Consider the following 67,982-nt stretch of genomic DNA (forward strand, 5'->3'; position numbering starts at 1 on the left):
AGACCAGAATAGGCCACCCAAAATATGCCTCCTTGGCATAAGAATAATTTTGAGCTGGTTACTTTGAGAAACTGCAGACTCAGGAGAAGCTCTAAGAACAAAAGGAAAACTTACCCCTTGGAAAGAGAAACTTACATCTCTAAAAGAAATGATATGTCAGGGTATCTCCCTGTCTGCACCAGGAAGAGAAAGATGTCTCTAATCACTAGAAACACTTACCAATGGAGAAGGCACAAACTTCAGTCTGCAAGACCAACTTTCCCCTTGTTGACTGAGCTTTTCCTGCCCAGATCCCCACAGCTGGGCCTTCTTTCTTTGTTTCAGTTGAAGATGGCATTTAAACCTGAACTCAAAGTCATGGATTTTGGAGATTTACTCATTTATCTGAGTATTTCCCAAGTATGCATGACTTATAAACATTACTAAATTTCTATTTGTTTTACTCTTCTCAATCTCAAGATTGTTTCGGGGGTCTACCCTACCTCAGGAAGGCTAGAAAAAATTACCTTTCCACTCCTATAGCCCTTATCAAAAGCAATGTTCAGGATAACTTCAGGCAAGAGACAGGAACCCAGCCAATTTCTGAGGCCTGCCCACCCCAGCCTCCCCATCCCTCTCCTCCCTGGAGTCCGCTGCTGTCAAGTGGGCGTTGTGAAAACACTTTTATTCTGTTTCCTCTCTACTTCCCTTTCTTGACCCTATCTCCCTCTTTTCTGATCATCTGTCAGGGTAAATGTTTTTATTACCTGGTCACTGAAGTGCCTGCTGGCCAGGGACCGGGGCAGACTCAGAGCTCAAGCCTCTGGACCCCCATTCTCCTGTTCCTTCCCTGATCCCCCACAGCCTCAAACATTCCCTGGGAAGCTGAATGCCCAACAGTACCTGACTCATCTTGCCCCCAAGCTAGACATTACCACCACCATCTGCCTAGATCCTGGAGGAGAAGACAAGCCCACATTGGCCGGGAAGCAGCCCCACGGATGCATTAGCAACCTGTTTCCTCCCATAGCTTTCTGCTTTCATAATGGAGGCCATCCCCAGAGCCCCTTCCTGAACTCAGCCCTAGCAACAGCAGATCCCCAAGTGGCTGGTGCCTCCTCCATTTGAATTAAGACCCCAGCCTCAGAGCTCTGGAAGAGGGCTCCTGGCACCTCTGATTCTCTAAGCAGGTGTCCTGAAACTGTCTCACTTACTCACATACATGCAGATTCTCCAAAGATAAAGATAACACTGACTACAAACAACTGAGGACTCTGCCTGAAGTAAAAGCAATCAAGTGACAAAGCACTGGAGCCTCACAGAGGTAGGGCATGGTCCCCAGGCTGGGCCAGAAATAGCCCTGATCTGCTGCCCTCACTGGATCCTAGGACTTTGTCCCTTGGGCTGTGCCCCCTCCCCTCAGCCTCACCTGCCTGCTTGTAACCGGGCATGACAGAAAGAGCCTTGGCTCTGGGTTCTGCCACTCCATCACTGCCAGCTGTGTGCCCTGGGAAGCCACTTTACCTCTTTGAGCCTGGGTTTCCCCATCTATAAAATGGGGACAACAATCCCATTTCACTGGGTACTGGGGTGGGGGAGGGGAGATCAAATGAGAGACTGTTCATGAAAATGCTTTGTATATTAGAGGATTTTTTTTCCAATGTAAAGAAGGCCAAAAATAAGGCCTGATGACTAAACTAGCATATGAACTATCACATTCTGGGGGTGGGGAGTGTCTTCCTTGGAAGTGATGGAAATTTGCATTGAGTGCCTGGCATGGATCACCTGACTTAATGCTCCCGCTAGTCCTAAGCCGACCCTGGGATTCAGAGAGGTTTAGTAATTTCACCATTATCCCGCAGCTCGTAAGTCTGGAGCTAAGCCCCTTCCTCTCCTTGGCTGCGGGGCTTTCTGACAATTTAGGGTGCTAGTCTCCAAACTCGCCTGCTGGTGGAGCTTGTTAAATGATCCATTCTGGATTCCCAGTCTGCACCCCTTGAATGATGGATTGTATCAATCCAGGTATTTATTGAACACAAATTATGTGCCCACTATGAGGGAAGAGCAAACAAAGTAGGTATAGCACCACCCTTAGGGAGTGGGGAGTAGCAGCAACCCTCCTGGGGAGAGGTCCCCAGAATCTGGATGTGTACCCAGAGACATATGATCAGGCCAGTGTTTGGGGAATGGAGGTTATAAAATGAGAGGCTGGGGCGGGGAGTGGGGATGCTCTGAGAACCTGTCCACACTACTGACAGCCTCGATGGGCTCTGTGGCACTCTTGAGCCCTGGGATGGCAACTGCAAGGATTTACTATCCATGGTCACAGATCTTCAGGCCCTGTGAAGCATCTAGATCCCTGCTCTGAATTGGCCAACTGGGCCAGGACCGGGAGTCAGGAAGGTTTCCACCATTTTTTTTTTTTTTTTTTTTTTTGAGTTGGAGTCTTGCTCTGTCACCAAGGCTCCAGGCTGGAGTGCAGTGGCATCATCTCGGTTCACTGAAACCTCCGCCTCCCGGATTCAAGCAATTCTCCTGCCTCAGCCTCCCATATAGCTGGGATCGCAGGTGTGCGCCACAACACCCAGCTAATTTTTGTAATTTTAGTAGAGATGGAGTTTGGCCATGCATGTTAACCAGGTTGATCTCGAACTCCTGGCTTCAAGCGATCCACCTGCTTCAGCGTCCCAAAGCGTTAGGATTAGAGGCGTGAGGCAGTGCGCCCGGCCTGGTTTCCGCTTTCTTTACTTTTCTTTTTTTTGAGAGGGAGTTTCCCTCTTGTTGCCCAGGCTGGAGTGCAATGGCACGATCTCGGCTCACTGCAACCTCTGCCTCCCAGGTTCAAGAGAGTATCCTGCCTTAGGCTCCCGAGTAGCTGGGATCACAGGCACGCACCACCATGCCCGGCTAATTTTGTATTTTTAGTAGAGATGGAGTTTCGCCATGTTGGTCAGGCTGGTCTCGAACTCCCAACCTCAGGTGATCCGCTTGCCTCGGCTTCCCAAAGTGCTGGGATTACAGGCGTGAGCCACCGCGCCCGGCCCCCACTTTCTTAAAGAACACGCAGCAGCTGTGTGTTACACGCTGCGGCTGCGGTCAAGTGTGAGGGCTGGAATTGCTGACTGCCAAGTTCTGTGTCTACTGAAAATAGCTGCCCAGCCTGGGAGGCCCAGTTCAGTCCAGGTGTGGGTCCCGCTTCACCTCCAGAGCAGGGGCAGCCGGGAAGGGTAGAAGCAGCCTTTGGAGAGGGGTCTTGGCAGCGGTGTGGGGGCAAGATGAGGGCTCCTCTTAGTCCTGGGGTGCAGGTTATTGTAGCTAAAGGGGAGGTCTCAGACAGTGGGGTCTGACTCCAAGGTAAAAAAGGAGCAGCAACCAGGAGGCCTGATGCGCCGCGCACCCATCGCAAGCATGGGCAGTGCGTTTAACACTGGGCGCCTCACTTTTTCTCCTGTGAAATGGGCGCAGGCTGGCCCCAGCCCAGTGCCAGGAGGGGGAGCACCGGCGCGCCGGCAGAAGACAAAGGAAAAAGGCTTGTTTGCAAACGGGGAAGCGGCGGCGTGGTGCCGGGAGGGGCGGAGCGGGGCCGGGGGAGGAGCCCGCCTGCCGCCTACCAAGCCCAGTGGTCCTGGCCGTGCGCCGGAGGCAGCGGCGGCGCGGCGCAGCGCAGCGGCGACAGTAAGTGTGGGCCGGCTCGGGCTCTTCCGGCTCCGGTCCTGGCCCCCCTCAGACTCGCGCTCAGCGACCTCCCTCCCGGGCCCTGGGGACGGCTGCGGGCTGCCAGGGGAGCCAAAGGACCCCACCCCCTCCGTGGTCCCTTCCCCACCGTCCCTCCTCTCCCTCCTTGCTCTCTGCCACCCCTCTTTCTGGGTCTTTGTCTTCTCTTCCTCAAATCCTCTCTCCCCTCCTCCTCCTCCCTGAGACTGGACCTTACTGCCTGTATGGTGGGGGCCTGGTATGGACCTGTCGGCCCGAAGTATCCAGATGGTGGCTGGTTCTCTCGGTCCCAGCTGCCCGGCCTGAGGCTGGGGCTGTTTACACCGCAAAGCCGGTTCTGCAGCGGCCAGTGGGCGGTGCCCTGCGCTTCCCAGTGCCCTCCCACAGGTTAGCCCTACCAGCTCCCCACCCCGGTTCACAGCCCAAGAAATCGAGGCACAGAAGGGAGAGCCACCTAGCCAGAGTCAGGAGCCTCCTTGGAACCAGTACCTAGGCTTCCTGGCCCAGATGAGGTTTTGCCGCGGCCCCAGCAGTGCCTGCCTCCTTGTGCAGGGCTGCCTCTCTATGCATGGCCGGGCTCCTGCAGGTAACCCAGGAGCACGTTCCAGGCCACAGCCAGCCTGTTTTGGGGAAGGTTGGGCACTTCCTTGCCTGCCTTTCTCTTTCTTTTTTAATCCAGAAGTCAGCAGCTAGCTTTTGTAAAGACTAATAAGACTGCTCACTCCAGTGCCCTGGCCTGTGACCCTGGTTAGAGAAAATTCCTGGCTCCTTGTTCAGAAGCTCAGTCAAGGCTGAATGGTCCTTGACAAATAGACGCCAGGTACTGAGAAGGGGGCCCTAGCCAAGTGTGGTCCTGAGTGACAGGGCTGGTGGTCCTTCTAGCCACAGGTAGCTGGAGCCTCTGGGAAGAACCACTTGTGGTTCTCTCTTGTTCTGTGTGGGTGGGTCATGATTATTTTTTACATTTTAAACACTAATTTTTAAAATGTAACAGGTGAGCTTGTTACATTTGTACCATTTTGTGCCAGACAAAATACCATAGACTAGGTGGCTTAAAATTTGTTTCTCACGGATATGGAGGCTGGGAAGGGCAAGATCAAGATGCTGGTTGATTTGGTTTCTGATGAGGGCTCTCTTCCTGACTTGCAGACAGCCTCCTTCTTGCTGTGCCTTCACGTGGCCTTTACTCTGTGAGTGGGTGCATGTGGAAAGAGATTTTCCACACAGTGAGCTTCCAGACAGTGAGCTTGTTAATGCTAGCCTCCATCCGAATCCAGGCTGGGGAGGGGCTCTGCTAACCAGAGGAGTTTAAAATAGACTTGCTGGCTGGATGCATTGCACTTGGGCATCCAGTGGCCTCCCGCCTGCCGGCTCCAGGGTACATGCTACCCCAGCAGGGGAGAATGTCCTGGTGGTGCAGAGTCCATTCATTCAGCAAACATTGACAAGGGTGCCTTCAGTGTGCCTGGGCCCCTCCCTACTCACTGACTTCAACGCTTGCAGGAAGGATGCTTGTACTTGGAACCAGCAGACACAAGATTCCCATTCCCAGCCAGTCCTCCCCGGTGTGCTGAGGAGTCCAGCATGGTCCCCAGTCTGCTTGGCTGTGTAACTTCACTCTTGCCATCTGCTAGTTTTGTGACCCTGGGCAAGTTACTCAACCTTTCTGAGCCTCAGACCCCTCATCTGTGAAATGGGTCTTAGAGTAGTACCTAATATATTAGGCTGTTGTCAGCCTCAAGTGTGACCTCTGTTAGGCACAGACCTTGGCATTTGTGATTACTGGACTTAAGTTTAGCTATTGGAAGTTCTTTCTATTTGAATGTGGGACATAGCAAGTGCCTTCCAGACCTCAGTCTTTCCATCTGAAAAAAGAGAGCAATGTTTTTTGCTCTAATTCCAAGGGATGCTCTGAGGTTCTCCTGAAATAGTGGATAAGGTTCTGCACCCACATTCCATCCCACCAGGGAATAAAGGCCCCAGTCTTCTTGGCATGATGCTTTGAGTTAGGTTTAGCCTCCTATAGAAATCAAGATGCATTTATTTATTTATTAGTTTATTGGGTAGGGAAGAGGCTACTGCAGAAGGGACTCTGAAGTGTCCCATCCTCAGCATTACGGAGACATTTCTCATTTAACAAGCTGCTGCCACATCCTAGGTGCTATCTAGAGCAAAGAAGCAGGCATGCTACTTTACAGCCAAATCCAGCAGCCAGCCAGCCATGCGACAGGCCCAGGATGCCAGGGAGATGCTGACATTTGTTCAACAGCTGCTTACAGGCCAGGCATTGCCAGCCAGTTGCAGTTGCATAACTATCATAAAAATGGCTTCCCTGGGTTTACATTTAGGGAAATTGAGGCACAGAAATATGGTAACCTGCCCAAGGCCATGTAGACAATAGTTGCTGGTAGCCCAGGCTCTTCCATTTGTCTTAGGCGCTACCATAGATTGAAAGTAGCTGACTCGGCCGGGCGCGGTGGCTCAAGCCTGTAATCCCAGCACTTTGGGAGGCCGAGACGGGTGGATCACGAGCGTCCTGTAGATCCCAGCTACTTGGGAGGCTGAGGCAGGAGAATGGCGTGAACCCGGGAGGCGGAGCTTACAGTGAGCTGAGATCGGGACCCTGCACTCCAGCCTGGGCAACAGAGCGAGACTCCGTCTCAAAAAAAAAAAAAAAAAAAAAAAGAAAGTAGCTGACTCCTGGTAGGGCGTGATGAGCAGAGGTGGGACCCAGGCAGGAGCTGCAAACCCAGGCTTGACCATTTACCTAGTCTATGGCCTTCTGTTCTTTGGACCTCTCTTTCCCCACAAATGAAATGGGAATGGACTATCAGAGGCTACACACCAGCTTATGGAGGCAGCCCTAGACACTACCAGTTTTTTAAACAATTATTTAATCTGAAGGTTTTTATTTTTATTTACACTTTTAATTTTATTTTGGAACTGATAATAAACTAGGAACATAGTTAAAAATTCAAGAGGCACAAATAAGAATGCAGGGAAGTCTCCCTCCTTAGAGGCAGCCACTCACTGTTAGAAACTTCTTATGTAGCCTTCCAGAGATATTATATGCATATACAAATACATATGCGTATGTATATTTTCTCTCCCCACTTTTTTTACACACATAGTAGCATATTCTACATACTATCCTGCCCCTTATTTCTTTCAAATAAAGTCAAAAAGGGTTTAAAGATCACTTTGCCCATCAGGGGTCCTAATTCTTTTTTTATGGCTGCACAGAACTGTGAATGCCTTTAGACTAGGTTTGCCTTTCTGGGTACATTGCCACAGTCCCCACTATCATGCAGTGGTTTACACCCAGCCTGTTCCACAATTATGTGCTACCTCTGTTGCACTTGCATAGTTGGGGTGACCTCTGAGGACACTTACAGTTCTGACATCCTGCCCTTCTCAAGGTCTAATTTTTGTCTTTCTCCCTGATCCTTAAAATGAAGTTCTCCAACCAGGCTTTAGTGACTTTACAGAGCCCAGGGTGAGGGGGCATGGTCATTTTGTAGGCTGGGTGGGTCCCCAGCTGTCCCCAGCCTCAGTTTCTACTTACCTACCCTGTCTCTGTTGCCCTTCTTGCTCCAATAGTGGCCATTGCTTCAGAGGACGACTTTCAGCACAGTTCAAACTCCACCTACAGAACCATAGGCAGCAGTCTCCAAGCTGACCAGGAGGCACTGCTTGAGAAGCTGCTGGACCACCCGCCCCCTGGCCTACAGAGGCCCGAGGACCGCTTCTATGGCACATACATCATCTTCTTCAGCCTGGGCATTGGCAGTCTACTGCCATGGAACTTCCTTGTCACTGCCAAGGAGTACTGGATGTTCAAACTCGGCAACTCCTCCAGCCCAGCCACGGGGGAGGACCCTGAGGGCTCAGACATCCTGGTAAGGACATGTTTCTCCTGCAAGGCTGGTGGGAGCATACAGAAGCCTCATGCCTCACATGGCAGGGGAAGATGGAGATTTCAGACACATTTCCAGCCTTTAGATTACTTACTGTTTAGCTTGGGAAGAACATGCAAATTATGGTTCCATGTGGTATGTATGGTAAACCCAAGAATCTAGAGTCCACACCTCCAGGGGTGTGAAGGTATGGACTGAATAGCATTAGTTACAGAAAATTCCAAAAGACTAGTAACTAAAATGAGATGGAAGGTCATTTTTCTCCCATGTTCAATTCTGGTGGGGACAGCCCAAGGCTGGTATGACGTTCTATGGCGTTAGGAACCCAGTTGCTTCAACTCTGTGCAGCTTTCATGGCCAAGGCCACCTCACAGTACAAGATGGCTGTTGTAGGTCCAGCTGTTACATCAGTAGGTAGAAGCAAGAGGAGGAGGAAGAAATGCCTGTTGCCTGTAAGAACACTTCCTGGAAGTGACACACCTTGCTCTTCTTACATTGCATTGGTCAAAACTTAGGCATGTGACCACATCAGCTTGCAGAGCAGGCTGGGAAATGTAGTCTTTCGATGTAGCTTTATCTCAGAGAACCATGTGCCTGCTAAAATGGGAGGTTCTGTTATGGAAGATGGGAAAAATTAATCCAAAGGGATAATTATTCTGATCACCATGGGAGAGATTGCTGTGACTTGGAGTTGGTGGGTTTCAAGAAAGGGGAGAAAACGATCCAGGTAGAAGAAAAAGGCTGGGCAATGGCAGAATGGGAGGAAAGTCCAGGTGTGTATGACAAACAGTGAAGCTGTGTTTGGGGCACAAGTAAGAGAGAGAGGTCTTGAGATCATTGCCTGGGGCCTTGAATGTCAAGGTGAGGAGTCAATTTTGTTTAGTTGACAGGGCTGCTCACTTTGCTGGGTGACTTTTCCAGAGAGGTGGGGGTGGTAGGGGAAGAGGATTAAAGAAAAAAATTATGACACTTGTTAAAACTTGTTAAAACAGTAAGGAAAGCTTTATTTAAGACTTGTAGTAGGGGAGATAAATGGAGTCCAACTCTGAAAAGGAGACATGGGGATTTATAGCCAAGGGGCAGCATGAGGGGCTGGAGGATGGCACATTTCTAAGAGGAGAGTCAAGGCTTGCTGAAAGCAGGCCCAGGACTTACACAGTCGACCCTTGAACAACAGGGGTTCACTTAGATGCAGATTTTTGTTTCAACCAAATGTGGATGGAAAATGCAGTATTTGTGAGTTGTGAAACCTGCATATACAGAGGGCCAATGTTTCCTATTTGTGGTTCTGCAAGACCGACTGAGTATGCTCGGGTTTTGGTACCTGGGGGGGATCCTGGAACCAATCCCTTGAGTACACTGAATGGTGTGAGGAGCTTGATCGGATTTGAGAGAAGGGAATATTCTGGCTCAACTGGCCTAACAGGATGCTTGCTGAAAGCAGGCCTAGGACTTACACAGTCTACTCTTAAACAATATGGGTTTGAATTGTGTTATATGTGAAGTTTTTCAAACAAATGCTGATGGAAAATGTGCTATTAGTAGAGTTCAAAACCTGATTATAGGGAGAGCTGGGTTCCACAAGGCTGACTGGAGACCTGAGTACGTGTGGATTTGGGTATAGGTGGGAGTCCTGGACCAATGCCCTGAGTATATGGAGAGACAGCTGAACATCAGAGGTGGGGAATGAGGAACTTGATCAGATCTCAAAGGTGGGGGTGTAGCAGGACAAGCTGCAGACAAAACTCCTCAGACACCGGATTAAAGAAAGAAGAGGTTTTTTTATTTGGCCAGGAACGTTGGCAGACTTGCATCTCAAAAGCCAAACTCTCCGAAGACAGAGTTCCTGGCCCTTTTAAGGACTTACAACTCTAAGGGGTTCCACTTGAAAGGGTCGTGATAGATTGAGAGCACATGTGGTTAGAGTGGGGGGTTAAAAGTAACCTCAGGCCTGGTCAGTGGCACTGGCTGGTCTTGCCACTGACTTCATTCCTGTCGTTTTTTTAACTTTTATTTTCTCCTCTTCAGAGATAGGAGACAGTAAAAGAAATGGCTTCTCTCCTCATTCCCCCCTTTGAGAACCTCACTCACTAGTGGGAGTTCTCACTCTCATCTTCACTATCCAGGTCTTCCTGCCAGTCCAGTTCCATTGATTCCTAGAGTTACATACTCTGTTTTTTAACGGGGATCAGTAGTTCTAATGGGTTATAGCACACATCAGGCTGGTCACTTCCTGGGCTGCATACCTTATACTGGGTGGCATTATACTCACAAGTCCCTTTTAAACAACAAGACTGTTTCAAGTTTTTGCCCTATCTCAGTCTGAGGAAGGTCAGTTGAAGTCCTTACTGTACAAGTCCAACATTTAAGAAAAATGAATCCCACAATGAGCTTCCTCATGCTTCAGCTGTGCATGGACCAGTCAGCTTCTGGGTATGACTGGAGCAGGGCTTGTCATCTTCATAGTCACTCTTTAAGGGTTGTCCAGGCTTGGTCTTGCCTCCCAGGTTTCAGGTGCTGCAGGTTTTACACGGCTGTGGTGGATCCAGGCTGGGATTCCCTCTACCTTCACAGTGGTGGGAGTGGTCAGGACGACAGTCTGGGGTCCTTTCCACCATGGCCATAAAGAGGCTACATTCCAGTCCTTGATCCACACTCGATTACCTGGGGAGAAAGGGTGAACTGGGGAGAATAAGCTAACAGGGCATCTCTCATTTACCCAGGCTGAGATTGTGTTATTTTTCCTAAAGCCTGTAGCTGTAACTCAATTTCACCTAACTCTCAGGGAGTGCCTGAAGGTCCCCGCAATGTGGGAGGGGGCCTATGATATATTTCATAAGGGGAATATCCCGTTCTTTTAGAAGGGGTCCATCTAATTTTAAATAATACCATAGGGAGAGCCTGTATCCGTTTTAATCCTGTTTCCTGACATACTTTCCCTAAACTATTTTTGATAGTCCGATTCATCTGCTCCACCTTTCCGGAACTCTGAGGCTGGTAGGCGGCATGCAGTTTCCATGTGATCCCCAATACCTTTGCCGTCTTCTGTACCAAGTCAGCCACAAACACCGCCGGCCTGTTATCTGAGCCGATCCGTAAGGGCAGCCCAAATCTAGGAATAAGATCTCGAAGAAGCATATGGGTTACTTCATGAGCTTTCTCAGTTCGTGTTGGATAAGCCTTCACCCACCCAGAGTAGGTACACACAAGAACTAGTAAATACTTGTTACCTCCACACTTTGGCATCTCTGTGAAGTCCACCTGGAGATCTTCAAAGGGGACTGTTCCATAAACTTGTATGCTGGGCGGAACAGCTGGACCTTGCCTTGCATTATGCTGTCAGCAGGTAACACACAGCTGCGTCACCATTTTGGCAAGGGCTGCAAATGCGAGATGTAGAAATACTGGCCTAACAACTTTTCAAGTGACTCCTGACCTAAATGGGTGGTTTCATGCACAGCCAGTACAACTGCGGCTCCTAGCAGCTATGGCACAGCTACTCTCCCATGTGGTAACCGAATCCATTCTTCCTTCATCAACTTGTCCTCCCTCTGCCTGGAGAAAGTCCTTTTCTTCTTTAGAATAAGTAGGTACAAGATCAGGTACCTGAGGGAGCAGGGGGGCTCTGACTGATGCCCGGAAGGGGGCAGATGCTGCTTTTCGAGCCTCTGAGTCAGCACGGGAATTCCCCAAACCCACCAAGGTGGAAGCTCGCTGGTGTCCTCTGCAATGCATAACTGCCACCTTGTGGGCTTTCCATACTGCTTCTAATAATTGCAGAATTTATTGTTGATATTTTATGTCCTTTCCCCCAGAGTTCAATAGGCCCTTTTCTTTATATAATGCTCCATGCACTTGAAGGGTTATAAAGGCATACCGAGAATCAGTGTAAATGTTTAGTCTTACCTTCACTGAGTTCTAAGGCCCAAATTAAAGCAGTGAGTTCAGCTTTCTGGGCTGAAGTGCCCTGGGGCTACGATCTGGCTTCAACAGTGTCCAGGGTTACCACTACATACCCTACACATCTCTCTCCTTGTGGGTTGATGAAGCTGCTCCCATCCATGTATAGTTCCCAGTCTACTGATGCCCAAGGCTGGTCCCGGATGTCAGGTCTGCTAAACTGAGTCCAACACTTCTACACAGTCATGCTCGACAGGGTTCTCTGATACCGGGAGCAAGGTGGCAGGGTTCAGGGTGTTACAAACTTCAGTGGTTACTCAGGGATTTTCACTGTGTAAAATCCAAGAGCAAACTTTGGTACTTGGTGAGTCTAGCATTCATTAGCCAATGATGTCCTTTAGTATTCATTAAGGTCACCACAGCATGGGGGGCCTTTATGTTCATGTTTTGCCCAAGAGTCAGTTTATCTGCTGCTTGTACTAGCAGGGCAGTTGCTGCCAAGGCCCTCAAACACGGGGGCCATCCTTTAGAAACCCTGTCTAGTTGTTTAGAGAGGTAGGCCACCGGCCTCGGCCAGGGCACCACAGTTTGGGTTAAAACTCCAAGTGCCATCTTTTCTCTCTGACACATACAATGTAAAAGGCTTTGTCAAATCGGGTAGCCCCAGGGCTGGGGCTGACAGAAGTTTTTCCTTTAACTCATGAAAGGCTTGTTGTTGTTGGGATCCCCATTCAAAAGGTTCCTGGTCCCCCGCTTTGTGACCTCATACAAAGGCTTGGCTAATGCTGCAAAGTTTGGGATCCACAGTCTGCAAAACCCCACAGCTCCTAAGAATTCTTTCACCTGCCTTCTGCTCTTAGGCTCCGGTAGATTGCAAATGACCTTCCTCAGTCCAATAACCATTCTGCCAGGTTGAGCAGGGCCCCTTCCTCCTTGTCTGGGACCTCCTGCTCTGAGTCACCTTGTTTTCCTTTTAGCTGAGGGCATTTGTTCTCCCAATGTCCTTTTTTTTTTTTTTTTTAAGTTCTTGGGTACATGTGCACAATGTGCAGGTTTGTTACATATGTATACATGTGCCATGTTGGTGTGCTGCACCCATTAACTTGTCATTTACATTAGGTATATCTCCTAATGCTGTCCCTCCCTGGTTACGCTGCAAACTCTGACAGCCAGGCTCAGTTTCCTTTCCAGGGCACCCCCCCTTCCCTTGCCTCTTTGGAGGGACCCTTCTGATTGCTGCAGCTAATAGGTCAGCATTTCGCCAGGCCTGACGTTCATTCTCTTTGCGGTTTTCCTTACGGCTTACTGCATCCCTGTTTACAAACACCTGGTTAGCTATTTCTAATAACTGTGATGTATTCATCCCTGCAAACCCAGACTGTTTCTGTAGTTTTCTTGTAATGTCTTCTGTGCTTTTACTAACTAAAGCCATGTTAATCATGCACTGATTTTCAGGGCTATTGGGATCAAAGGATGTGTGCATACGATAGGCCTCACACAATCTCACGTAGAATTGTGCTGGACTGGCCGGGCGTGGTGGCTCACGCCTGTAATCCCAGCACTTTCGGAGGCTGAGACGGGCGGATCACGAGGTCAGGAGATCGACACCATCCTGGCTAACATGGTGAAACCCCGTCTCTACTAAAAATACAAAAAAAATTAGCCGAGCGTGGTGGCAGGTGCCTGTAGTCCCAGCTACTCGGGAGGCTGAGGGAGGAGAATGTGTGAATCCGGGAGGCAGAGCTTGCAGTGAGCTGAGATGCGCCACTGCACTCCAACCTGGGCAACAGAGCGAGACTCCGTCTCAAAAAGAAAAGAATTGTGCTGGATTTTTTTTTCCCTGAATGACCTCAGAGACCTTGTTAACGTTTGTGGCTTTCGGGGCTCCCCTCTTTAATCCTTCCAAGACAGCTTCCCTGTATCAATTCGGCCTTTGCATACCCTCTCTTTCATTTGGGTCCCACTGGGGGTCTGTTCCTGGGAACTGGGTCCTCACATACTCTTGGGGGTTTGGTAATCAGCCGGTGCATGTTCCTCTAGCCACTTAGTTGCTACTTGAAGCACTCTCCACCTTTCATCTGTGTTAAAGAGGAACATGAGCAACTGGTGGCAGTCAGCCCAGGTGGAGTTGTGGGTCTGGATAATAGTTTGGAGCAAATCAATTAGAGCTTGTGGCTTTTCAGTATAGGATGGGATATTGTTTTTCCAGTTGAGAAGGTCGGCAGAGGTGAAGGGCTGGTATACAAAAACATGCCTCTCCACCATGTGCCCATCCTCATCTATCCCAGTATACCGCTGCTCTCTCAGGGGCATTTGTATCCCAGTTTTGGGTCGTAAATGAGCTGCCAAGGGAGGGGTTTCTCCCGAGGCTTCACCTCCTCTCTAGTCTACTCTAGGTGGCCTAGGGATATGTTTGTCTTGCGGAGGTGCAAGCTCTGTGGGCTCAAGAGTGGGGAGCCTCTCCCCCTGGTAAGGGGAGGGCACCGCTGGGATCACTGGTGCCATCTGCTGCAATGGATCTTCTGATGTTGGGTCGAACAGAACTTCAGGCGTTGATTTCCCTTGGTGGGTGGAGTGGGATCCTTCCTTGGCTATCTGTCTCTTTGCTACTAGCACTGCTGCTGCCTGCCCTCTTAGCCACTGTGGGGGATCTAGCATCAGCTGTAACCAAGTGTCTATGTATGGGAACTGGTCTGAGTATCCTGACTCACCAGTTACCTTGTGCCATACCTTAGAAACAAGAGACCTGTCCAGGCTTCCTTCTGATGGCCAACCCACTTCTAATGTTGGCCAATCTATTTCACACAAAGTTCTAAGTTTTCCTGGTGTCATAGTAACCCCATAGTCTCCACTAAATCCTTCCTTGAAATTTTTCAACATAGTTCCTAGCGGACTGGGCATACTTTGTGTCTGATCCATGTTTCCTCGAGACAAAACACCACGCTCACACCACACGCACACCACAGAACAAAGAACAGGTAAAAAGGGCACCCACAACTTTTTCAGTTTACACCAAACCAGAATCAAAACCAAAATCAGAGTATCCAGAAATCCAAGCCAGGTCAAAACCAAAATATCAAGCAATTCAAGTCAACTCAAAAACCAAAGTGCCGGTACAGGCACGCTGTGGGTGATCAGGCCACGCTTCCGCTCAAATGGAGTGGGCAAGTTCCAAAGACCAGTCTTACCAAGTTTCAGATGTTCAGACTTAAAGTGCCAGTTCCTTCCCCGTGTTCAGCCACTGCGCTGATCCTCTGTGGGGGCCTGCTGTGCACTGCTCTGACGAGGCGTTCCAGCCGGGCAATTGCCTACCCAGGAGCGTTCTCAGGATCCACGTCGCTCAAGCTGGCCGGAGTCCCCCGCAGGGTTGTTCCACAGGGCAGGCCTAAGCAGCAGCTTCGACCGTCTGTTAATCACCTCGCCTCCCAGTCAGGTGAACCAAGAAATGTAGCAGGACGAGTTGCAGACAGAACTCCTCAGACACCGGATTAAAGAAGGAAGAGGTTTATTTATTCGGCCGGGAGCGTCGGCAGACTCACGTCTCCAGGGCCGAGCTCTCCGAAGACAGTGTTCCTGGCCCTTTTAAGGGCTTACGAGGGGTTCCACGTGAAAGGGTCGTGATAGATTGAGAGCACATGTGGTTAGAGTGGGGGGTTAATCTTTTAACCTCAGGTCTGGTCATCAGTGGCACTGACTGAAGTCATCTTGCCACTGACTTCATTCCTGTTGTTTTTCAACTTTTACTTTGTCCTCTTCAGAGACAGGAGACAGTAAGAGAAATGGCTTCTCTCCTCAGGGGCATGCTGGCTAATCTGACTTGGCAAGATTCTTGGCTAAGACTGGGTTGGGCAGGCAGAAGTCAGGACTGGGGTTGGGGCCAAGGTCGAGGATGGGGCTCAGAGGAACCTGACGAAAGTTTGGTCAAGGAGAGTCTTGGTCAGGAGCCTCCGTTTCCACAGCTAATCCAGGCTGGTGTCTGTTGTCACTTGAGAGCATGGGGAGGCAAGGACTTCTCCGACAAATGCCAAGATGGGATGTTGCCAGCTGCCCAGCTGTGCCCTTCTTCTCTAGGGGTGCCTCAGAAACAAGAAGGAGGTATGCTAGCAGACCCCAGCCGCACCTTCCAGTGGCCCAGGAGGTGGCTCATCACTGCTTCCCAGAAGGAAATCCTTGGCCTCGCCCCAAGGAGCTGTCCTCAGTTTTATAGGCATGAATCTGCCATAGCGAGGGAGGCATCCCTGTTGTCCATCTCAAGGACTCACTGCGGCTACACATGTGGATCACCCAGGGAGCTTCTTAAAAAAACACCAGTTCATGGTCCTTTTGTAGTTCATGAACGTGATGACTGGGTTTCCACGCACATGTGTGAGATGGGCCTCCCTCAAACCTTGTTGTGTCATTGGCACATTACCTGTCCAATGAAAAGGAATAAAAATACCAGTGTGGGCCATGCCCCAGGGATTCTGATTAGATTAGCCTGAGCTGGGGTGTAGACATTGATATGCTTACAACTTCACACTTCCACACTCCCCTACTCCACCCCTCAACTCCCCCCATGATCTGACACATCTGACACCTGTGAGGGCCTTTTCTGTTAACTGAGGAACTCATAGATGCCTCCCGGGGCCAGAGCAATGGGATATAAACCATTTCTAAGGCTGAGGAAGTGCCACAGGAAGGCAGCAGAGTAGTTTACAGCCTCTCGACTCAAGGTGTGGTCCTCAGACCAGCGGCCTCACCTGGGAGCTTGTTAGTGATGCGGTCTCCCGCCCACCCGAGGCCCATTGAGACAGGGCCTGTGAGCTGCCAAGCCCTTCGGGTGACTGAAGGGCACAGTAGGGTTTGTGGTGCACTGGACAGGGCTTGGCTGTGTGACCTCTCCGTGCTGCCTCATGTTTCTGGACTGTATTAGTACTTTTTTTTTTTTTGAGACAGTCTTGCACTGTCACCCAGGCTGGAGTGCAGTGGCACAGTCAAGCCTCACTGCAGCCTCGACCTCCCTGGGCTCAAGTGATGCTCTTGCCTCAGCCTCCTGAGTAACTGAGACTACAGGCGCACGCCACCATGCCTGGCCAATTTTTTTGTATTTGTTGTAGACACAGAGTCTCACTATGTTGCCCAGGCTGGTCTCAAACTCCTGGGTTCAAGAGATCCACCCGCCTCGGCCTCCCAAAGTGCTGGGATTACAGGCATGAGCCACCACACCCGGCCATCTTTCTGGTATGTTAAAGGAAGACATTTTAATACTACCACCAACTTCTTAGGGCTGTTGTGAGGATTAAGTATATTAATATGTGTTAAAAAGCAGTTAGGACAGGCCTGGCACGCCTATCCGAAGTGCCGTATAAACTATGATTGTGATGATCGTTTGGGGGATGGGGCCCATGCTTCTAAGCTGTCTGCAGCCCTGGTGCATTTCCGCAGGCGCAGGCTTAGCCCGGGTGCTTTACAATCCACTTTTATTTACCAGTGACTCCGATGTCCCAGCTTTCTGCCAGCCGCAGTAAATCACCTGGCCCACTGGGCTTCCTCCAGAAGGTCCCTGCCTGTCTCGGCCGGCACAGAGCTAGATTGCGTGTGCACCTGCCCTGCCCCTCCTCTGTCCACCACCAGGCCCCCAGGATCAAGCAGCCTCTGGAGGGAGGGGTGCCCAGGCTTGGCTCTGGGAGCAGCCCTCGCCCTGGGTACTGCTTTCACCGCAAGGCGATCCCTTCCCAGCTGCAGGCACTTGGCATTCTGAGGCCTGCTACGATGCTTTATGGCCTCTCTCCAACTGCTGGCAGGTGCAGATGTAGTACCTGCGGCTGCCCGGAGCTCCTGGCTCTTGGCATCGGAGATGAGAGACCTGTCACCCCTCGATTCATGGGCCGGGTTTGGGAAGCGAGCATGCTGGGGCGTTTCTGCATTTTGCGGGCCATTTTTCTTTGCCTCATTCCTCATCCCAGCCACCCACCTCCCCAACTCTTTCCTCCTCTCTTCCTGATTTCCCTGCGAGAGGCTGCCTGTCTGCCCTGTCACCTGAGGGCCACTTTGGGGGAAGGAGGAGGAGAGTCAAATGGTCCTGTCTCTAGCCACCACCTGCAACTCAATTAGCTGTGGGTCTAGATGTTTATTCTTTCCTGTACTTTCCTTTGAACATTTTCTGGGGATGAATACCATTTGATGGGGAGCAAGACCCAGGAGGAGGGTTTACCCAGACACCCCCTCCCCCAAATTATGTCACTTTCAAGGTCAGTGGGCTCATTTCCTTCTGCCTGGACAAATGTGGGGATGCCTTAGTATCCTGCTCACTCTGCCCTCCTGTCTCTATTCTCTGGAATAAGAACCTCCAATAAATCTATCACAGGCCTGCTGGCCCAGGGCCAAACAAAATTAGAGCATAAATGAGGAAGAATTGATAAGAAAAGATGGCACAGGGGCCTGCAACAGCTGCCATTGCCTGAGCTCGACTCTGGGCCCACCATGCAGGCAGGGGTATTGCATGTATTGTTTCTCATTAGCCCTGCAATGCAAGTCTTCATAACCCTTTTCTTAAGACAAAAACCAGAGGCTCAGAGAGGCTAGGTAACCTGCCTGAGATCACACAGCTAGAAAGAGCTATAGAGAATTTTATGGGGCATTGAGGTGGATAGATGATTACAGACTCATTCATACTCAGAGTGTGGTATGTAGGGTATATCCTGGAGATGCCCCACCCCCCACCCCCCACACTTTGACTCCACCAAACACCATCTTCCTTCCTTTGGAGAGCCTGCCCTTGGTCTGGCCTCCTTTTCCAGCCTGAAACCACAGGTGCCTGTGTTCTACCCCTGGGTCCTGGACCCAGCATCCCTTCTCCCTTCCCCACCTGACCTGTTTAGCTGGAGGTCCTCCCCAGCTCTGGGGTTGTAAGCCATCCCCTGCCCTGTGGGGCCTCCTCACCCTTCCCCAGGCTCTCCTGCAGGCCTGTATTGGCTGCCCTTGGCCTAGAACAGAACAGTGAGCTGGACAAGCCCCACTTCCTGCTCCGGAGAGAAGAGTGTCTGCACCTTCTCCTGGCCATTCCTTGCTGCAAGGCCCCCACAGTCACTCTCCACACCTTCCTTCCTGTGTACCTCGGTCTGCCCAGGGACTCCTCTCTGAGGGACTGCAGGACACGGCCAGGTCATGAGTGAGACCTACAGCCCGATTTGGTGTCAGCAGGGCAGGGACCTGGGCCAGGCACTCTACTGATGCCCCTGTCCATCCCCCCATCTGACCAGGAGGCGCCCCACCACTCAGTCCCGGGGGTGAGGCAGGAGACAGAATCATCTCGTCTCCGGGCACGTCCCCTGAAGCCACCTCTCTGAGTTAGGGGCTCCACGTCTGGGTCTTCAGAGCAGCATCATACTTCCCCATCACATCCTGTCCTATAGCTCATGGAGACCGAGCGCTGGCTGGGTGGGAGCCGCGGCTCTCAGCACTTTGCCTGCATTATCTCATGCAGCCCCACAGCACCCCTGTAGGTCAGGAACTGTTATCATCCACCATGACAGATGAGGAGGCCTCCCCCACCAGTGAATAAAACGCTCTTACTTTACATCCTGTGCCCCTGGCACACCTGGCATGGCACCCAACACATAATAGCACATAAATATTTGTCACATTAGTTATCATAAGGCTGAGAAGGAAAGCTCCACAACCCAATCCATGAGAGTGATGCCATGGCTCTGCAAGGGAGCAGAAGCAGCTCTGGGAGTCACAGTGGCTACCAGTAAAGGAGTTCTGATCTTTCAGGTGTGTTGGCATAGACATGAAGTGGGGTTCCTGCCATAGGGAAGGTAGCCAGGTTGTCCTGGTTCAGCAAGTGGGGGACGTAGGGTATCCCCTCCCCTTGTTTCCAGTCCCTTAGTTCTGGTCCAGTCTCTCAGCCCTGCAAAGCAGCAAGGCTGATCTGCCCTTGAAGTGCGGACATCCCAGTCCAAGGAGGAAGTGTTCCAAGGAAGCAGGATGAGCTTATGTGGAGAAGAGGAAGCTGGAGGACAGGTTATCAGAGGTTACCAAGTCCCTGCCATGCAGCCTGTACCCACCTCCCACTTGACCTGCCATCTTCCTTCCACATGACATCCTGGTGAGTTAGGTACTGTCATCCCAGTTGCCAAATGAAATCAAGGCTCACAGACTTTAGACCACTGACCCAAGGTCACTTGCTAGCAAGTGATAGAACTGCAGAGCCCATGCTTATAACCAGCGTGTTCTCCAAGCTATCTGTCTACCTTGGCACACTCAGCCCTGGCTGCACATCGGGATCACCTGGGAAGCTTTTAGAAAATACCCCACCGGCGTGCGCCTGTAATCCCAGCTACCCAGGAGGCTGAGGCAGGAGAATCACTGGAACCTGGAAGGCAGAGGCTGCAGTGAACCGAGATCATGCCAATGCACTCCAGCCTGGGCAACAGAGCAAGAATCTGTCTCAAAAGAGAAAAGAACAGAAAAGAAAATACCCCACATCCCACGTGTTCCACTCACCCAATTCTAATTCCTTCTGAGGGGCCTGGGCACAAGCGTTTTAAGTTCTCCAGATAAGGCTAATGTGTAGCCAGATAACCATGATCCAGGCCAGGCATGGTGGTGTGTACCTGTAGTCCCAGCTACTCAGGAGGCTGAGATGGGAGAACAGAACAGTGAGCTTGAGCCTAGGAGTTCGTGACCAGACTTGGCAACATAGTGAAACCCCAGTCTCAAAACAAAAAGGACTATGATTCAAGTAAAACGTTACCACATAGGGGGAAGAAGCAGCTGTCCTCTGCCTCCACTAGAGTACCCATTAACCCATTAAACAGGCAAAGGCTACATCATGAGAGACTTAGGTGAGCCTTCTGGGAGAACTTCCTGCCATGCAAGTCAAGTTGTCAAACCTAGCAGTGAAAGGGACAGTTTCCCCCTTGGAGAATTAGGGCCACCATCCTGCGGGAAGTGCAAGGAGGTGGCCTAGTCTACCTTAGAGTATGGGATTCCTCATGGGACTCCCTACAAATGTAGGTGGTTGGAGGGTTCGGTGCTTGTCTGACGGAAATGCTCTGGGCTTGAGCTGCACCCGCGAGCCCACAGTTCCCCGCCAACCAGTGGTGGCCCCTGGAGGAGCCTTTGCCCTTTCTCTTGGTAATGCTCCCCTTTGCTGGGCCAGGGGGCCAAGGGCTGTAGTTAGGAGATGGGGGCTCCACAGCCACCCTCCTCTTCCTTCCAATTTCCCAGGCTCCTGGAAAAGGAGTGATAGGGCCAACTGGGCTCAATGTGGGCATCCTACACCTGAGGTGGCACAAAGCTAGAGCAAGTGAAACTGGAGAGCAGAAGAGAGGCAGTCCTGAGGCCCTGACCCAGCTGGGTAACCTCTCTGTGCTGTATCAGGGAGTGGAGGCTCCCTGTTCCCACAGGTTTAAGAGTCATAGGACAACTGTTTGGTAAAGGCTCCATAGCTGGGCGAAAGGTGGATTAGTCCTGTCTCATAGGACCACAAGGTAGCTGGGAGGAACCCAGATTTGGCAACAGAGGACTCTAGTCTAGCAGTGCCCTTACCTACTGTGTGGGTTGGGGACAGGCTCTGTAGCCCCTGGGCCTTCTGCCCACAGACCCACCTGGCAGCATTTACATAACGCTGCAGACACAGGTAGGGCAGAAAGTCCTGACAGTTATGGCATGCCTTATAAGGTGGTGGCCGCTGTGTGAGGACTTTGCTAAATCCCAACATTCACTACCTTTACTAAACTCTTACCATGTGCCAGGCACTGCTAAGGGTACAAATTCATTCATTAACTCAGCAATATTTATTAAGCAATCTACCGTGTGCTAGAAGTTTGTTTGGTTTTTTTTTCCATTTTTTTTTTTTTAAGAGTCCGAAGACATAGGTTTATTTTGCCCTTTATACAGAGAAGGAAACCAAGGTTGAAAAAGTTTAAGTCATTTGCCCCCAGGTACAAAGTAAGTGACAACTGGGACTCAGACTGGGGCCCTGTCAACCCATGTATTTATGATCTTAACCCCAGTGCTTTATATCAGCGTTTTCAAAATTTTTTTGAGCGTGATGGCTATCTCACCTGGCAAGACCTTTGTAACTATAATGCAGACAACAGTTTCATGAAGCTGCATCTGTACTTAAAAAAAGGAAACTCCACTCTGACTGCAGTTTCAAGGAGGAGCAAGTGATCAACAGTGCCAGTGCTGGTTGTAAGCCTTGCAGGATGAGGATGGAGCATTTGACCTTGTGCAGGTTCATGGTGACCTTGGGGAGCAGCATTGTGGAGGATGGGGGGAGAGGCAGAGGAGACAGCAAACTCAAGGAATTTTACTTTAAATGGGAGCAGGACAATGAGGCACAAGCTGCAGGGAACTGTCATTCAGAAGGGGAAGAATGTTCTGTTCTTTTATTTTTAATACGAGAGACATAGCAGGGAGTTTGTATGCGGAAGCAAATGATCCAGCAGAGAAGGAAAAACGCGTGATGAAGAAGAGGGAGCTTACCTGAGCGAGGTCCATGAGCAGGCCAGAGGGCTCGGGTGCACAGAGAAGGGTCCCAGAAAAAGATGCAGACAGCTCACTCACCTTTAGTAAGAAAGAAGGCAACAAAGGATTAAATAGAATAAAATAAAATTCTGGTCGTGACCCATCAAATGGATTTCATATTCTTTAATGAGCTGTGCAACAACTCATTAAACTTTGAACAACCTGCTCTGCCTGTTTCCCCCTAACTTTGTAGCCGTCTATGAGGATGTGGCATGTCCTCATTCTACAGAGGAGGAAAGTAGAGACAGTAACTCGTTAGTGTCACATAGCTAATAAGACCAGAATGGGGGCCGCAGCCCAGGGTACCTGAATCAGTATCAGATTTCCTGGGACATTTGGAAAATACCTGGATTCCTGGACCTTTCTGTGATGACTTTATCTCCCCGGGTGAGGCCTGGGCATTGTTGCCAGGTGGTCCTGATGCCAGCTGGCCAGGGGAACAGGTATTCAGGAGTCTCTCTTTGTGCCAGGCGGTGTTCCTGCAGACCCATTTTAGTGCTGCTCAGATCTCTCTCCAAATGGAAACAATGTTTAGACTCCCTTTGGCAATCCTCTTTTATTCTTTTTTTCTTTTTCTTTTCCTTTTTTTTTTCTTTTTTGAGACAGAGTCTCGCTGTATCGCCCAGGCTGGAGTGAAGTGGCGCGATCTCGGCTCCTGGGTTCACTCCGCCTCCCAGGTTCAAGCAATTCTCCTGCCTCAGCCTCCTGAGTAGCTGGGATTACAGGCGCCTGCCACCATGCCTGGGTAATTTTTGTATTTTTAGTAGAGATAGGGTTTCACCATGTTGGCCAGGTTGGTCTTGAACTCCTGACCTCAAGTGATCCGCCCACCTTGGCCTCTGAAAGTGCTGGGATTACAGGCGTGAGCCACTGCACCGTACCAGTAATCCACTTTTTAAGAGCAGAATTCCCAAGAGTGGAGAAGGGTACAACACCCCTCCTCCCGCGTATTAAAGTGGGATTTTGCCTGAGCTTTGTCATCCTAGGAAAGGAGATGGGGAGTCTGAGGTCAGGCAGGATGCGGGGGGCTTCAGGCTTTCTGCCTCTGGGTGTGCGTGAGTGGCTGCCAGTTGCTTCGGCTGGCGTGGATGACTGCTCTAAACCATTTTTAAAAATTAGAACCAAAGTGAGTCATTTTTTAAAATCCCCTTGTCCACCCTCTGATTCTAACTGCGGGCCCAGCCAGCGTGCCATTCCCAATAAATAATACACCTGTGATGGCTTTTTCTTCTGTTTTTAGCTCTTGCTGCGTCCTACAGAGGGGGAAAAAAAGCCTAGTTTGAAACACTGTCAGTCATGCCTTTGGTGGCCTCAGCTTCTCTAGTTCTTTTCTTATTTTCTCCCTAAGTGCTCACGACCCCTTTTTCCCCACCTGCGCTATGCTCCCTTGCCCTCCAGGCTATCGACTGCTCCCTCTCTGCCTTCAATTTCTTCCTACAGATATCCTTAAAATCCAGAGGCGATTTCCTGGACAAATTAGAAGATGGCCTGGACCTTAAGTGTTCAAGTGTCTCTTTAACATGATTGATCATCACAAGTGTCCAGATAGCGGAACCTAAATTAGAGTCTGCACTGAGGAGCCCAGCGCTTTCGACACAGGCAGGCAGCCTGGGAGGGGTCTGCGGCACTGGGTGCCTGGGGCCTCCTTGCTGGCCTCTTGCAGGTCCTCACTGCCTGTGCTTCTGTGCGTGTCTGTGCCTGTCTGCATGCAGGCACCTGAGGCCTAGAGCAGCCTGTGGTTTCTGCCCACATGCACCTCCAAAGAGAAATGGCCTCCCCAAGGCGGGAGCGGTCTGTTGTTGAGGAAGTGCCTGCCAGGGGTTGGCTAAGGACTCTCTCTTCCTGATGGTCCCTCATGTTTTCTAGTACAGAGAGAGGCTGGAGCACCCCCAGACCACCTCCTCATTACCACCAGGTCACAGGGCATGGCCCTTGTGCCTGGTCATCAGCCTCGTGACAGTGATGCACGGGACCCTCTGGGGGATGCAGAAGCCTCCCCGGCCAGGCAAGGGCTGCGTGGGTAGATGGGGAGTGTTGTTGAAAGGCCTTCTTCCTCTTTTCCCTATCACATGGCAGAAGTCAGGCTGCAGAAGAGGAAAGACTGGCTGGCCCGAGCATCAGCAGTGGCCGAGCCTCCAATCAGCTCATCCTCAGGGAGCTGGAGGTCACTCGTGTATGGATCCGTGAGGTTCCCAGTTTCTCTGACCCCTCGGTTTCTGAGCCCTTACTCTGCCTATTCAGGTTCCAGGCTGAGAGTACATGGGGGAAATAAAAGGGAAAAGAATCAAAGCAGTCAGCTTGCCCCTTACTAGGAGGCCTCATGAAGGCTTGGCCGAGGCAGGATATAAGGGTAGATAGAAATGAGGTTTCCGTCTTCCTTGCTCACTCTGCCTGGCAGAAAGACTCTGGATTCAGGAGAGCTGGCTTCTGTTTCTGACTGTGTTTCAAACTTGCTGGGTGACTTGAGACCATGTCCTCCTTTGAGAAATGAAGATATTAGACCGTAGATTGGGATCCAGAAACTTTTCCTGCAAAGGGCCAGATGGTTCGTATTTTAGGCTTTGTGGGCCCCACAGTCTCTGTTTGCGATCTCAGCTCTGCCCTTGCAGAGTGAAAGCTGCCCTTGACAACACATAAACAAATGGGCTGACCGAAGGCCGACCGCGCTCCAGTGTTCACACAAAGGAAGAGGGCAGACTTGGCCCGGGGATAGCCTGTTGCCAACCTCTGGACTGGCAACACTCCCTTATGGCTCTTTCCCAGTTCTGTGATCTATTACAGAGGTACCTACCCTGCTGAATTTGTCTTCGTATCACTGACCACTGCCTGGCCTATTATCTATTTGTTTATGCATTTGCTGGCCGTCTCTTTGACTAGATGGGCAGTTCCATAAAGGCAGGAACTTGAGCTGAATCTCCTATGTCTACAACATTTAGTGAGCTCAGTAAGTATTTGCAGAAGGATGAATCCATCTGTGAGTATTTGTGGAGAGGAGAGAGGGACGGGAGGAAGAACCGCCATCACCTGAGTGTGCACTGTGGTCCTGCGACGCACCTGCACCACAGCCTGCACACCTGGGCCTGCCTGGGCCCCAGCCTCATCCCCCCTTTCCCCATCCCCATCCATACTCCAGCTCACCCCTGTGGAGGCTTGAACACATCAAGCTCTTTCCTGACTCAGGGTCAGCCGTACCCTGTTCCCTCTGTCCAGGCTCTAGGTTAGCCAATTATTTGTTTTTCAGTTTTATTGCATTTATCCTAATTTGCAGTCTTTCCCCCACACACTTGCTATTGATTCTTTTTTTTTCTTTTTCTTTTTCTTTTTTTTTTTTTGTGCCTCCCTCACTAGAACACTGGCACCCCAGCCCCTAGAACACATTGGGCATATACAAGGTGCTTGGCCATCATTTGTTGAATGAGTGAATGAGCTCTAGAAGGTCAACCGCCTTTCACCTTTAGTGAGTGAATAGATGAATGGGTAAATTAACCACTGCCACCTGCTTCTTCCCATCTGCTCCCTCCACCCATTTCTGCCAGGTGATTCCCTCTACGCCCAGCACTGCCCCCCATACTGTTTGGCATTGAGAAGCCCCCAGAGCTCCCCAATACCTTCAAAAACAAAACCTCTCTTTAGGCAGCTGCCTGAGACCACCCCCGAATCGGCCCTCAGCCACTCTCGCCTCCACATACCCCGTTATTTCTCTAAGTGGAGTCCCCAAGGTTTCCTGAAAAGGAGCCTAGCGAGGGGACAGTGCAGCAAAGTGCACGAGGGGCCTGGAGGCAAGGCTGCAAGGAGGAGGAGGCGTAGCAGTAGCAGTCACAGGGAGGCTGATTGATAAGGTGTGTAGGCTAAGGGTGGCCAGGCCCAGGGAGGAGCTTGAGCAAAGGCATGGAGGGGATGCCTGGGGGAGAGGCTAGAACCCGAGGGGAGACTGGGTGGACATGTGAGCCATAGTCAGGCGATGTGGAGACGGGACCAGTAGATGTGATTGACTGGGGTGAGGGTGAAGGAGAAACCAAGGAAGCTGTGAGGAGGGGCTAAGAAAAGGAGGATGACCATGGGCCCTTTGGAGGGGCTGCTTGAGAGTCTTCTCTTGAAGACCTTTGATTTGAGGAGCTTGGGGTTTGGGCTCAGCAGGACCCCTAAGCAGTTGTTCTGGAGGAAGAGACGGATGTGTGGGTAGAGGTCATGAAGCCAGGGGAGGTGAGCTTCTCCTACTACCACCCTCACCCTTAACAAAAGGAGGGCAGGAAATGAAGGATGGAGCTCAGGGGGCACCTCGGGGTGGTGGAGGGAGCCACAGGTGGACGGAGATGATGAGGAAGTGTGGTGGAGGCGGGAATGGGTGTGGCCTTGTGAATTTGGAGGAGAGGAGTGCTGGAAGGACATTGCATTCGTTTCTTGTGGCTGTCTTCACCAAGTACCATGAACTGGGTAGCTGAAAAGCAAGGCTCTAGGGAATAATGTTTCCTTGATGCTTCTTTGGCATTTTTTGACTCATGGCAGCATCACTAGAGTCTGTGGCTCTATCTTCACGCAGCCTCTGCCTGTGTGTCTGTGTGTCCTTCCCTCTTTTCCCATTTACTGTGGATTGAGGGGTCATTCCTCCTCCAGTAGGATCTCCTCTTAATTAAGCACATCTGCAAAGACCCTATGCCCAGATAAGTCACATCCTGAGGTTCTGGGTAGACATGAATTTTGGGGCATGAATTCAGCCCCCTCTAGACAAGGTAGCATGTAGTGTCTGGAGTGTGAGGAACAAGACCAGGCCTTGGTTACAGGTGGGCTGCGAGGAGGACACTGAGGACCCTTAGAGGAAATGTTTCCCCAGGGCAGCTGGGAGGGACACGGCTGGCAGTGGCAGCATGGACTGCATTTTCAAGGAGTGTGGAGTGAAAGGGAGGAGGGGCCTGATGCCTGGAGGCAACAGAGTCAAAGTGTTTTTTGTTTTGTTTGTTTGTTTGTTTGTTTGTTTTTACCTAAAGGGAGACCTAAGAGAGCTTCTTGGCCAGCAGAGAAAGGAACAAGCAGCCCTGAGGGAAAGAGAGAAAATGCAGGCAAGAAAGGTGGGGTTCATGTGTGAGTCTCTGGGAAGTCAGCTTAGGCTGGAGGAAGAGCCCTTCTTGCAGAGCGGAGAGGAGGTGTGCTCCAGAAAGCCTTGCACACACCGCGGGGAGGAAGGCGGGGAAGCTCATTCCAGAAGACAGGAAGTTTACTCATCTTCCGGCCGGGATTCCCAAGGAGGCGTGAGAAAGGATTGGAGGTTGGGAAGAGCCCCTGGGTGCTCAGAGAGCAGGATTTACAGTGAGCCCAGGCCTGGAGCTATCCTGGGAGACCAAAGGAGGGAGGGCTGTATGCAATGGTCAGATGGGGACCCTCTTCCTTAGGGTGGCCACAGTGGCTTTGTCTGTCTGGCCAGCATTTTCCAGAGCTTACCTGTCTGATTCTGACCCCAGATTCGTCCTTCCCTTGGGTATCTGGCCTCTCCATTCAGCCTGGCTGTGTCTAGCCTCCTGCCTGGCCCCTGGAGCAGGCATTGCCCCCCTTCCCTGCCCAGCCAGCCCTCCCAGCTGGTCCCTGCCCTTGGCCACACACCCATTAACTTTCCTGGGCTAGTGCTCCAAACACAGGGCCTTGGAAGTGGCAGAAAGGACACCAGCCCCACCCCTTATGGGGACGTCTGCCCTCTGCTCACCTCAGTTTGCTCAGGAATGATCTGGGCTGATGCTCAGGGCAAGGGCGCCTCCCCTACAACATCCTAGGCTGCAGAATTCAGCTATCCGAAAGCAGCAAGTTTGCAATGGCAAACTATTCTTGGCTCCAACCTGCTCGCTGCTGCTAATTTCATGCCCCTGTGATCCAGGTAACGCTCTGCTGCCTTGAGCTGCCACCCCCAGGCTTGAATCGCTTTTCCTCGCCCGGCAGGAGCCCAGCTGCCTCTGCTGCTGCTTTCTGGAGGTGGGGGCTACACAAAGCTCCTTTGCAGAAGCCGCTCAGCAGCACGGACACCAAGTCTGCCGCAGCTCGTGACTAATTTGCTGCACTTATTTCAAAGTGCCCATAATGGCATTCAGAGGAGAGAAAGCTTAACCAGGGTCTGCCAGAGATAAACGGGCTCATTTTGGGGCCTCCCTGCCCGAAGAAACCTCTTTACCTGGACTCTGAGCCTGGAATTAAATTCTTCCAGAAGAGACGCTTAGCACGGAGCCTCTCAGTGTGCTAGAGGAGAGGAAATGTGCCCTGTCGTAAAATGGGCCTCACATCTGGCCAGCTGGCTCTGGTGGGCTTTTAAATTGTATTTGAAGAGCGTCTCTCCCCTTTCCTGGTGTTCGCAAACTGGGTCAGAGTGTAGCGAATGAAAATGAGTTTCCTTCTCACCAGAGCAAGTGACTCAAGCACCCCCCTGCCCAGGCCGGCAGTGGCTTATCCACATTCACCCGCCATATGGGGGGACCCTGGCACCTGGCACCCCTAGACCAGGGCCTGTCCACAGTCTGGGTGAGGAGCCCCCATGCCCACCCTGGGCCTGTCTGGTTGAGGCCCCCATGCCCACTGGGGCTGTTTTTAGGGGTTGCAGAGTAAGGCGAGAGCTTGGAAGCCTGCCCCGTGCCACCCACCCACAGGCACTCTTTAACATGGTCTTTGCTTAGCTGCCAACCATGTCCGTCCATTTCGGGTAACTGACAGAGGTGGGGGCTTTTCTCTTAATCTTTTTTCTTTTCTTTTCTTTTTAACACTACAAAGACCCATAGACCTCTGGAAATGCTGAGGGGAATGAGCAGTGGGATTTGAGAGAAAAGATTAGCTAATGCATTCCTTTACTCTTGTCTACCACTGCAAAAAGAGGAGAAAGAAATCAAACCCTGGCCGGGCACCATGGCTCAACGCCTGTAATTCCAGCACTTTGGGAGGCCGAGGCAGGTGTATCACCTGAGGTCGGGAGTTCGAGATCATCCTGGCTAACACAGAGAAACCCTGTCTCTACTAAAAATACAAAATTAGCTGGGTGTGGTAGTGCACACCTGTAATCCCAGCTACTCGGGAGGTTGAGGTAGGAGAATCGCTTGAACCCAGGAGGCAGAGGTTGCAGTGAGCCAGGATCACGCCACTGCACTCCAGCCTGAGCGACAGAGCGAGACTCTGTCTCTTTGCTGGCTTGAGCAGGTCACCTGCCTTAGGGCCAGATAGAAGAAAGACACTGCCCACCCTGAGAGGAACGTGTCTCACATCCCTGCTTGCTGCGGGGAAGGCACATGGCTGCCAGGCCCGGCCTCTGAGGCTTCCTGGCGATGCGCTGCGACCCCAGTGATAGTGTTTGGGCTTGTGCCTCCAGGAGACAGGCAGCCTCAGCTAGAGCAGCTTATGCATTTGTAGGGGGATGATAAATACGCCCCCCGCCCCGGTCCCTGCCCTGCTCTGCAGCAAAAGATGCTGCCACCAGCACTCCCGGGTGTGGGCCTCTGTGTACCTCTGGGAAATTCCTCTGCCTCTGTGAGCCTCAGGCTGCTCATCTGTAACATGGGAGCGATTCCAGCCCTGCCTCGCCCTCACGGGCTGTGTAAGAGCACATGGGCTGGGGTCTGTGCAGGCCCTCTGAAAGCTGTGCTGCTTGCATGTCAGAGTTCCCTGGCGTTCTGCAGAGCTCCCACTTCCCCACCTGGGTTACCTGACTTTGGTGCAATTACTAGCAGAGGCTGGATGTTGAGTCCCCCACCCTGTCTGAGCTCCAGGTCATTGCAGGGCGCAGATAACGCTAGGGAGACAGTGGCGCACAGGAAGATGAGATCTCGCATTCAAGGAGCACAGCTATCCCTCTGTTCCTCAGAGCTGGGCCTCCCCCACGTGGGTTTGAGAATTCAGAGGTGGCTGATGGGCCTGTCTGCCACGAGCACTCTGGGGGTGAGTGCCGTGGCTGCCTGAGGTTCTGCCAGCCCTCCTGTGGATGGGATGGACAACACAGTGTGGTTTGCTTCGGCTCAGGAGAGGTTGTCGATGCTGAGGAAGCCTCAGAAGTTGCTTTCCACAGATGAGCTGCACTGGCATCCTCAGTGGTGGGGAAGCATCCGTTCATGCTTTTGTGCCAACCGTTCCGTCCTGTTGGGAATGTTTCTCTCTGCACTGGCACCTGTACCTCCCATATCTGTCTGACATGCTTCCTCCAATCTTTCCAGCCGCCGTCCAAGATGGCGCTGGTGGAAGCCCCCCAGAGCCCCTCCTTCCATGCCCCCCAACACCTTGTATCTGTTGTACTCCAGCTCCAGGCTTGTACCCACCTCCCCGAGGGCATGCAGGTGCCACAGCTCCTCCGTTGTATCCACCCAGCTGCCAGCACAGCACCGGCGTATGGGCTTGACACCTCTTCAGCAAACAAAGGGACAGGTGAAAACAGGAAGAGGCGCTGACCTGCACAGCCAGGGCTGAGCACCGTGGGATTACTCCCCAGCCTAAGGGTCTCCTGCCGGGGCCTTCCTGCTGGGGCAGAGAAGCCTGCTTGGGAGGCCTGTCACCTCCTAAGGTGTTTGCCCTGCATCCACCTGCATTCCAGCCCTGCCTTCTTGCTTAGTCACACCCAGCCTTTCACCTCTGGTTCTATAAGGCCCACATTGACCCCCAGGCCTCCAGTGTTTTAATTGGCTATGTAAACAGAGCTGCTGTGGCATAATTCTGAGTGACACCATTCCTATCACAGCCTACAGGTCTGGTGCCCCTGGAGTTGTGCAAAGCTCAGCCTCCACCATCATACGCAGTGGCCCCACTGCCAGCTCCCTGATGATATTCTCATCCCCCCACTCCTCCACGGCTGGAGCTGGCCTTTGGGTCCGTATGCTCATCTCTAGAAGTGGAGTTGGTTGCAGGGGTAAAACAAATCAAAACAGACTTTTGAGGGAGCTCTCAGGAATCAGGCCCCAGTGGAAGGTGAACTCTGTGAATGGTCCCCAAACACTACTGTACGTAAAATCCCCCACTGGTTAGATGGACAGATTGCTTTGGGGGCAGTCCTGTTACCATCCTAGTCACAGTGTGTTTAGATCTGTATTCAAATGTCTTTACATTTCCTTAAGTAAAATGGGAGAAGATAGCCCCAACACTTCTTGGAAGCAAATGAGATGAACCCAGGAGGGACGTGCCAGCTGCCCGGCTACAAAATAAATAATCATGACTGGAACGTGACCTTCGCCGGCCGCTGGAGGTTTCTTAGGAAGGCAGTGCTGGTGGGAATACTCCATCGGGGAGTGCAGTCCAGGGAAGTAAGAGGGAGGGAAAGGGAAGTAGGGCTGGGACAGAGAGAGCAAACACAAGGGACGATGGTATTTTGGAGTGGCCACAGCTTTGCAGCAGCACACACGGAACACCTTGGAGAAGCCTTGTGGAGCCACCACATTCAGAGCAGCCAGTCTGGGGAGAGGAGAGGCGGGCGAACCATCCGTGGGCTCCTTCCAGTTCCTGCCGCTCATTGGTAAAACTGGGTCTCACGGGACTTGACTCCCCCATCTTCTGGGGAGCATCCCCCGCCCCTCAGCCACTGGTGCAGCCTGGCAGGGTGTGGGGTCTCTCTGTGGGGGTCAGCTCCTCCTTGGGTGGCAGTGGCGGCAGCAGTGGCAGTGGTTTTATGACCATGGGACCAACGGCTCTGAACAGGGGACCAAGGTGAATAACCTGAGGGGGCAGGCAGGGTGAGTCCATCTGGAGCAACATCCGCTAAGTCCAGTTTCTTGATATCAGCACATGCCACCTGCAAAAACCCTAATTTCAGCTGAGGGTTTGGTGGGGAAGGGCTGTGGGGACCGGTATGCTCATCCTCTGTGCCCCTCATGGGTGAGCACACTGTTCTTCCTGTCTCTTGTGGGGGTCAAAGAAAGGAGCATGATCAACTGTCCTGGTTTTCATCAAGGAACTGCATTTAAATTGAAACAGGAAGGCTGAAATATTCAGGAAAACCCTGATTGGCAGGAACCCAGCTATCGGAAACCCTCATGAATTAGGAATCTATTGCTGCCTAGCAAAATACTACAAATGAGTGGCTTAAAACAACCTGCATTTATAATTACAGGGTTTCTGTGGGCCAGGATTCCAGGCACAGCTGAGCTGGGTCTCCTGCCTGAATTTGCACAAGGCTGCAATCAGTCAGCCAGAGCTACAGTCTCCTCTGAGGCTTAGCTGGAGAAGGGTCACTTCCAAGTCCACTCCAGTTGTTGGCAGAATTCAGTTCCTAGTGGTTGCAGGCCTGAGAGCTTCAGTTTCTAGTGGGGAGAGTGCTGGAGACCGCCCTCAGCAACTTGGGGTTCTATGCCAGGTAGTGTTCCCCAACATGGCCACTTGCCTCCCCAAATCCAGCAAGGGAGGAAGAGTCCAACAAGGTGGGCACTATAGTCCTATGTAACGCCATCATGTTTGCTCTGTGTCTTGGTTGGAAGCAGCCACAGGTCTCATCCACACTCAGGGGAGGGCATTGCACAGGTGTGAGCACCAGGAGGGCAGGGATCACGGGCCATGTGCCACCACACCTTATTTTAGAACTTTTCCTATAGGCGAAAGCAGCAAATAATTGAATAAAACCCACCACGTGTTTCATCAGGAATTAAGTGGTTTGTTTTTGTAAATTCCATGGGATGTGCTGAGTCAGCTCCTGTCACCATGTGCATCTCCATCTCCTGATCTGCACTCACAGAATGATGGCCTGGCCTCAAGTCTGTTCTCTGAGTTCTTTGTAAGGCAGAGAAGTGGGCCCAGACAACAGAAAGAGACTCAGAGTCTTATCCAGTGGTCAATATCCAAAAAACTTTCCAACAGTAAATGATACGTTTTTCTGCTTAAATATCAACAAACAGGCATATTCAGTTACCTGGAAAATTCTCATTCGGGAAACCTGAGCCTGCTCGAAGAAACAAAATCATCAGAGATTCTGCATTACACAGATCGAGCAGCCACTGGATGAAGGGGCCTCACCAGGAGCTTGGGCTGGGGGCAGTTGCAGCCCCATCTGCAGCCCTCTCCTCCTAAGGGCCTCTCTCCTTCATTCCCACCCAGTGCCCTCCCAGCCTCAGATGCCCAGCCACTGTGTCAAGATGTAATTGACTGACTGCCCCAGACCAGTCCAGGCTCTACTGAGCCCATCAGGGCAGGAACAATGAGGTGCAGCTCAAAGGCTATTTCTCAGGCTCATGGTTGACGGACCTCACTAGCTGCGATTATCATTTTAATTGCAAGGCCACCACAGCCTTATATTCAGGGCACAGATTTCAAAGACCACAAAGCACTCTGCAGGCTTCAAAGGGAACTATGGAAGGCTTGTGCTTCAGACACAAAGGGGCCCATGACGACATCGTTCTTTCTTTTATCTTTTAGAGATGGGGTCTCACTCTGTTGCCCAGGCTGAAGTGTAGTGGTGTACTCACTGCAGCCTCGAACTCCTGGGCTCCAGCAATCCCCCTGCCTCAGCCTTCTGAGTAGTTGGGACTTACAGGTGCACACCACCATGCCCGACTACTTTTTTTTTTATTTTTTGTAGAGACAGAGTCTCACTATTTGCCCAGGGTTGTCTCCTGGATTCAAGCCATCCTCCCACCTTGGCCTCCCAAAATGCTGGGATTACAAGTATGAGTCACCATGCCCAGGCTTGTTTTGTTTTTAAAGATAGGTATATTAAGAGATAATGCACACACAGTACAGCCCATCCTAATGAGTGGGCATTCTTTGAGTTTTCACAGACACATATAACTGCCACACAGCTGCTTTAGCTGCGAGTTCCAGCACATCATAATCAGGCGATTCATCTGTCTGTGTTTGCACAATTATCTATCACACCCCTGAGGTGCTGCTGGAAAATGCCCTTTTTCCTCATTCTGTCCAATCTAGGAGCTACTCCCTCAAATGGCTTTGACCTTCTGTAGCTGCTCTATTAAGAGAGCAAATCCAGAGTGAGAACAGAGTTTCCCTGTAGGCAGCAGGGCCTGGTGTATTTCTAAGAGGTCTCACTTGGTGGTAAGAAAGCAAGAATATGGTTGGGTCACAAGAAAACCCAAGCGAGCAGTGCCTCATGCCTGTAATCCCAGCACTTTGCGGGGCTGAGCCGAGAGGATCACTTGAACTCAGGAGTTTGAGACCAGCCTGGGCAACATAGCAAGACCTTGTCTCTACTAAAAACTTAAAAACGTGGATAGTCTTGCATTTTGGTGATGGGCCAAGAAGGCTGATAGGGCAAACTTTTCTTTTCAGATGTATATTGAGTTCTGTCCCTGTGGCCTCCGTCCATGGGCAGAAGTGTAGGCTGTACAGCACCAAGGGCCTCACTGGGGACAGGGCCGACGTCTTATCCTTCCTATGCCTCTAGCACTTAGTACAGCTGACATTGGCAGCTGTTTGTTGAGTGGCTGAGTGAGTGGTCTTAGGCTGGAGATGGGGTGAGGCCTTGTTTGGAGGTGGGTTCACCCACGGCTCCTGGGTGTCTGAAGACAGTGGGCAGAAGCCCCACGGAGAGGGGCCCTGTCTCTGCTCGGGTGGGACTGTTCACCTCCGTCCCTGAGTGACCACAGCACCTCCTCACTTGTGTGCTTGCAGAACTACTTTGAGAGCTACCTTGCCGTTGCCTCCACCGTGCCCTCCATGCTGTGCCTGGTGGCCAACTTCCTGCTTGTCAACAGGTAGGCAGCTCTCCTCCTTCTCTCAGGCCTCCACCTTGGCCTCCTGCCTCCTCTACTCCCCTCTTGCCTGCAGCTGCTTTTTTTCTGCCTACTTAAGTGGTGGTCACCCAAGTAGGAGGCAGCAGCTCAGATTTGTGCATGAACAGTGAGAAGTCAGATCAGGTCCCTGCTGATGCCCCTGGGGAGCTGGGCTTTCATCTCCAGCCACACGCTGTGACATCGCTGTGACATTGTGGCAGCAGCCAGTAGGAAGTGTGTGGGGATGCAGGGATCTTCCTCCTTTCTCTTCTCAGGGATCCTGTCTGTCAGTCTGCAAGTCCCTTGGCCCAGAATGGGTCACCTGACTGTTCAGTGCTAAGCTGGTAACGCCAGCTCATGTGTCAACCACTCCCAAGAAGGCTCATGCAGAAGTTCTGACATTGTAATGGTAAGGGCCAAGAAAGGCTCCATCTGGATGTGCCTGGGAAGGAGTTATTCGGGAGCTAGCTAGGCAAATTAGCATGTCCATAGACCCCCCTTGGGTGACTTGCTGGCTCAAATTCTCAATTTGAGTTTACAAGGACAATAGTCCTAGCTACTTTGCCTGCATTTCTTCTAAGCTGCCGCTAAGTGATATCAATGGCTACGTTGTGGTCCAGAAACCTGGACTCCTGTTCGCCATGGCCTACTAAAACCTGAGGTCACTGATGGCAAATCTGTTTTGCCTAGTTCTAATCAATTTGTAGTGACTGCCAGATCTCTAGCTGGACAAGATTCTAAGGCAGGTCTGGCTTCAGGGAGGGTGCTGGGATTGATTAGTGATGTCTGCTCTGGGTACAGGAGGAGAGAGGGCACCACGAGTGTCTTTTACATGCTGAGCCTGAGTAGATCAGTCTTTCCAAACATATCATGCCATGGGGATATTGCAGTTATCTGTTACATAATATGATCCCAAAGCATAATGGCTTAAAACAATAGCAGTCGTGAGTACTTCTCACGTTCTGGGGGTTATCAAGGCTCAGCTGTTGTAGTCTCTCCTGCATCTGCAGTCAGATGGCCGCTGGAGCTGGCGCCATTCATATCCCCTCTCTTTCTGTCTCTTCTCTCTTTGTAGTCTCACACGTTGGCCTCAGAGTAATAGGGCGGCTTACCCAGTGGCTGAGAGCAAGGGAGGGGCTCTGTGGTTTTTACAGCCTGGTCTCGGAAGTCATGTGCTGTCACTTTTGCCACACTTGACTGGTTTGGGCAGTCACAAAGTCTACTTCGTTTCAAGGGGACATAGAACCCGCCTCCCAATGGAAGGAGGGTCAAAGAATTTGCACCCTTCTCCAAACCAAAGTGCAGTCTGGAAGAGTGAGAAGGAGAGGTGTGTTGCAGCCCCTCTTACCAACCAGCTGGCCTTTGTGGGCCTCACTCCTGCCTTCCTAGGGCCATATTCAGTGTCCTAGCAGAGGGGGCACAGCCTGCAGAGACCCCACCCCAGGAGGAGAGTGGAGGAGGGCAGAGCAGGGGCCCTGGCTGCACCTCACAGGAGAGAGGGTGTGTGGAGAGCCAGTGCAGGCAGGAGCGGGAGGCGAGGGAGAGGGGAGACAGTTGTGGTGGGGGGAACCCTTGGCTCCCTCATGGTTTTCTCTGTCTACTCACTTGGCCAGCCCTGAGGATGGGGCTATTTGTCCAGCCCAGATAGTCTAGAGAGAGCTCCCAGCCCCTTCCAGTTCCAGGATCACCATGTGAACTATAGCGAGAGTGTAATGCCTCAGTCACCCCTTGTCATGTCCCTTAGGCTTCACTGTGACCCAGGAGGGAGGCCATGACATTGCCCCATTTTCTAGGTGGAAGTCAGGAGACCACAGGGTCACTATGGGGCGGCCAAGCCTGCCTCTTGCCTCTTCAGTAGTCCGGAGGTCCCACAGGCTGAAAGTCCTCCTGGGCCATGGGTCAGGAATAGCAGGGAAGGTCTAGCCTCTGGGCCCTGAGAGAATGCTGTCTAATAATCCTAGTACTTCTGAGCATTATATCCTGCAGATGCATTATCTCCTTTAACCCTCATGGCAGCCTAAGAGCAGGAAACTGCTGTGACCCTGCTTTGAGATGGGAAAACAGGTTCATGGAGGTGACTGGCCCAGGGGAATGTGGCCATTAAGGATGGAGCCAGGTGGAGTGCAGTGGCTCAAACCTGTAATCTCAGCACTTTGGGAAGCCATGTCAGGAGGATTGCTTGAGCCCAGGAGTTTGAGAGCACCCTGGGCACTATAGCCTGGCATGGTGACACATGCATGTAGTCCCAGCTACTCAGTAGGCTGAGGCAGGAGGATTGCTTGAGCCAAGGAGTTCAAGTCTGTAGTGAGCTATGGTCACGTCACTGCACTCCAACCTCGGCTAGAATGAAAGGGAGGAGTCAGGATTTGAACCAGGACCTTCTCACCCTACATCTGTGCTTAGAACCCCTGAGCCACCTACCTCCTAGTTCCCCAACTTTGCACCCACCCCTGCCCCTGCAGCCAGAGCCACTCCCAAGATCCTTCTTGCGAGAGCCCTGTCTCTCCAGGATTCAGGCTGCTGGGATGGAAGGGGGTGGTTAAGAAGGGCTGGGTCTGTCTCCAGTGAGATGTGGGCCCCCAGGCCAGCTGCCCTCCGAGATTGGGTCCCGGCAGATGGCTCAGCAGTTACAGGACATTCTGAGAGGGGATTAGCCCACCCCTGTCCTGCCCTTCCTCCTCCTGGGCTCTAGGAGAGGGGCAAGGGCAATGCAGGAACACGCTCTGGGGCCTCCATCTGTTTCCAGGCTGTGGGAAGATGGTCTGGGCTAAGCTATTTTTTATTTAATGTGCGAGATGGAAATGTCTCCTCTTCTGCCCTCCTGGAGAACCCTGGCTTTCTCGACTGGCTTATCCGTAATCGCCAAGTGTTTTATTATGTTAAATCTTATGAGCATGATAAATACTTATGAGGAAGATATACATCTTGGAGACTTATGAAGAAATCAGTCCCCTGGGGTCCTGAGCCCTCACGAGTCAGGGAGTAGGGGGATGGGCAACCTGGGTACTGGAGGCAGCCTCTCCAAGAGTCTTCACAGGACTGAGACCTGCCCCAGGGTCTTGGTCTTGGAGCTGTCCTCTTGGCTATGCCCTGTCTCCAAGTAGAACCCCAGATGTCAGAGTAACTGAAAGTCTAGACTTTCCTAAGACCCTAAGAGCACCACCGTCTCCAGGGCCACTCTTCTTCCCTGGTGGAAGTGGCAGAGAGGGAAGCCAGTGTCCTCCGTTTGTGCCTGTGGACCAGTCTTGCACCTGGCACGTTTCGTGAAGCTTGATGAATGTTGAAAATAGCCCTGGAGCCCATGGATGGAGGCTCTGGGCAAGAGTGGTTTATGCAGCAGATAATTAGCAGGCAGGAAGGAGACCTGTGAGGATGAAGGGCCGCATAGAGGGACAGAGCAGGGGACAGAACAGCGTTCCACACTGCATTGTTTCTGGAATGCATTTGGTATTGACCTCCTCCTCTCTAATTCCTCCCCACCTTTCCTGCCCTGGGGGTGCCTGAGTAAGCAGTCCCCCAGCTCTCTGCAAAACAACCTTCCCGTTCAAGGAACTTACTACCTTGTAGCGACAGGCACACAGGAGGGCTCCCGTGATGCTGCACCATTCCTGCTGGACTTTTTCCTGGCTGTGTCTACGAGGAGGCGGTTAGAGGCAGAGGCCATTCCCCAGGCTGGCGGATGTTTCCAGCCGAACTTCCTGCCATGCTGAGGTGGCAGGGATCAAGAAGCAGACAGTCGCTGGGAGGCTCAGGCCAGCGTGAAACTGCCCCCCGGGTGCTACTGATCTCCCTTGCTTGTCAATTTGTACATCCAGCAAATATTTACCCAGTGCCTCCAGGTCCTGTGTCTGTGCTGGGGGAGAACAGGCAGGGCCCTGCCTTTTTAGCATGCCTCATCTCTCCAGCCTGGCCTTTGCCTCCTTCTTGCCCCAAGGAACTGGTTCAAACTTCTTGGCATTTGTTCCCAACCTCTCTCTCCACTTGAATTTTTTTCAGATTTAGAATCATTAGCTGTTAGGGACCTTAATATTATCTGGTCTAGCTTCTTGTTATAGATGAGGGGACCGAGGCCCAGAGAGGTTGAATATTTGTCAGGGGTTACACAGTGAGCAGATGACAGAGCTGGGCAGGGCTCTGGTCTCCTGACTCAGGCTCCATGCCCTGCTGGCTCTTATCTTGGGAGTGGATGGGACAGCTCCAGCTGCTAGGAGAGGGTGGGGACACTGTGTGACAGGGCTCAGTATGTAGGACCACCTTGAGCATCAGGGTAAGGCTTGACTGCTGGCCTCCAGGGCCCCTGCTGTACTCTTACGATAGATGCTCTGGGCCACCAAGGGTCCAGATGCCCACCTGGCTGCCCACCAGCTCCTGTCCAGGCCAGAGCCCCTGCAGACCTTGAGAAGATATGCGTTAGTGTGAGGTCTTCATGGGCATCTTAATGCAAGGTTCCCCACAATCAGGCCCTGAAACAAGGATTCAAATGCGAGTAGTTTATATGGGAGGTAAAGGTGGGAGAATACAGAATGGGGACAGGAAAGGGAAGGCAGTCAGCAGAGGATTCCTTATCAAGTCAGCTCCCTCAGAAGGGACAAGAACACAGTCCTGCTGGGGATCTCGGAGAGCCAGTGTGGAGCATGGCTGAGCAGGAGGGAGCTGAGCTGGAGTATTTATATACCAACTTCCCTAGTCATTGGTTGAAGGCTGCTCTTAGGAGGTGTTACTTACCTGTCACTCCCAGCATTGGTGTAGCTTCTGACCCTGTCATTCCCAGCTTGAAACCCTGATGTACCCCTTTGTGTTAGTGGGTACTTTTAGTAGGAACAAGAGAGACACAAAAAAGGATGTCCCCTTTCTTTAAGTGGAAATTAAAGGCAGGTCCACCTTTAGGCATCATTGGATCAAGGGGATCTCCTCTGCACCCCCCCTGGGCTCTGTGTGTCTCTGCATGGCTTTTCCTCCGTGTCTAGCCTCGTCCCACACAGCTGGCTAGATGGCAGCCAGCAGCCCCAGACACAGTCTCGGCGGCGAGCTTCTCTCCACAGCTTCCATGTAGCAGTCCCAGGGAAGACTTAATGACCCTGTGTGGGTCACATGCTAATTCCTAACTCAACCCCAGGGACCAGGAGCAGGGAACACTCTGATTGTCCCAGGCTGCGTCACGTGCCTGTTGTTGGTGGCTCTGTCGGTGTGGGTATGGGCAACCTGGCTGACCACCTCCCCAGGATGACTAGGCCAAGGAATGTTCTCCCAGGGGGTGGTGCTGACAAAGGCCCTACGCCCCGCCCTCCTCCAGCACGTGAGTCCACACGCCTCTCTCCAGCATCACCTCTGTGCTCCTCTGCTCCCATCTTGACTGCAGCCAGAGTCCATTTGCAGCTCCCTGAACATGCCTCGCTCTCTCTCCCAAGACATGTGCACTCACATCCTCATTCATCGTTACCATCCAGCATAGACATTGCCTCCAAATGACCTTCCACGATGCCCAGGGTGGGTTTAGTGCCCCTCAGATGTGCTGCATGATGCCCTGGGCCTCCTGATGGAGCATCTGCCACAGTGGTACCTGTTGCTGGTCTGTCCCGTGTCCTGGGCATCCAGCACAGTACTGGACACACAGTAGTTGCTCAGTGCACATTTGCAGAATGACCACACCATTGAGTATACACGTTAACAATCTGAGTGATGGGCTGGGATTCAGCACACCTGGGTTCTCATCCAAGCTCCCTACGGAGTCACTCCACAACCTTGAACTGTCCCTTCACTTCCTTGGGCTTCCTCACACCCCTTAGAAAGCAGTGACAGCACCTGCTGTCTCTTTAGCTGAGGACCAGAGGGAAACTCAGATTAGCCTTTCAAATTTTTCTTTTTTTAATAAAAAAAAAATTATGGAATCTGGCTTTTCTCCCAGCCCCTCCCACTGGTTAGCAGGAAAATTAACTACACATCCAATCCGGTTTAAAGCTTAGTCTAATCTGATGATTTAAGCAGCCCCTTGAGATGATGTTCTTGCTCCCTAGAATAAAAATGTGCAGCTTCTCAGATAGACTGCTTCCCTGCTTTTCTCCCCAGGCCAGTATGGGGGCTGGGAAGAGTGCATGGCTCATATGCAGGCCTGGTGCTAGGGAGTGTGAGGGTTCCCTGGGCCCCAGGCAGCACTCACTTGGCATCAGCTGCTCCCCATGATGACTGAGGTCATCACAGGAGGATGCCCCTGCCCTGACCACCACTTCTGTGCCATCCATATTTCCTCACTCCAGGGGAGGCAGTAGAACATCATTCTGAGAACTGACCAGAGCCAGACCTCCTGGGTTCATTGCTGAGTGACTTTGAGCAAGTTCCGCAACCTCTCTGACCTCAACTTCCTTATCTGTATACATGGGATAGGTAGGAATACCTGTCTTACAGAACCAGTATAAGAATCAAACACACTGGCATATAGGAAATGCCTAGAAGAGTGCTAGAAAAGTATGCATTAAACACTGTTTGAGTGTTTGCAATGATGATGATGATGATTTTCTTCCCTTCTTCCCTTTCCCCCCAAACCTTCCGCTAAGTTTTGGGGAAAGGAAGCTCAGTGGGTGGCTGCTCTGTTTAAACACTAGACAAAGCCAGCAGGAGCTCAGCCCTGTGGCAGGAAGAGCAGGGGTTTGCCTCAAACATCCTGGTGTCCTTGTGTCCTTGAACCTCACAACAAGGTGAAAAGCAGCACTACCCACTGAGCGCTGGTCCCGATCCAGGCACTGCCCTCTGCACCCCACACTGCTCACTTCTTCCACCACACCCCCACATGAGTTGAATCAACTCCCCCCATTGTACAAGTTCAAAAGCTGAAACCAGAGCAACTGAGTCCCTTACCCAAGGCCACACAGCTAGGGAGCCAGGAAAGCAGGATTCGAGTTCAGGCCTCTTGACTGCAGAGTGAGTAGTCCTAACTGCTAAGCTCGCCTGCTTCACTTAAGGTGGCTCACCAGCCCCAGCCCACACAGGAGCCCCAAAGGGGTGTCTAACGGCTTCTGGCATCCTCGCCCCAGGGTTGCGGTCCACATCCGTGTCCTGGCCTCACTGACGGTCATCCTGGCCATCTTCATGGTGATAACCGCACTGGTGAAGGTTGACACCTCCTCCTGGACCCGTGGCTTTTTTGCTGTCACCATTGTCTGCATGGTGATCCTCAGCGGTGCCTCCACTGTCTTCAGCAGCAGCATCTATGGCATGACCGGCTCCTTCCCTATGAGAAACTCCCAGGCACTGATATCAGGTGAGAGCCGGGGTCCGGGCAGCTGACCAGGTTCATCCACCCAGGAGTCATGGGAGGGAGCCAGAGATGAGCATGTGGTGGCCTTTTCTGAAAAGGAAGTGGCGTGGGTGCTACTTGTGTTTCAGTCATCTAGTAATGTAGAACAAGCTACCCCAAAACTTAGTGGCTTAGAACAACAACAGTCATTTCTATTACTCACAAATTTGCAGCTCGGACAGGAGTTTGCAGGTGTAGCTCTTCTCTTCTCCCCATGGCATCAGCCAGCATAGCTCGACGGGGAGCTGGAGGATCCAGTTCCAGGTGGTGCGCTCTCCTGGCTGGCGTGTTGGTGGTGGCTGCTGGCTGGAAGCTTAGCCAGGGCTGAGCTGGGGCCAAGGACTTCCATTCCTCTCTATGTGGACCTCAAATGGCAACTTTGACTTCCTCATGGCATGGTGTCTGGGTTGCAAAAGCCAGCATTTCAGGAGATCCAGGCAGAAGCTTTATTTCTGATTTAGCAAAAGAAGCCACATAGGGTCAGTTCTACCATAGCCATAAGCTCACACAGACTCGAGACAGATGGACCCACCTCTGGGAGAGTAGGCAAGTCTCCCACTGTGACTGTGAGAAGGTAGGCAGGAGGGGAGATGGAGTTGCAGCTATTTTTGGATAACATGGTCTGCCTACAAAATGCAGTTCCTGAAACCAGTCTTCTTCCCTTTCCTTCCCTCCTTCTCCTATTCCTCTTCTATTTTTCCTTTTCCTTATCTTTTTTCCCCTTCTTGTCTCCTTTCCTTCCTTCTGTCTTTTCTTCCTTTCTGATTTTATAGAGAACTTGCTATGTCCTGGGGATGCAAAGATGAACAAGCACTGGTCCCCTCGGAGCTGATGGCTCAGTGAATAAACTCTCATCCCCAGCTCCCCCAAGCTTTGGTATTCCGTGGGTGTGCCTGTGCACGACGTGGTCTGACCCCTCTAGCTGACGTTTGATGCTGATGTTGATGAGCCTGTTCCGGAGGCCTTGGCAGTTTTGTTCTCTAAGCTGGAGACACACACGTCTCTCACCCAGGTGACCCAGCCAGGTAAAAAGGAGTGGGTCAGGAACCATTGGTGCTTTGCCAGGAGGCCACAGTCCCTGGGAGCAAGACTGGAGGCTCTGCTGCTGTGTCTGCCCCTCCACATGCCCCTGTTCTGCAGAGGAGAGCTCTAAACATTTGCCCACTGACAGCAGTTTCACAAGGAACCTGCACTGTGCCCCTCAGTTAATAACACCGGGAAGCATGTGGCCAGGATGACAATACTTTGACAAGGGTATGTCCCTTCCCCACTCAGGCCAGTGCCAGACATCACTGGTGGATCTTTATCTTTCATCCTGAGCTTCTAAATCCTTCTCAGCGCAGCACTTGAGGCAGTTACTCTCAGCAGTCAGAGTCTAGATGTGAGCTTCAATCTGTTTGCCATTTCTGAGATCGGATTAGGCTTCTGGCTGTATCCTGGGAAACACTTGAGCCTAAGATAAAATAAAAATGGACCTGTTGCTAAGTTTCCTGGGTGCAGGCAACACGTACTAGCGATGCTTTCAAACGGGCATTTCTGGACTAAAGGCAGTGGCCACTGGACATGGGATTTAATCCCTTCTGTCACCATGGTCTCAGAAGGAGGCTCTTGTCCCCTTAGTTCCTTCCATCCTTGCTGGCAGCCTCTCCAGGAGCCAGTGACCAAACTTACCATTTGCATTGACAAGCAGTCCTCGGGTTCCTCTGTCCACCTGTGATCTTCTAGGGATGGGGAGTCTCCTGTGGATTTTTCAGAAAGTCTATTTAGAAAAGTGGGGAAGTTTAGTACTTCTATGCCAGTATTAATGACCCTGAGTCTAAACCATGGTCACCACTGTATGGGGCCCTTGTGGGCGCCCAACACCCTGGAATATCAAGGTGTCCCAGTCTCCCAGAGGTCGCAAGGCCACCTCGCCAGCCCCACTTGCTTTTTTTTCCAGCACAGCCTGTCTGTGAATTCCACATGCCTTGGCATCTGAGGAACAATTCATTTGTTTTGCGCTGGTGTTTTTTTAAACCCCTCATTTGCATGTATTTCCATAACTGATGAGATAAAAGTAGAGAGTCATGAAGGATGAGCTCCCGGAGGCCTGGTTTGTTGTTGATGATAATATTGTAAATTCTCTACAAGTTGGAAAGAGAGAGAGGAAAATCAGTAGGCAGTGATGTTAAGATCTCTTCCTTGGGGCGGCTGGGGAGTGTCTTACTGAGTTTAACCCCAGTTCTTACAAAATGTCTAGGCGGGGATTACAGCTTCTCAGAAGTGGGCATCCTCTTGGCAAAGGGTTTACCCGTTGTTGCTGCTTTGATGTGAGAAGGACAGAAATAGCCAAGCACCTAACTGGGAATCAGAAAGGATTTGTTTGGTATTTGGCACTTCTCCTCGCCAGGCAGGCTTCTGAGTGCCTCACGTGTACTGATCCTTTTAATCTTCATCACAGCCCTATGAGGCGGGTATGATGAACACCCCCATTGTATAGATGAGGATACAGAGGCACAGTGAGGTTAAGGACTTGCTGAAGGTCACATAACTGGAAGTAGTACAGCCAGGTTTGGACTCGGATGTTTTGATTCTAGAGTCTATGTTCCTAATTACAGTGCTAATTTTTATACCTTTGCCCTCCCTCAAGTACTACCCAGGCTAATACAACTTATGGTGGGGAGGCTGGGGAAAGGATCCTCCATCGGGCCAAGGGCTATTCTCTGTAGAGCCACAGAGGCCACAGGCAGAGCATGGGGAGCCGTGATGGCACACCATGGTGGACGGGGCCTGACTGTCCTGCTTCCCCTCTGCTTCGTGCAACAGTGGGCAGGAAAGTGGTGCTGCGTAAGAGCTGCCCAATGGAGACAGAGCAGGCCATGCCCACACAGACCCAGACTTCTTCCCACCTCTTCAGGAATAGACATTCTGATCTTCTGAAGTGGGCAGGTTCATCCTGCCAGTCAACCCGGCTCATCCACCAGGCCCTTCCCACATTGATGGTGATGGTCTTGGCCTTGTAGTCAGTGCTTTTCCATTCATCATCCTGTTTCCACCTCACTACAGTCACCTGTGATGAACAGGACAAGTATTAGCCCCACTTTCCAGGCAAATAAACATAGGCAGGGAAGAAAGTAAGTGATCTGCCCACGCTGGTGCCAGCGTTCCCAAGCAGTGCTGCACACAGGCCTTCTGACTCGTGGCCAGCACAGGAAGACGACCCATGGCTGTGAGGGTTCTAAGGAACAGAAGGACATGTCTGCTGCCTCCCAGAAGCAACGGTACAATCGTGGCAAGGCAGGGCATAGTGTTTGTTGAAGGCTACTGTGTGCCAGGCCCTTTCTGAACATCATCTCAGTCAGTCCTCAAAGCAACCACACAGGGTGGGGTTGTTATTCCCATTCTACAAGCGAGCACACTGTAAAGTCAGAGAAGCCACGTTACCCCTAGGGTCCCAGCTAGCAAGTAGCAGAGTCCAGGGTGACACGTCCATCCGCCTGACTCCTAGGCCCGTTGGCACCCTAGTAAGTCATGTGGCCTCCTCTGTTAGGTAGCGGTGAAAGGTGTGGCAGCCACACGGTCTCACGGGTAATATGTATCAAAGCCATTGGCAAGGAGAACATTCCATGTGGTGGGGTGGTTGCGTGCTTGTGTGTGTGCGTAGGTGTGTGACTGTGTGTGTGTGAGTGTTGTATGTGTTACACATGCATTCACATGTGTGTGGTGCCACAGTCGCCTTGGGGTACACAGCAGGTTCTGTGAGCTCATGGGTGGGCAATGGTGGGGGTTTATAGCCAGTGAGGACACCCCAGAAAGGGTGGCCTCCGGGCAGCCCCTGGGCCTCCTTCCCAGTTTGGTTGGTGGGTGCTTTGGGCTGGGGACAGAGAAGAGGAAATCCAGAGGTCTCTGGCACTTCCTGCCCCTAAATCTAAAATTTCAGCCCCCACTAGAAGGGCAATAAAGAGAGATGGAGGTCAAGGGTCTGAGGTGCAACAGGAAAGGCAGCGGACTGGTGGTCCCCTGGAGGCCATGTGCCACCTCAGGCAGCAGCCTCTGACAAGTCCAGCAGAGAGAGGGGGACACGACCCCCTCGGAAACTCAGGAAACGCTGGAAATGCTTGACTGCTGGGCCCTCCCTGTCTCTGAGGCTTCAGGACACTGAGAGAGCTTTGGCATTTTTCGCACTGAGGAATTTTTATTTTGGTTTGTGAAACCCAAGCAGGGAGGGGCCTGCAGGCACTCCTCCTCCTCGCCCACCCCTCACCATCTCTGCATGTCCTCTGTTCTCTGCAGGAGGAGCCATGGGCGGGACAGTCAGCGCCGTGGCCTCCCTGGTGGACTTGGCTGCATCCAGTGATGTGAGGGACAGCGCCCTGGCCTTCTTCCTGACAGCCACCATCTTCCTCGTGCTCTGCATGGGACTCTACCTGCTGCTGTCCAGGCTAGAGTATGCCAGGTGAAGGTGCCACTCACTGTCCACGCCTCCTTCCTGTGTGTCCAGTTATGGCCATGCTTCTTTTTCTCAGCAAATTCTATGCTGGCTTCTTGTCTAGGTGCTATGACTCAAAGCAGTTGCTCAACAAATTGGCTTGGCTGGTGAACGTGAGAAGCTGGCTCTGTGCTGCGCCCAAGCAGTTGGAGCCTCACGTTTAATCATGGTGAACAGTAGTTCCCATTGGTGAAACACAGCCCCTTATTCCAGCGCTGTGTTCCTGCTAGCGTGATGTGTTCTACCTCATTCAATGCTCACACCTCTATCCAGGAACCGTGGAGCACACCTGTAATCCCAGCACTTTGGGAGGCCAAGGCAGTAGATTGCCTGAGCCCAGGAGTTCAAGACCCATTCTGGGCAACACAGTGAGACCCTGTCTCTACAAAAAATAAAAACTTGGCTAGGCATGGCACCATGTGCCTCTAGTCCCAGCTACTCAGGAGGCTGAAGTAGGAGGATCGCTCGAGCCCAGGAGTTAGAGGCTGCAGTGAGCTGATTGCACTACTGCAATTCCAGCCTGGGTGACAGCAAGACCATGTCTCTCTAAAAAACAAACAAACAAAGAAACAAAAAACAAACTCACACTCCTCTGTTCCTCTTAGAGTACAGTACTATTATTATTTATTATTATTCCCATGCACAGATTAGAAAACCAGGGTTCAGAGAGATTAAATTGCTGTTGTTTTTGAAGAGACAGGGTCTCACTCTGCAGGCCAGGCTGGAGTGCAGTGATGCAATCATGGCCTGCTGCAGCCTTGACCTCCTGGGCTCAAGCTATCCTTCCACTTCAGCCTCCCAAATAGCTGGGACTCCAGGTGTACCACCACACCCAGCTATTTTTTTAAAAGTTTTTGTAGGCCGGACACGGTGGCTCACGCCTGTAATCCCAACACTTTGGGAGGCCGAGGCGGGCCAGATCACAAGGTTAGGAGATCGAGACCATCCTGGCTAACACAGTGAAACCCCGTCTCTACTAAAAATACAAAAAATTAGCCAGGCATGGTGGTGGGCGCCTGTAGTCCCAGCTACTCGGGAGGCTGAGGCAGGAGAATGGCGTGAACCTGGGAGGCGGAGCTTGCAGTGAGCCGAGATCATGCCACTGCGCTCCAGCCTGGGTGACAGAGCAAGATTCCATCTCAAAAAAATAAATAAAAAAAAAAGAGAAAGAAAAACAAAAAACAGTTTTTGTAGAGACAGAGTCTTACTGTGTTGCCCAGGCTGGTCTTGAACTCCTATGCTCAAGTGATCCTCCTGCCTCAGCCTCCCAAAGTGCTAGGATTACAGGCATGAGCCACAGTGCCCGGCATAAAGAGGTTAAATTACTTGCCTGAATCTCAGAGCCAGTAGGTAGTAGAGCCAGGCAGGATTTTAAGATGACTCCAAACCTGTGCTTGGACAGCTTGCTGCCTTATGGGGCTTCTTTCCACCTCTAGGACCTGTTTTCTCGCCTCGAGTCTTACTCTTGCTTTCTCTCTCCAGTTCCTCCTTTTGCTTTCTTGCTTCCTGCTGCTTTTTACAAAAACAACCCTTGTCTTTCTCTCATGTTTTATTGTTTTCAAAGCATTTTCCTCTCCACTATTATTTGATATAGAAAAGGCAGGAGTTATCCCCATTTAATGGGTAAGGAAACTAAGACCAAGAGAAAGCTAAGTGGTGTGCCAGGTGCGTGAGCCAGCAGAGCTGGGGAGAGATCTGCCCCTGATGCGGCCCTGTTCCACAGGAAGCTATTTTTTGCAGTGGCACAAAGCTAAGCAGTTTACGTGTGTATTTTTGTTTATGATTTATGACAATCTGTGCATTTGTGATTGTATTTTCTCACTTGAGAGCTGGGGAAACTGAGGCTTAGGAGAGTTCACAAGCACGCCCCAGCTCACTCATCTGGTGAGTCACAGGCAGGACCGGAGTTGTTTCCGGAGTAGCCTCTCCCCACCAGCTCATGCTATATCCCTGGCTCACGACTGCAAGAGCCTTTTCTCATCATTCATTCTCCCTGTCCTCATGAGAGTCACCTCGTTAACCCCTAGAACCCCCAGCCTTCCAGCAGAACATCGATTCCCCCTGGGCTGGGAGGGAGCCACTTTCCTCAGCTGTAGGACTCTTCACCGCTTCAGCAGTCCTCAGGGTTCAGGAGGGTAGGAGGAGGCTGATCTGCTTGAGCTATGCAGTATCCCAGGCACCTACAGACGCCTGGGCTGCCCAGCTCTCCCCGCCCCTTCAGGGCTGTCATCAGAAATTGCCTAGCTGTGGCTCCAGCCTGACGTCCCCGAGCTTCCTGCTGCCTGGCTGGCTGTCCATCCCCCAGCATCCTGTACTCTGCCTGGCACCTCAGCGTTGTGCCTTAAATGATTCTACAGCCACTGAATGAACAGAGGAACGGGAGGGCCGCCCCACTCCTTGTGCTGTTTCCTCATGTCCTATTTCTGGTGCTTTGGGTGGTCGGTTTCCAGCAGGGTAGTCAACCTTCCTTGCTTGCCTAGAGCCAAAGGAGCTCCCAGGACAAGGGACTGTAAGTATTAAAACCAGGACAGTTTCAGGCAAACCAGGATGGTTGGTCACCCTAGTTCCTAGTCTCATTTGGGCAGGCCAAAGTCCCTTACAGCTGAGCATGTGAGACAGAGAACACCCAGGACCATGCTATCCTGTAGACTTTTCTATTTCTTTTTCTTTTTCTTTTTTTGAGACAGAGTCTCACTCTGTCACCCAGGTTGGAGTGCAGTGGCGCAATCACGGCTCACTGCAGCCTTGATCTCCAGGGCTCAAGCAATCCTCAAGTTAGCCTCCCAAGTATTTGGGACAACAGGCATGGGCCACCACGCCCAGCTAATTTTTGTATTTTTTGTAGAGACAGAGTTTCACCATGTTGGCCAGGCTGGTCTCAAACCCCTGACCTCAAGTGATCCGCCTGCCTCAGCCTCCCAAAGCCCTGGGATTGATTATAGACACGAGCCGCTGTGCCTGGACAGAAGCTTCTGTTTCTTTGCTGATTAAAACTAGGGTCAGGATTTGTGGGCTCATAGACACTTCTCTAAGGATGGGGCTCATGGAGAGAGCTGTGCTCCCAGGTCTGCTTGAACTAAATCTTCCTGAAAAGGCAAGCTCGCCCGTCCTACATTTGGGAGGGTGAGGTGACGCAGGAAAATTTGGAAGAACTTAGGAGGAAGAGCTGTGACCAGAGGAACTTGGTGGGGAATTTCCTGAGAGCAGACTTAAGGCAAGGACCTGACAACGCTGAATAGAGGGGAAGTAAGAATATTCCTTTCCCTAGATAGCGATTGTGAAACCAGACAGGGCTCTTGGCTAAAGCACCCCATTCACCGCCACTCGAGAGCGATTCTGGGGAGGGGCCCTCTCACACACCCACTCACCCACCACCCACATTCGAGTTATCTGCAGGTCCTTAGGGTAGGAAGACTGACTGGGGCTTCACAACTTGGCTGTATGAAACCTCCATTTTACAGAGGAGGAAGCAGGCCCAGAAAGGAGTGTGCCTGGCCCAAGATCACACAGGGAGGCAGAGACAAGGCTGAAACCAGAACCAAGTTACTGCTTACACACACACCCCTACACTAATTCCCTCTGTTTGAGCTGCATTAATACAGTCAGCCTGTATCTTCTGGTTTTCAGATACCTGGGGCCCAGAGAGGTTGAGTGGCCCAGGCAAGTTCACACAGTAAGGGAAAGTGATCTAAGCTTTCTCACTGGTCAGAGTAGCAGAAGTTGGAGAGATTGATGACATTCAGTGTTGAAGATATGGAAGACACTTCTATAGGCTACTTCTCAGTTCTTTCAACAGTTATGTGTTGAAGGGCTGCTCTGTGCCTAAAGATTTAGCTAGAAATAGTCAAATGTGGTCCTTGCTCCAGGAACCTGTCTTCTTCTTCTTCTTTTTTTTTTTTTTTTTTTTGGATGAAACTTTCTTCTTTTCCCCGGGTTGGAGTACAGTGGCGTGATCTTGGCTCACTGCAACGTCCACCTCCCGGGTTCAGGCGATTCTCCTGCCTCAGCCTCCTGAGTAGCTGGGACTACAGTCGCACACCACACCACCATGCCTGGCTAATCTTTGTATTTTTAGTAGAGATGGGGTTTCACCATTGGGTCAGGCTGGTCTTGAACTCCTGACCTCAGGTGACCTGCCCACCTCAGCCTCCCAAAGCGTTGGGATTACAGACGTGACAAGAACCTATCTTCTACCGAAGGAGACACATGATAAACAAGTAAGCCAATGCAATTGCTATAGATTGTGGTCAGATCTTTTGAAGGAACTAAACAGGTGCTCTGGTAGAGATGAACAGGGCAAGTTACTTCAGTTAGGGTGGGTAAATGGTGCTGAGCAGAGTTAAACCGGTAATACCTATTAGGAGAGCAGTTTATCAGTAGCTATCAAAATGTTAAAGGTGTAAACCTTTTAATCCAGCAATTTCCTCTTCTAGAAGTCTGCCCTACCAAAATACTAGTATACATGCGCAAGGATTTACGTGTAGGGATATTCATTGCAACACTGTCTGTAGTAATGAAAAGTTGAGGCAACCTAAGTGTCCATCAGTAGGGGAGCAGTTAAATTGTACATCCATTGGGTGAACCATCATAGACTAACATAAAGGAGACATAGGCCATGTGTTCCTGTGTAGAAGGATGGCCACGCGATACTGTTCTTTATGCAATTTTATGTATTCATTTATGTCTCACAGTTTTGCAGGATTTAGGCAGTTAGTATAAGGCACTTGTGTATATTATTTACATATATTGTATTTAGGCATTACACTGTTGTAGAAAGTTTTACAATATGTATGGCTTGACCCCACTCTTGCTTAAGAAATGTAACTGTGTGAGTGTTGTTTGTGTGTGCGTGGAATAGTATGTACCAGATTGGTTTTTCTGTTGTTTTGTTTTGTTGAGACAGGGTTTCACTCTGTTATCCAGGCTGGAGTGTGGTAATGTGATCATAGCTCACTATATTGAACAACTGGGCTCAAGCAATCCTCCTGCCTCAGCCTCCCCGGTAGCTGGGACTACGGGCATATACCACCACCCCTGGCTAATTTTATTTTTAAATTATTATTATTATCATCATTTTTGTAGAGACAGGGTTTCACTTTGTTGTACAGGCTGATGTTGAACGCCTGGGCTCAAGCAATCCTTCTGCCTCTGTCTCCCAAAGTATTGGGATTATAGGCATGAGCCATCAGGCCTGGCCTAGAATGTTAACGGCCAGTACCACTAAGGAGTAAAATCAGAAGTGGGAAGAGGTCAGAGTCCTCTTTCTATTAATACTATACCATTTATTTTTTGTATTATTTGGGTTTGTTGTATCAAGCATGTATTCATTTTATCATTTTAGAAATTTGCATTTTTAATATTATTTTACCTCTATTTTCCTAAAACATAACAAAAACAGGTGAGCCAGGACAGGGGCCCAGACTCACCATGCGGTGGTCAGTCCTGGTTTCCTCTGTCCCTGCTCGTGGCATGCCCACCACGCTGGCTGGCAGGCAGGCCAGGGACAGTGCAGGCCTTCCTCTGACCACCTCGCGACAGCATCCATCATCTCAGGGAACGCTGGGGCTGTAGGCATATGGGGCTTGGGCTTTCCATGCTGGGTTGGAAGGTTCTGTTCTGAGTGCCCACCCCTGGCTGTGCTGACTCAGATCCCAAGCAACCTGCTTGACGGTGGCCCTGTCTCCTCCCCGCAGGTACTACATGAGGCCTGTTCTTGTGGCCCGTGTGTTTTCTGGTGAAGAGGAACTTCCTCAGGACTCCCCCAGTGTCCCTTTGGTGGCCTCCAGATTCAGTGATTCTCACACGCCCCCTCTCCGCCCCATCCTGAAGAAGACGGCCAGCCTGGGCTTCTGTGTCACCTATGTCTTCTTCATCACCAGCCTCATCTACCCCGCCGTCTGTGCCAACATCGAGTCCCTTAACAAGGACTCAGGCTCACTGTGGACCACCAAGTTCTTCATCCCCCTCACTACCTTCCTCCTGTACAACTTTGCTGACCTGTGTGGCCGGCAGCTCACCGCCTGGATCCAGGTGCCAGGGCCCAACAGCAAGGCGCTGCCAGGGTTCGTGCTCCTCCGGACCTGCCTCATCCCCCTCTTTGTGCTCTGTAACTACCAGCCCCGCGTCCACCTGAAGACCGTGGTCTTTCAGTCCGATGTGTACCCTGCACTCCTCAGCTCCCTGCTGGGGCTCAGCAACGGCTACCTCAGCACCCTAGCCCTCCTCTATGGGCCTAAGATTGTGCCCAGAGAGCTGGCCGAGGCCACGGGGGTGGTGATGTCCTTTTATCTGTGCTTGGGCTTAACGCTGGGCTCAGCCTGCTCCACCCTCCTGGTGCACCTCATCTAGGAGGGAGGACACGAGGACATTGGTGCTTCAGAGCCTTGGAAGATGAGGAGAGAGTGCAAGAAGGCTGGGGGCCATGGAGGAGAGGCCTAGAGTTTCGCTTGGGACAGACAGCAGAGCACACTCCGGCCTCATCCCTCCCAAGATGCCAGTGAGCCACGTCCATGCCCATTCCGTGTGAGGCAGATATTCCAGACACGTTAACAGAACACTCTGAGACAGTTGAAGAAGAAATAGTACAAAGCAGTGGTACTCCCTTCACAGCCGAAGGTTAACATTCCACCTTCTTTCTAGCCCTTCAAAGGTGCTGCCAGTGTTCGCCCTAGAGTTGTTACAAAGCCAGTGCCAAAACCCAGCCATGGGCTCTTTGCATCCTCCCAGCTGTGCTCATTCCAACTGACGGTGAGATGCAAGCAAATGCTCAGCCCTCCTTACCCTGAAGGGGTCTCCCTGGAATGGAATTCCCCCTGGCATGGTCAGTCCTCAGGCCCAAGACTCAGACCCCTGTGTTCTGTGGGTGAACAACTGCCCACCAACCAGACTGGAAAACCCAGAAAGACGGGCCTTCCACGAATGCTTCATTCCAGAGGGACCAGAGGGCCTCCCTGTGCAAGGGATCAAGTGTGTCTAGCCTGGGTTTTCAAAGAGGGATCCTCATGGCCTGGTGGTCTATGGCCTGGGTCAAGATGAGGGTCTTTTAGTGTTCCTATTTACAACATGTCAAAGCCATTGGTTCAAGGGCATAATAAATACTTGAGTATTCTATGTAAGCCTCATTGATGTCTCTGTTAGTCAGAGTCTTAACAAGCAATGGCATACTCAGATTAGGCAATATGAGGATTTTTAAAAATTGTATTATTCTTATTATTGAGACAAGATATCACTCTGCCACCCAGGCTGGAGTGCAGTAGCTCAATCATAGCTCACTGCAGCCTTGAACTCCTGGGCTCAAGTGATCTTCCAGCCTCAGCCTCCTGAGTAGCTGGGACTACAAGTGCACACTACCATGGCTGGCTAATTTCTGTATTTTTAAAATTTTTCATAGAGATGGGGTATTACTATGTTGCCCAACCTGGTCTTGAATTCCTGAGCTCGAGCGATCCTCCCACCTCAGCTTCCCAAAGTGCTGGGAGTACAGGTGTGAGCCACTGTGCCAGCCTAATTTGAGGATTTTCTTTTTTTTTTCTTTTTTTTTTTTTTGAGATGAAGTCTTGCTCTGTTGCCCAGGCTGGAGTGCAGTGGCGCAATGTTGGCTCACTGCAACCTTGAGGATATTTTAAGAGCAGGTGTAGGAACCCCAGGGGGTTGTGCATTCTATCTAAAAACTAGTAATAGGGAGGCCATTCCAGCTCAAGCCTGATGTGGTGGGCGGGAGGGAGTCCTTCTAGAACCTAGGGAGTGACTTTGTCTGGGGATGGGTTGGGACACATCCAGCCTGCTGTAACCCTGCAGGAGGGAGCTGAAGGAATAAATTCCCTCCATTCTTCCTCTGATTTCCATGTCCCTGTGCACTAAAGCCCAGCCAGCCGCAGGTGGAAAGGGTGGAGAGAGGCCTAGAGAGAAACAGGGAGGTGTCTGGCCCCGGGTCTTATGCATTGCAGGACCAGCGAGCACCTTGGCTTTCACAGGTTTATTTTTTGTGAACATCCCTGGGGGTCTGAAGCTTTGATCAGCAGAATTAGGTGTTGCTTTGTTCTGGTTTGTTGCAGATAGTTGTGTATATTGAAGCTGTTGTTTCAAAAGACAACCCCCAGGTTCCATTGCTCTATCTGGGGAGGCTGTGGCCCCTCACGTTGGCGATCTCCTGACATGAAGAGTAATTTATATTTTTTTCAGGTGTCTAGAAGGCTCCCAAAAGCCTGTTCCTTAGAAAACAGCATGGCTCGGGAATCAGAGAGAGAAAGGAACCAGATCAGACCAGCAGCTCTCTCTCAAGAGTCCTGCAGAAAGAACAGAACTTGCCCCCAAGATGTGGCAACCCCTAAAGCTGTGAATCAGCCCTCTGCTTCTCTGCAGAAGCGCACTGGCTCAGTGGTGCCCTGCAGAGGCTGATGAAACTGAGAAGCAGTCAGTAATCCAGCCAGTGGCAGCAGTTCATGTTCCCTGCCGTCTCAGCCTAGTACACATTCCCTCTCCTTGGCCAGAGAATTAAAGAGGACACCTTGAAAGGGTTTCTGAACTCGATACCTACCAAAAAGAAAAAATTCTCCCTTCCCTTTGCAGGAGCCTGAAATCTCCCCCTTGGTTTTTTCATTGACTTTAATGCTGTGGATGATTTGGGGTGTTGGTCTAGCTGGTGACTCATCTCAATCATAAGTGTTTTAGAAATGAGAAGCATGGGCCGGGCACAGTGGTTCATGCCTGTAATCCCAGCACTTTGGGAGGCCAAGGCAGGCGGACCATTTGAGGTCAGGAGTTCGAGACCAGTCTGACCAACATGTCAAAATCCCATCTCTACTGAAAATACAAAAATTAGCTGGGCGCGATGGCTCACGCCTGTAATCCCAGCACTTTGGGAGGCTGAGGCAGGCGTACCACCTGAGGTCAGGAGTTCGAGACCAGCCTGACCAACATGTTGAAATCCTGTCTCTACTGAAAATACAAAAATTAGCTGGATGTGGTGGCAGGCGCCTGTAATCCCAACTACTCAGGAGGCTGAGTCAGGAGAATCACTTGAACCCGGGAGGCAGATGTTGCAGTGAGCTGAGACCATGCCATTGCACTCCAGCCTGGGCAAAAAGAGCAAAACTCCATCTCAAAAAAGAAAAAAGAAAAAGAAAAAGAAATGGGCACCATGCCTGCCTTAAAGTAAACCAGCAGTCTCTGAGCTCAGAGATGGGGACCACCTTGGAGCGATCACCTTGCAGCTACTGGGGAAGGAATAGTGGTGGTCTCTCATGCTCTGTTGTAGGGAAATGGCTTTCAAAGAAGTGGAGGAGGCATCTCCATTAGAGAGATGATTTGCAGTTAGTGTGGAGCACGGTGAGTTGGGGGGCCGGCCGTGGTGATGGTAGGGCATGGAGATGATAGACTAAGTTGCATCCACTTTGCCAGGGGAGGAGAGGTCACTCTGTTGGCTGGCGGCTTGGCTGTTGGGGATCATCCAGGCTTTCGCTCACTTTGCTTGGTTACTCACCTTAGTGGGCACTTCACAGAGGGTCATTCCCTCCCAGGGAGGGAGGAAGGAAAATGAAAATCCATCTCCAGGCAGAAGGATGGTTGGGGAGTTCAATAACCCTTCGCTGTGAGAAGCAGCTCATGGGCTTCGGCTGCTCTGGATCTCAAGTCTCATGTGAACCCAGCAGGCTTGTGAACCAGCTAGTATGTTTGGAGGGGTGAACAAAACTCACCAAAGAGGAGGGGAGTTTTCAATGAGGGAGGTAGAGGGGGTGCCTTGAGAGGTTGTCGTTGTCTAAGAGTTCTCTGATTTAATTCCAAATGGCAGTTTTTAGGGCACCATACAGATGTTCATTTTCCTCCTTCTTAATTTTTAATTTTTTGGTTTCTTTGAGACAAGGTCTCAGTCTGTCACCCAGGCTGGAGTGCAATGGCATGATCACAGCTCACTGCAGCCTCCACCTTATGGGCTCAAGCGATCGTCACACCTCAGCCTCCCTATGAGCTAGGACCACAGGTGCATGCCACCACACCTAGCTAATTATTTTTTAAATTTTTTATAGAGGCAGAGCCTCAGCGTGTTGCCTAGGCTGGTCTCTAACCACGCAAGCAAACACTGTGTTTGTGTTCTAGTGTTCTGTGAAAGGTAGAACTTGAGAGTGATGAAATCAGATGTTTAGCTGAGGACATTTCTACGCAATGTATTGAAAGTGTGGCTTGGCTCCTCCTGACTGCTTATAATAAAATGTGAGAAGGTGGGAGGACTCAACAATTTTCCCGCCTCGGCCTCCCAAAGTGCTGGGATTACAGGCATGAGCCACCATGCCCGACCATTTTTCTCCATTATTCAATTAACAAAGCCGCATGAGTGGACTCTTCAACCAGTGGGCAACAGGGATTTCTGAGAACATGCTTGTTCCTACATATGCAGGAGCTGGGGGAAACTTCAACCAGGGGCGCTATTATGAGCAAAGACCCCTCATTCAGCTGCCTTCCACTCCGTGCTCCAGGGAGAAGACTTCAGCCTCCTCATCGGCTCGGAGATGATGTGGGAGCTTAACTTTTGAGCCAATGTCACGCTTTTATAGAGAACTCCACGTAGAAGAGGGGGTAAAGCCTGTTGGCATATTTATAGTATATTCCAGCTGAATGTGAACTGAGAGCCCACGCATGTCTCCACTTGGTGGGCTTTCTGAGTGGGAGCACCTCGTGCCTATTCTACCATCATCACTTCCTTGGTGGCAGCATTGTCAGTGCCAGTATGCCTCTGGGCCTGAGTCACTGTTGCTCTTCACTCACTCGCTGAGGCTGCCTGGTTCCTGGTCCAGCGTTGACTCCAGCAGGATCCTAGAAAGAATTTCTGCCCCACCATCAGGTAGAAGCTAGGACTAGTCATGTAGCCATAGAGCTGGCTACTGGGGAAGGAGTAGTGGGGGTCTCTCATGCTCTGTTGCAGGGGAATAACTTTCAAAGAAGTGGAGGAGGCATCTGTTAGATGATTTGTAGGTAGTGTGGAGCACAAGCGGGAAGGTGGGTGGTGATGGTAGGGCCTGGAGATGACAGATTAAGTTGCACACACTTCACCAGCCCCTGCTGCTGAGGTGACCCCTGCATGTCTCGCTGCTGATAAACCTGTCTTGGAACAGCAGGGTTGTGGGACATGAGACACAGCTTTAGAGGTCAGGAAGTCTTGCTCCCAGCCCCACAAGGCACCATCTGTGTGAGTCAACGTTCCTGAGTCTCATTTCCTCATCTGTAAAACAGGGATAATAGTAAGTCCCAGAGCTGTGACCATCTGCTGTGCCACTGAGCCAGCCTTTCACCCCAGTCACACCCACTCCCCAGCCCACATACGCAAGAGCTGCACCAGGCGTCACAGCCTTTGCAGCAGGCAACTCAGGGCACAGTGCACACCCCCTACTGCCACCAGGTTTCTGCCACTCAGGAAGTCCAGGGCAGCCTCAGCCTGAGATGGCGAACTCAACTTCAGGCTTCCCTGGGCTTGACCCTGAAGGAGAGTGACAAAGATAGCCATGCTCTCTGCCCCTACAAGTTTCCAGCCAACTGACCCATTGGCACTGTGCTCCCTGCTAAGAACAGTTCCGGCGCTTGACTGGAAGTTAGAGGAGCTCCAGGGCTACAACCACAGGGCCAAGGAATTGACAGTCACAGGATTCAGACACGCAGACTGAAGTTGGAATGCTGTTTCTGCCACCTCCTAGCTGGGTCACTTTAGCCACATCCTGCTGGTGCGCTTTTCTGATGTCTAAAATAAGCCAGCCAGGCATGGTGGCTCACACCTACAATCCCAGCACTTTGGGAGGTTGAGGCGGGAGAATCACTTGAGGCCAGGAGTTCAAGACGAGCCTGGACAACATAGTAAGACCCTGTCACTACAAAAAAAAAAAAAAAAAGTACAAAAATTAGCCAGGCCTAGTGGTGCATGCCTATAGTCCCAGCTACTCAAGAAGCTGAGGCAGGAGAATTGCTTGAGCCCAGGAGGTGGAGGTTACAGTGAGCTAGAATTGCACCACTACACCCCATCCTGGGCAACAGAGTGAGACTGTGTCTCTAAAAAAATAAAAAATAAAATGAGAAGCCTCTCAGGGCTGTAGAAAGATTAAATAAGCCCTAATATCATATGCAAAGTACCTGGCATATGATAGATCCTCAACAAACTTGGTTTTCTTCCAGGTTTTGCTGCTGCCTGGACAACTTGTGGCAATGCCAGCTGCTTCCCTGTGGCAGGCTGTACCCTGTACCCAGTGCTCAATGGACTTGCCAGGCCCCTTGCCTGGCCCCCAGGCCTAGAACCTGACACTTGTTTGATGCTCAGGCCCTCCACCTGGATCTGCCTACCCAGGCATGCCCAACCTGGGCGCAGGATACACTGGGCAGAAAGCTGGAAATCCAAGACCCCAGACCACTCACTTTCTCCTTTGGACAGGCTGCTTCACTGTTTTTTCTATGCCTCAGCTGGAAAATTGGGTACCCCAGTACCCATTCTATCACTATCATGAACGCACAGCCATGAACAAAGATGCCCTTTAGAAACCGGTGTAGTTCCAATGGGGTTACGAGAGCCTGGGCTCTGGAGTCGTTCTGCCTAGGTTTGAGTCCTTATTAGTTCCTGGCTGTATGACTGAAGGTAAGTCCAATCCCCGCCTCCGTTTTCTCATCTGAACACTAGGGGCGATTGTAGTACTGCTCTCATACCCGGTTATGATGATATACTAGCAATGCACATAAAACATTTGGAATGGAGCCTGGTGCTACAGATGAATGTTTGTGTCCCCCTCAAATTCACATGTTCCAATCCTAACCCCCAACCTGATGGTATTAGGAGGTTGGATGTTTGGGAGGTGATTAGATCATGAGAGTAGAACCCTCATAAATGTGATTAGTAACCTTATAAAAGAGACTCAGCAGAGCTCCGTCACCCCTGTGCCATGTGAGAACACAGTGAGAAGATGGCCCTCTGTGAACCAGGAAGCAGACCCTCACCACATACCAAATCTGCTGCAACCTTGATCTGGGACCTCCCAGCCTCTAAAACTGTGAGGAATAAATTTCTGTTGTATATGAGCCACCCAGTCTATGATATTTTTGTTATAGCAGCATGAACAGACTAAGACAAATGTGAAGGAGCTTGACTGAACTGTGTTTGTATTCTAGTGTTTTGTGGCAGGTAGAACTTGAGAGTGATGAAACAAGATGCTTAGCTGAGGACATTTCTATGCAATGTATTGAAAGTGTGGCTTGGCTCCTCCTAATAACATGTGAGAAAAGAGAAATGACTTAAACATGGAATGGTGAAGCAAAAAGGAAGCAGAACTTAAAGCCTTGGAAAATCCTCAGCCTATTCATATTGCAAAAAATGAGAACACTACAGGTGTAGTCAAATGACTGTTTGCTAAGGAGATCAGAGTGTATCAACAATCCGACCTGGGCTCTGCAATCCACTCCTGGCCATGAGCTTGGGAGCAGGCCCTGCTTCTGCAGCAGGATGAGTGTGGTCTACATCAAAGTAAAGGGAAGTGCAGATCATTAAGCAGCTACTATGGTCAGGCTGTGCCTATGTACAGTATCCCTGCCAGGTGGGGTGGGTCATCTCCATTTTACAGATGAGGAAACTGAGACTCAGAAAGATAAAGTCAATAAGAGACCATGTTAGAATTCAGACCAGAGTTAGGAGGCTCCAAAGCCTGTCTTTCCTCTTCACCCTGCTGCCTTAAAAGATTGAGAAGGGCAATTCCAGTTTAAATGGTTTGTGGATCTGAGGACACCCAGAGCACACGCTGGGTAGACAGGGTAAGGAGGGGGGAGAAGCAGAGTCAGGACGAACTTGTCTGGTGTGAGGGACAGGGGCCACCCAGCCTGCCCTCAGTCCTTCTATGGTGGCACTGATGGGTCACTGGTCATCAATACCCAAGGCTGCATTTATTATAGGCACTTGAAATATAAGGTTCATGAAGGCAAGAGCAAGATTTACAGAGCATGTGATACAGGCAGAGAGGTTCACCATCTGGATCTCATGTGCCACATGCCTCAAGCCTGTCCTCTCCAACATGCCAAGGAACTGTGGGTGGGTCCACCTTCCCAGACACGGAGAAGAGTAAAGTATGAAGTCCTAGGATAACCATGCCTTCTGTTCCCAACTTAAAACATATGCCTAGAGCTGGTGGGGCCCTGAGGCCACCAAGTCCAACCTCTACCATACTTGGGCTACTGTAAACCAGCTGGCACCAGGCCTACGCTGACCAACAGTTTCTAACAGATTAAGTCCCAGAGGCCCAAGGAGATTGAGCATCCTCAGTGCTGTTCTTCTTATTTATTTATTTATTTAGTATATACATTTTAAGAGATGGAGTCTTACTATGTTGCTGAGGTTGGAGTGCAGTGGCTGTTCAGTGGTGCAATCACAGCTCACTGCAACCTCCAACTCCTAGTCTCAAGTGATCCTCCCACCTCAGCTTCCCAAGTAGCTGGGACTACAGGCATGTGACACAGTGCCCAGCTTTTCAAAAAAATGAAATGTAACTATATTTTCCAAAACAAAATATTGGTGAGAAAAGTGCCATTGTTTTACATTTTTTAATGTAATTTTGTATTGATACATAATAGACGTACATATTTTCAGGGTACATATGATAATACACTGATATCATTTGTAAAGATCAAATCAGTGCAATTGGGATAGTCATCGCCTTAAATATTTGTCTTTTCTTTATACTAGAAACATTTAAATTATTTTATTATTTATTTTTTAATTTTTGATAGAGACAGGGTCTCTCTATGTTGGTCTCGAACTCCTGAGCTTAAGTGATCTACTCAGGTCTCGAACTCCTGAGCTTAAGCGATCTACTCACCTCAGCCTCCCAAAGTGCTGGGATTACAGGCATGAGTCATCGCACTTGGCCCAAATGATTCTCTTCTAGCTATTTTGAAATATATCATAGATTATTGTAAAGTGTAATTAATACTGATCCATCAAACACTAGGTCTTACTGGTGCTGTTCTGATTCTGGAAAAAGCCCCCACATTCCTAGCCCACTTCCCATGCACTCACTCCAGGCTGAAGGATGTGAGGTCCTCTTCCCAGCACTGTCACTCGACAGCCTCCATCACTACTGCACTGACCCGCCCCACTCCTTGGAGTTTAACCAGGGCAAGAAAGTTCTAATGCCTCTGGACTTCTTATGTCCGTGCTACTTCCCTCTAAGAGTCTTATGTGGGTCTTAATCTGGGGCCCCTGGGTGGAAAGAGGGATTCAAGGAACCCCTGAGATCATATGCAGAAGTCTGTGTGCTTTGGGGGAGCGGCTATAGCTTACATAAGATAGTCAAAGGGGTACGCATTCCAAGGAGGTTTCCGAGCCCCTGGGTGCCAAGTTACAGTGACCTGTCCTGTTTAGTGGTGTTCCTGGACAGAGCAATGGACAGAACACAGTGCTTAAGAGCAGGGACTTAGAGGCCAGACTGCCTGATTTTGAACCCCGACTCTGTGTCTTATTATTAATGTCAGTGATCTTGGGCAGGTTTCTTAACCTCTGTGTGTCTCTGTTTCCTTATCTGTAAAAGGGATTGACAGTGTGTCTATCCTCACGGGATTGTTGTGAAGATTAAATGAGTTAATCCACATAAAGCTCTCCATTCAGGCTGAATGATTACTTCTCCTCCCATCGCCCTTGGAGGTTGGCAGGGCAGAGGTTATCCTGACCACTTTTTCAATGAGGAAGAATGACAGAAATAATAGCCCAGTTCCAGAGTTCTGCCTGCAAGTGCAGCAGGTCCTGCTGACTGTTTCATGAAATCATTGCAAAGAGGAAGTCTGCACACTGCTTTCAGAGTCAGGAGGATTCCTTTTAGAGAACTGGGGAATAAACAGATCTGTCAACAATTTCAGTCCTGGTCAAGTAGTGAGAACCAGTCATAGGTCACAGGATGCAAGAGGTGGCTTTAGGTGTGAGTCAGGAGCCACACACCTGAACTGGCCTGTTAGCATCTTCACGGTGACCTCCTTGAAGTCCCTCTAATCAGATTTCCAGAGAAATAGAGGAACTACTGCTTGTTGAGCACTATGAACCGGGCAAGTGAATGCATAATCTTACTTAATCCATACAGTCACTAGGCAGAAGGATTATTATCCCCATTTTATATGTGCCAAAACTAAGACTCATTCACATAGCTGCTAAGTGGCAGAACCGAGATTCAAACTCAGGTCTGTCCGACTCCAAGACTCAAGTGCCTGATGGTCACAACAGCAGCAGTCCTCATTAGAATCACCTGGAGCACTTGGTAAATGCAGATTGCTGTATCCGCTCCCAGAGTCCCTGATTCCATAGGTCTGGTGTGGGACCTGATAATTTGCAGCTCCAACAAGTTCCCAGGTGGTGCTGATGCTGCTGGTCTGAGAACCCCACGTGGAGAATCACTGTGCTAAACCAGAGTGATGAGGGGTTGTCAGGAGCTCACACCTGGCCCAGGGAGCGAACGTGAGGGCTTCATCTGCTGCTGTTCCAGTTGAGGGCTCAGGAACCGGAAAGTCTTTAATGAAGCTAATGCATTGTGGACACTCACTCAACTTTCCTTGAAAATGATCACAGATTCAGGGCAGAGCCTTTGCATTTTAAGTACCAAGCTCATCTTCTTCACCACGCCCCAAGGTTGGCGCCTGGTGGCTTTACCCCTCACTTGTGTCTTTCCCACCTGCTCCCTTCAGCTGAGGCCCAACACCATCCATATTCAGGAGGGAGGAGGGAGAGGCGCGGGGGTGAGACAGTGAGGCTGAGGGGTAAGTCTCGAGGCATGCGATGACAGGCTGGAAGGCGCTATGATCTCACCCCCTCGCAGGCATTCCTGTAACTGGGGAGCAGTGGGTGGGGGGTGCGGGGCTGCCTCCTGCCAGGGCACAGTCACACCTCCTACCTGTTCTCTGGAACTCATTAGCTGCTGAGGTGATGTTAACTGTTTTTCATTTTCTGAGTCTTTGCTGAGACTCAAAAAGGGGAAATGAGCCATTACCAACTAGCAACATTTTTTGAAACAGAAACTGAATTGACTGTATTTTCTGATAATGTTGTGTGAACTACGAATGCAGAACTCTGACCTTGTCTTTCAGAAGACAGACATCTGTGGCTTGCCTTCTGCTTATAAAGCTCTGGGAGAAAGGACTAGGAGGGGTCAAATGTCAAAATGTGCTGGCCCTGTCCTGTTGTGAGAATGTCGGGAAATTTCCCTTTCCTTGCTTTCTGCTGCTCGAGATCCTCAGGCTCTGCCCTGTTAGGTAAGGAACAGCCACTTCGATTTTTGAAATAGGGGAGTCAGGACACAGGGCTTGGAATCAGAGAACTCTGAACCTCAGTATCCTCATCCGTAAAATAGAGATATTAATCCTGCATGCCTCAACATTCTGATCATGTCAGAGTGCCTTGTGAACTGCAAAAAGCATATCAGATATTAGCTCTTATTATCCTGCCCTTAGATCCATTTGCACCCCATCCTATGGGACAAGGAGTCTGTAGGACCAAGGGGACATAATAACCGGGAGCTCACAGCCCTCTCCCATTCTGCCATGCTCTGGGTACGAGGGACACTTGAATCCCTTGCCCAGATGGGCTTGAACCTATAAGGAAGGGCTGGGAAGGCCTTTTTCTAGACCCATGGCCCCAAGGGCAGACTGCTAAGGGCACTCCAGGGTGCAAGGGATGGCTGTTTGCAAGGGGTGCAGAGTTGGGACTTATAGGTTGGGATATCTACATTTGTACACAGGAGACCCTTCTAGATGTGGGACTGAGCAGAATTCTGAGAAGTCAGAGAATTCTAGATTCCAACCTGACCTTCCAGGTTGTTATAAAGGTATACGTGTGTCAAGGTAGAAGAACAAGGAGAACATTTTAAGTTTAGTCGTTGATGTATAACTTACATATGAAAACACCTGGTATAGGGCCTCCATGTGTATTATTGTCCTGGGCCCATTCTCATTACTAGAAGTTTGAATTCACTTCCTTTGAGCCAGGCAGACCTCTTGCTTTCCTCATTATTTGTACCTCTCTTCCTATTTCCCTCTCCTCTGTCTTCCTAAATATGCATAGCTGAGCCTTATTAGGATATATAGCCAGGATTGGTAGAGATTTAGGGGGCTCCCTTTCCTCTCTCCCTTAAACCATTTCCCCCACCTCAGGACATGTGGGACAGATGATAGGCAGGGGCCAAGGGTCCTCTCTGGTCAATGGCTGGCCTCCTTTTTCCCTCTTAAGAGGTTTCAAGATAGTGGTATCTGTGTAACTTCATGGTAAGAAGATAGAGCTCCATTCTCCCACCATGGTAACCCTAAGGTAAGCCAAGAGGATCCATCTTTTTGTGGGGGGGGGGGGGGGTGGTGTTGTGGGGAGCAGGCCTGAGAAGCCTAGATTTTTGGGCAGAGAACTACAAGAAGAGTGATGTTGCCTGCCCCTGTCCCCATCTCCATCCTGGAAGGGCGCAGGTCCTCAGCTGGCAGCAGGAGAACGGCAGCTGGCGAAAGGCAGCAGCCAGCAACTTCACCACTTTGAGTTGGGCCCCTTCTGGTGTAGAACCTGGATCTCCTAACTTCCTTGGCTTGCCACTAGGGTGTCATTATCCACAATTTGCTCCATGTAAAACCCTCTTTCAACATCCCCTTTCTACCCAGACACTGTTTGACAGTGCAGAGACTGGTCCAGAAATGGGGTCGCTTGCCTCTGTGAGTCAAGCCTCTCCTGCTCCAGAAAGTAAGATGAGAATAGCTGTTCCCCACTTGCTTCTTGGGGTCCTGGGAGGATGCAGCAGTAGTAGAACAGCTTTTCGTACATATGAAAATCTGCTACACAGCTCATCTCACCTGTGCCTGAGATGGCGATAACGCAAAGGAGGAAAAGCGCAGGCGGGAGTACAGAGGTGGCAGGCTTGTGAGAGAGCTTTGTGAACTGCAAAAAGCCTATCAGATATTAGCTCTTGTTATTATCCTGCTCTTAGATCCATTTGCACCCCATCCCACCTGCCCCAACAACCCTAAGAGAATCAGAGCAAATGCTTATTAGACGTGAGCACTGAAGACTCCAAGGACTACTGCGGCTACCGTTTCTCCACAGGTGGAAAGAGAGTGAAGTGCTGGTACTGTGCTGAGTGACTTTGGGTGCTACCAAGCAGAGGATTAAACACAGAACCTCAGCATGTCCAAGTTCTCCCCTTTTCAATACTTTCAATCCTGATTACCCACAGGAGAAACTTTCAGTTTAGTGTTTGAATTCTTCAACACCTCACTAAAACTCAACAGTCTCCCTTTTTAACAAAGCACTCAAGGTTTTGCCCACTAGAATTGAAAACAATATTTTAATTTTCATCTCTTTATGTGGTTTCTTACTTTCTATTTATGGCAGCTGATAGTGGTTTTCCATTAAAGTAATGACATACACATTTTAAAAGTAAATATAAGTAATCAACTAAAAAAACAATTTAAGAAGTACTTTAAAAAAATACAGGTGGTACTTGGACGTGACTAATATTATTCGTTTCATAGGCAAGGAAAGGGAGAAGCAGGCAGGAGTCTCCAAACCCCAGTGTGGTATAAGCAGACATTTAGGAAGAGCACAGACCGCTGTCTCCGCTGACTGAAAGCCAGATACTCATGGGCCAGGTAAGTTCTCCCTTTCACATTTAGGACCCCCATTAACAAGAGTCTGCCTTTTGTGGTTGTTTTCGCCATTTTCATTTTAGCCAAGAACAATAAGAACGTCTGGGGCTACGGATTGATCCGTTTAAATTGAGGGCAGAAAGCTGGCCATTTTTCATAAGCGAAGGGCGTCAGTTGTGGCGTTAGGTATAACCGGAAGTGGGGGAGGAAAGGGCAAAAATAGAGGTGGAGCAAAGTGTAGACAGGAAATAGAAGACACAAAGGCAAACCAGCTTGAACATTTTTAAGGACTTGAAACTCCAGGGAGTGGTAGAAACAAACTCCAGATTGTTCCCGTCCTAAGTAAATACAGCAATGTGTCTCTCACAAAGCTCTGACCACAGCCACTCTTTGATACTGACAGAACTATTGCTTATTAAAACTACTATGATGATTTGCCCACTAACCTCCACTGGGCCCTCAGTAGCTGTCAGGCACCTGGCTAAGACTGAACATCCTGTTGTCAATCCTTACAGGAAGACTTCAAGTGAAAATTGCAGGCTCTGGACTTGACTACCCTGGGTTGGAAATCTGGCCCTGTAGAGCTGTGTGTCAGAGCAAATCAAATTCTTCCCTGAGCCTATTTCCTCATTCATTATACCCATTATACTAAATGGGCGTAATAACTATTATAGCTCTTAGACTTCAGCATTAGAACATTTATCAGGGGTAGGAAGTAAGCAACCAATAACAATATCACTTATTATTCACTGTTGGTATTATCAGTACCAGAAGAGCAAAGAAGCTTCTGAAGTTTGTCCACCTTAAACAATTAGATATAGAAAATATGACTAACTATAGAGTTTATTCAAGCCCAAAGCTTGAGGATGGCCACCCAGGAGCATAGATTCAAGTTTCCCTGAATGTACATGCTGAGTAGCAGCAGTTAAAAGTGGGTTTGTTTGTGTATGTGTGTGTGTGTTTTGGGACGGAGTCTCCCTTTGTTGCCCAGGGTGGAATGCAGTGATGTGATCTCAGCTCATTGCAAACACCACCTCCTGGATTCAGGCGATTCTCCTGCCTCTGCCTCAGCCTCCCAAGTAGCTGGGATTACAGGTACCCACCACCACGCCCGGCTGATTTTTATATGTTTAGATTACAGGTACCCACCACCACGCCTGGCTGATTTTTATATTTTTAGTGGAGACGTGGTTTCACCATGTTGCCCAGGCTGGTCTCGAACTCATGACCTCGCCCTCCCAAAGTGCTGGGATTACAGACGTGAGCCACCGCGTCTGGCCCTGTCTTTTCTCAAAGTCACTTGGCCCAATGTCACAGAGCTGAACCAAGTTGGTTAGGCTGAGGGATAGGTCCCGGAGTGCTCAGATCTCCGGGCCTCAAGGCCCAGGCTGGGGTGGCACGGTAGGGGCTGATGGGGAGGTGCCCAGGCCACCGGCAGATGCTCCCGGAAGATGCTCTAAGCTGCCGTCCGGTATTCCCTGGGATCGGGCTACCTGGAGACTCCCACGGCGGTGACACACCAAGCGGGGTGTGTCGAATCGTCAGGTCCGCAAAGCCACCTCGTTCAGCAACTCACGGCTGTGCCGGGCCCGCCACGCTCAGCTCGGCCAGAAACAGCTCCTAAAGCCAGGGCCTGGACCGCCCTCGCTGGCCTCTGGCAGGCAAACGGCCACACGCCACGAAACAGATGGTCGCGAGCGGCTTCCGGGAGCCGCGGGGCAGGCCGGGAGCCGGGCCCTACAGCCAAGGCCCGCGCGGGGGCCCGTTGGTAGTTACCCGGCAACAGGGTGGACGCCCAGTCGAGGGGGGCGGAGCCAGCAGGGCTGGAAGAGCCAGCAAGAAAGCTCTAGGGAGAGGCGACCTGCCAATTCCGGAAGCGGCTTTTTGTTTTGTCCCCAGATCACTCTTTCCTACCTGGTCTT

General features: G+C 50.8%; 1 protein-coding gene and 1 non-coding gene across 3 annotated transcripts; both read left to right on the forward strand.

The window, feature by feature from the left end:
* The first annotated feature begins 3,571 nt into the window (after positions 1-3,571).
* SLC29A3 (solute carrier family 29 member 3) lies at positions 3,572-53,556 on the forward strand. Of its 2 annotated transcripts, XM_003903813.3 has the most exons (6): positions 3,572-3,654; positions 7,294-7,592; positions 34,587-34,669; positions 41,716-41,942; positions 46,251-46,413; positions 52,140-53,556. In XM_003903813.3, coding segments are annotated over exons 1-6 (1,428 nt in total). In that variant the 5' UTR covers positions 3,572-3,653; the 3' UTR covers positions 52,795-53,556. The 2 variants fall into 2 exon arrangements, with proteins under 2 accessions (XP_003903862.1, XP_009213001.1); XM_009214737.2 differs by lacking the exon at positions 34,587-34,669 and having other exon boundaries at positions 3,592-3,654.
* LOC116269610 lies at positions 15,828-15,931 on the forward strand. The gene has a single exon (XR_004177229.1). It is a non-coding gene; the product is annotated as a small nucleolar RNA U13 (small nucleolar RNA).
* Positions 53,557-67,982: the final 14,426 nt, after the last annotated feature.

This window comes from Papio anubis, chromosome 11 (assembly GCF_008728515.1).
Source record: "Papio anubis isolate 15944 chromosome 11, Panubis1.0, whole genome shotgun sequence".
Lineage (NCBI taxonomy): Eukaryota > Metazoa > Chordata > Mammalia > Primates > Cercopithecidae > Papio > Papio anubis.

Coding starts and splice junctions, on each gene's coding strand:
- SLC29A3 (XM_003903813.3), top strand. Junction 7,593..34,586: donor CTGAGGGCTCAGACATCCTG/GTAAGGACATGT, acceptor GTGTGCTTGCAG/AACTACTTTGAGAGCTACCT. Junction 34,670..41,715: donor AACTTCCTGCTTGTCAACAG/GTAGGCAGCTCT, acceptor TCCTCGCCCCAG/GGTTGCGGTCCACATCCGTG.